This window comes from Callospermophilus lateralis, chromosome 6 (genome assembly GCF_048772815.1).
Source record: "Callospermophilus lateralis isolate mCalLat2 chromosome 6, mCalLat2.hap1, whole genome shotgun sequence".
NCBI lineage: Eukaryota > Metazoa > Chordata > Mammalia > Rodentia > Sciuridae > Callospermophilus > Callospermophilus lateralis.
Window position 1 is genome coordinate 128,844,748 of NC_135310.1, and position 53,802 is coordinate 128,898,549.

The following is a 53,802-nucleotide window of genomic DNA, read 5'->3' on the forward strand; positions in this document are numbered from 1 at the left end:
GTCCATTGTTGATCTGAGCATCATTATGCAGCACGTGGAGTCTTTGAGTGGTGATTAGTTCCTGAAGGAAAACCCCTCATAACTGGTATCAGTGACCTTAATCTTGAACATCACAGCCTCTAGAACTTTAAGAAATTAATTTCTGTTGTTTATATGCTATCAAGTTTGTAATATTTTGTTATAGCAGAGCAAATAAGACTAAGACAACATGGTAGGAACCAGAAATAAGGATAGAGTGTTGTTGATGACTGTTAGACACTCCCATACAATGAAGGCTAACACCTGATTGATTTGACCAATAAAGATATCAGGAACCACTTTAAAATTAGACAGTTTGTTATTTACATACAAACGAAAAGGAGGAAAATCCAAAGGTACCAGCTCCCTAGGTCCTTGTTCCACACACCAAAAAGGGCATTGAAACCAAAGTGTCCAGGTGGCTGCAACACTTTTGTGGGATACCCCATTGATGAGGAAACAAGTCTAGACTACAGCTAAACCTCATGAAATTCTGCACCTGATCTTAATAATATAGAGCAGGATACCTCATGCTTCATCATAACTTGGGAGGCAATAATGTGACATGCCTCTGAGGGTATAAGGAAGAGAATGAGAGATGGTCTTGAGGCAAGTCCTAACAATCCTCCCATAATCTGTGAGGATCAGTAGGCATCCTTTCAAGTGTCAGAGTAACTGTGGCTCAGGCCTTTGCTTGCATGGCCCATGTAGATAGGTGCAAAGCTCTGAAATGCAATGATGGACAGGTTCTCCTACACTGACATGATAAATGAAGAGAGATGATACAGCCAGAAATGGGCACCACAGGGTTAGGAAATCTATCGAAGTGAGGGCAGTAAAGACAGGATGGAGAAGAGAGGAAATATTGACAGAAATGATAATGCTTGAATTTAACATGTTTTATGGAGATATTTATCTTTTTTTCTGTTTTCATTTTTTAGTAATGGGAATTGCACCCAGGGGTGCTTAATCACTGAGAAACATCACCAGACCTTTTTTATGTTTTATTTTGAAATGGGGTTTTGTGAAGTTACTGAGGCTGGCATCAATCTTGCTATCCTCCGCTGCAGACTCCTGAGTTGCTGGGATTACAGTTGTGTGCCATAACAGTGATATCTTTTCTTTCTTTATTTTTAAATTTATATATGACAGCAGAATGCATTATAATTCTTATTACACATGTAGAGCACAATTTTTCATCTCTCTGGTTGTATACAAAGTATATTCACATCAATTTGTATTTTCATAACTGTACTTTGGATAATAATAATCATTCACATTCCACCATCATTTATAACCCCATGGCCCCTCCCTTCCCTTCCAACCCCTCTGTCCTATCTAGGGTTCACTTATTCCTACCATGCTCCCTTTTCCTATCCCACTATGAATCAGCCTCCTTATATCAGAGAAAACATTAGGCATTTGGTTTTTTGGGATTGGCTAACTTCACTTAGCATTACCTTCTCTAACTCCATCCATTTACCCGCAAATGCCATGATTTTATTCTCTTTTATTGCTGAGTAATATTTCATTGTGTATATATGCAACAAAATGAAATCAAACCCCTACCATGCACAAAACTCAACTCAAAATGGATCAAGGATTAGGAAAAAAACCAGAGACCCTGTGTCTAATAGAAGAAAATGTAGGCCCTAATCTCCATCATGTGGGATTAGGCCCCAACTTCCTTAATAAGACTCCTGTGGTACAAGAATTAAAATCAAGAACCAATAAATGGGGTGAACTCAAACTAAAAAGTTTCTTCTTAGCAAAAGAAACAATCTGTGAGGTGAATAGAGAGCCTACATGTTGGGAGCAAATCTTTATCCCTCACACATCAGGTAGAGCGCTAATCTCTAGGGTATATAAAGAAGCAAAAAGCTAAGCACCGAAAAACCAAATAATCCAATCAATAAATGGGCCAAGGACCTGAACAGACACTTCTCAGAAGATGATATACAATCAATCAACAAATATATTTTAAAAATGTTCATCATCACTAGCAATTAGAGAAATGCAAATCAAAACCACTCTAAGATTTCATCTCACTCCAGTCAGAATGGCAGCTCTTATGAAGATACACAACAGTAAGTGTTGGTGAGGATGTGAGGAAAAAGGTACACTCATACACAGCTGGTGGGACTGCAAATTGGTGAAGCCAATATGGAACACAGTATGGAAATTTCTTGGAAAACTGGGAATGGAAACACCATTTGACCCAGCTACCTCTCTCTTCAGACTATATCCAAAAGACTTAAAAATAGCATACTATAGGGACACAGCCACATCAATTTTTATAGCAGCACATTCCACAATAGCTAAACTGTGAAACCAACCTAGATGTCCTTCAATAGATGAATGGATATCTTAACAGAATGTCTCTCTCTCTTAAATACCACATAATCATGCTGACACACTATAGAGGCTCAGTTGTGTGGCCTGGGGAGCTCAACATTTTTACAAATCATGAATAAACTCTTCTTGATTAGGAATATATCAAACAGTTTTCCCTTAGTTCTCCCTGGATTCCCCATCTTTCCCCAGTAACCTCCTGAATGCCCTCTTTACCTCCTTGTTCCTCAGGGTGTATATGAGTGGGTTAAGTGAAGGAGTGCCCACTGCATAGAAGAGGCCAAAGAACTTGCCCCTCTTTTGGGCATAAGGATTTTTGGGCTGGAGGTAGACAGCAATGACTGAGCTGTAGAAGATAGTGACAACCATGAGATGGGAGGAGCAGGTCCCTAAAGCTCTTTTCCATGCTTGGGCAGAGTTAATTCTCAGTACTGCCCGGGCAATGGCACCATAAGAGACAAGAACAAGGCTGAGAGGAACAACCAGGATGAAGAAACTGGACACAACTAACTGGATTTCATTGTAGGTGGTGTCTCCACAGGATAGTCTAATCAAAGAAGGAACTTCACACAAAAAGTCATCTATCTGCCGGTGGGGACAGAAGGGCAGGAGGAGAGTGGGTGGTGTCTGGACTATGGATTGGGCCAGACCCAAAACCCAGGCCACAGCTGCCAGCTGCCAGCACAGGCGGGGATGAATGATGGTGGCATAATGGAGGGGCTGGCAGACAGCCACATAGCGATCAAAGGCCATCACTGTCAGAAGGATGCATTCAGTGGTCCCCAGGGACATGAAAATGAACAGCTGGATGAAGCAGCCCAGGAAGCTGATGGTCTTCTTGGGGCCCCAGAGGTTGACCAGCATCTGGGGGACACAACTTGTGGTGAAGCAGAGGTCCAAGAAGGAGAGGTTGGAGAGGAAGAAGTACATTGGAGAGTGGAGCCTGGGGTCCAGCACCGACAGCAGGATGATGAGTGTGTTACCCACCAGGGTGAGGAGGTAGGAAGTTAAGACAACCACAAAGAGAATCCTTTCCAGCCCTGGGTGTTCAGAGAAGCCCAGAAGGAGGAATCCCACTGGGGAGCTTTGGTTGACCATGGCTTGTTGTTACTCAGAACCGAAGCACTGAGCCTGTCAGCCCAAAGTGATGTTAATGTGAAGTGCTTTTCATTCTTGCCCTGTGGAACTTCCTCTCCCTCCGCTGCTCTTCCAGGCACACCACCACCCAGTGTTGCTTTCCCTTTTCTTGCTCCCTATGGCCAAATGTTGTTTAGTGGCAGTGAAAAACCAGGAAAGTTCTGGAAAATGGATGGAACCTCACACGGGTGCCTCTGGCTTTCTGGTTGAGGGCAAAGAAAGTTGAAATGAAATATGGTTTAATTAACTACCCTTGAACAATAACACATTAAATATCCATTTTGTCCTGAATACTACCATAGTTCTCTGAGTATTCCATTATGTTAGAAAAAGAAAAATTAGCAAAGAAATCTTTTGTTAGAATTTCTCTATGAAACATATCTATTCGATATTATTTTCTATTTGGGGTTATAAATTTTTCAGAACCATTTACATTTTATCTATTTTACTCTTGTTTGTGGGAGAACTAATTAGAGGCAGAGTATACACACACACACACACACACACACACACAAACACATATAAACACATTTATATATATATTTTTCCATTTCATATAAGATTATATCAGTAGCAAAATAAACTAAGTTACTATTGAAATATTTACGTAGAAATTGGAATTTTAATGCTACCTTATTTTCACTATTTGGAATTGAAAACATTTTCATATAAAAACTCAAAGTTAAAAAAAATTTCCAAGAATACTCTAAAAACCTTCTGAATATCCTTTACCTATATTAATAACTTATTAATATTTGTCAATTTTTATCATTCCATTTTTTATTTGTATATATATTTATATTTATTATGAGCTATGGAGTGGGTAACATATAATGCCTGCTTACTAATTCACATTTCTAAGAAAAGAAATATTCTTCTTTGTAAAAAGAACAGTTACTAAATTTAGAAAATCCAACAATGATGAAAACTAATATTTAGTATGTAGATTATTTCCATAATTTTACCAATAATGATTTTTTTTAAAGAGCGTGAGAGAGAGAGAGAGGGGGAGAGAGAGAATTTTTTTAATATTTATTTTTTTAGTTTTCGGCGGACCCAACATCTTTGTTTGTATGTGGTGCTGAGGATCGAACCCGGGCCGCACGCATGCCAGGCGAGCGCGCTACCACTTGAGCCATATCCCCAGCCCTCAATAATGATCTTTATAGAAAAATTTTTCTTGGAGAATTCAGTCTATATCCTGTATGCCTAACCATGGCTTCTGTAGTAGCCTTTCCTTAGTCATAGAGACATTGAGCCTTAAAGGACAGTTTTATGCATTCAGCAATCACCATGAGAAACTGAGAGGCTGTAGGAATGTGGCCTCATGTACTTAGTAAACACTGGGGAATCATGAAAACTGTTGACTTCCAGAACTGAAGGCAAATGTCTTCATAGTGAAAGAGGTATCTGGGTGTATGTGTCCAGGAAAGCTTTTGGGAGAAGAGGACATAAATTTTTGCCATGTGGGACATAGATGGTAAGCTCAAAGACAGGGGTGGGATGGCAGCCTCCCTGGCAATTACGAGGCAGGAGCTGAGGGTCTTCTGAGCACAGACAATCTTAGGAAGACCATTGAGGGAAGAGAGGTCTGGTGAAAGTGCCCTGGGAGTTTGTGGCATGGCATGCTCACCTCCCCACCCTGGGGTATCCATTCTGTGTTAAAAGACACCTTTAATTTCCATTTTTGTGCAGATCTCCTTTTTCTGGTCTTCTATTTTCCTTCCTTCATCATTGCTCTTCCCCTCTCAGATAAGATTTGTATCCCTTTTTAAAAAGCAATTATCCAATGGGCACAGTGGCGCACCCTTGTAATCCCAGCAGCTCTGGAGGTTGAGGCAGGAGGATCATGAGTTCAAAGCCAGCCTTAGCAACTTAGAGAGGCCCTAAGTAATTAGTGAGAGCCTATCTCAAGACAAAATATTTAAAGGGTTGGGGATGTGGCTCAGTGGTTTAGCCCCCTTAGGTTCAATCCTCAGTACCAAAACAACAACAATAAAAAACTATAAACTAAAGTGCATCTAACACATACCTATGGATTGTATGAAATAATAAAATGGACACATGGTGTCTCAGTATTCCCCCCACCCCTGAACCAATTTAAGAACACAACAAATGTTACCAGAACCTCAGGAGTTTTCTAGGCACTGATAACATCCCTTTTTTTTCCCTCTAGAGATGGAAACACTGCTCCCATTACTTTTAGTCATTAGTTTTGTTTAGTTATTCCTTTTAAACTTCACAGGGCCTTATCTTTTCTATCTCAGCAACTGCCTATCCATTTTACTAATCATTGAACTTAATCATTTTTCACATTCTTGCTCTCTTGACAACTTGTCTCACTTTATACTTTTTCAGAATCTCTTCAATTTGTATCTTCCTTTGACTTAGTTATTTCTTATTTCTACATGATCCTTCTTTCTGGCACTAATATAAAGCAAGCACTACTTTTCTTGTTAATTTCACACACATGTGCATTCATTCATTCCCTTATTGGTTACCAGAGAGTCAGCCATGAACTATGTGCTGCAAGGTAATGAGGTATGAATTCTGCTCTATAATCCCATAATGATGACCTCCTATTATTTTAACAGTTACTATTTGTTAAGTGCTTCCTGAATACCAGACACTGTGCTGAATGATTTTCTAGAATTTTTGGTTTTCACAACCCTGAAAGCTAACTAACATTATCATCCCTCCTTCACACAAGAAACAGTCTCAGAGGGGTGAAGTAACTTGCTGAAAGTTACCCAGCCATTAAGGATCCTAGATTCTGTTTAATACCAACACTATTGAGTACATGTACCATCTGATGGGCTGTAGGAGAATAAACTTGAAACTTACTTGTGATTAAAAACAATCTCATCAACTTCCTGTGAGAACTTCCTGGTACAACGAGGTGGTTTCTGGACTGGTTGGCGCCTCCACTTGATTCTCACAATGAGAAATAAAAGCAAACTTTGCAGGAATATCACACCCTTGAAATTGAGTAGAGCTTAGATTTTGGGGAAGAGTAATGATTGCTAGTGTTTATTTCCCTGGGCACTTTATGTTCACTGCTTCTATTATTATCCTCCATTTCAGATAAAGGAGTGAAGGCACACACAGAAATATCTTGTTCTGGAAAGTGTAGCTAGGTAGCACCAGAGCTGGGCTGAGTCCCTGTGGGGCTGAAGAGGCTGCACACTAACCATGTGCCCCCCGCCCCTCAGCCCAAGTGCCAGCCAGAGGCAGCTCTTTACTGTGGAGCTCTTTGATGACAAGCCCCTTCCCTCAAACCCAGTAGCTAACTTCTCTTCTACTGGGACTGGAGGTGGAAAGGAAGGCATGGTGAGCTTGTGAAGGGAGGGATCCCAGGACTCCCATGCCCTGGGGAGAAACAGCTCAGCAATTCTGCCAAGATGAGGGGCCCCACTGCCCACAGCCAATTAATTAGTCCCTGGCACTAATGATGACTGAGAAGGGAGAAGAAGATTCAGAGGAAATGTGCCAGTGAGATGCTCCCTTGGCTAATTAAAAGGCCACTCCCTCTGTTGCTCTGCCACTGGGGAGTACAAGGGCACCATTGTCTCCTTACCCACCTTCTGAGTGTCCCTCTCTGTTTCCAGTTTTTTCTCTCATGCCTCTAATGTACATTCATTCAGTACCTCCTGAGTTGGTTTATTTCCTTTCTCTTCTTACATAACACAGATATAGTTTACATAATAAAATTTGCGTATTTTAATGTTCAGTTTACTGAGATTTGACAATTGTATATATACAGACAACCACCACCCTAGTGAAGATGTAGAACATTTGCATTACTCCAGAAAATTCTTTATACCAATTTACAATAATTCTGTCCATCTGTGCTCTTGGCAACCACAGCTTTGATTTGTGTCACTTTAGGTTGTTTTTATCCTCCTAGAATGTCACAGAAAGATCCATTCAATATATATATGCTCCTCTGTGTTTGATTTCTTACACTCTGCACAACATTGTCAACATTCATCCATGTTACTTTGTGAATCATTAGTCCATACCATTTGTTTTTATTCCTGAGAGGTATTCTGTTGGTTAATTATATCACAATTTTTTCATTCATTCTCCTGTTGTTGGATACTTGAGTTTGAAGTTTTAAATTCCCCAATTTTCTGATATTCCTTCTTCTCGTCCCTTTGAATGTGAACTGTACCTGGTGACTCACTTTAACAAACAGAATGTGGCGGAAATGATGGAGCGTGACATCCAAGACTAGGTCATAAGTACCATTGTGACTTGCATAGAAACTGTGAGGTCATCTCCCCAGAAACCAGCTGACATTGTGAGACAACAAAATTATATTGTTTGAAGCCACTAAATTTTGGAGAGAATTTGTTATGCAGCAGAAGATGGTTGGGTGGTTTCCAATATATGCTGTTATGAATAAATCTGCTATGAATTTTCATATACAAGTAATTTGTGAATATATATTCTCATTTCTTTTTGGAAAAAGACTGGAATATCTGGGTCATGTGTTAGCCATTCTAGTGAGTGTGATGTTTCATTATTTAAAATATTTTAATTAAAAAGATTTTATTGTGTGAATTTAAGTTGTATACCCTGATATGTATATATGTATATATGAATATAGTCATATAAGCATATACATGATTATATTCAAATATATATGATTGGTATATTATTATATTCATATATATGTAGTCACATATATATATATGATTATATTCAAAACACATCAACTCACATGGTTACTTTTTTTGCATTTAATAAGATTGCTAACATCTACTCTTAGCTAATTCTAAAATATAATACAATATTATCAACTACAGTTATCATACTGTATGTTAAACCTTTAGACTCACTATTCTTACTATAGTTTTAATTTATAGTTCCCTGATGATTCAAGTGTTGAGCATCTCTTCATTAGGCATACTTATCCTCTTTTGTGGAGATTCTGTTGAAGTCTGTTGGTCAGGTCAGGCTCTGTTGAACCCCGACACAAAGAAAATCATTAACTGGCTTGGACCTAATCTGTGAGATTTATCTTCCATCATTTGCAGCTTGATCTCTACTTCATTTTAGAAACTTTGTTTTTAATCTTTGAGTCCAGCAGTTTCCCTTGGGCTTGTATAACTTCATAGTAGGTTAATGACTGGTAAAATTTTTTCTCAAATACTTTGAGTTCAGAAGGCTTCCATCCACTGCAGAAGGATTCGTGTTTGTGCTGACAGCAGATTCAGACAGGGAGAGCCTTATGTCTGCCTTAGCTTTTTACTTTGTGCTGAGTCCTCTCAAGTCTCTTCTGCACTGGCCTGTATTTTCCCAGCCAAGCAGCAATTGTGGAGATTTTATCAAATTCTTCTGCTATCTCATTCCCAGTATCTCCCCATTACTATCCACCTTCTTGAAACTAACACTGGACCTGTAATGTCAGGCTTGCAGAAATTTCAACACTGCTGCTCACTTTGCTACTTTTACTGACCTTAACCCCGAAGATGAGTTTCCATCTTTGCTCCAAATAAATCAGCCTTCTTTAACAGTGAAATTGTAGGTTTTCATGGCTAGCCCTGACCTGCAAAAATACCACCAACTGAATCAGAATATATGGAAGTTGTCCTGGTCAGAGAGTCACTGATTTCCATAATTCTTGATATTCTAACAGAGTTTCCTGAATAAATGATTCTCAGTTTAGTGTTTGCTTTGATTAATTTCTAGAGCCCCCAAATGGTTATTTTTGACAATCTTAACAATCTTGACAGAATTGCCTGATTGTCTACTTTTTTGGAGGGAGGAAGGATTTTCTGTCTTCTCGAATCTAATATATCTGAAAGTTCCCTCCATCTCTTTAATTTTGACCTATTAATGTATTTGTACTTAAAGTGTGTCTCTATATTTAAAATACGAGGTATTATTCATTTGGCTATAGTGCATTCTTCTTCTTATTATTTTTTTTATTTTTATTTATTTTTTTTTGTGGTGCTGGGGATTGAACCCAGGGCCTTGTGCATGAGAAGCAAGCATTCTACCAACTGAGCTATATCCCCAGCTCTATAATATGCATTTTTTAAAAATATTTTTTTTGTTGTCAATGGACCTTTATTTTATTTATTTATATGAGGTGCTTAGAATCGAACCCAGTGCCTCACATATGCTAGGCAAGCGCTCTATTGTGGGAGGCCAACCTTACACGTGACTGAGTTTCACTCCCCGGTTGGGTGCTGAGGCTCTCAGTCACAGAAATGTGACACCCTTCTTGGATGTGAGGGTTGGTGTCTCGTGCATGGGTATGTCTTGCTATAGCCCCATGGGTGAAGCTATGCTCACCCGTTCCTTTGTAATATAACCCCTTGCCCTGTTTAGGATAGAATCTTCCATGGAAGTGCCTTGTGTGTGTCCCCTTCTCTTATGGTGTCCTTGGATGTGGCCTACCCAGGTGTCAGTCAACCTGCTGACAGTGGACATCATGAAGATACTCAGCCCCCTGAAACCTGACCCCTTGCCTCATTTGAATAGCTTCTCCTCAATAAAAGGGGTGAGCATGTGCTCTCACTCTCGCTCTCACGCTCTCTCTCTCTCTCTCTCTCTCTCTCTCTCTCTCTGCGGACCCTTAAGATCAGAGGAGCCGTCACAGCGACCCCAAAGAAAAAGGTATTTGTGTCTCTTGTGTGGTTAGTCGCGAGAACAGAAACCCGGCACTCTACCACTGAGCCACAACCTCAGCCCCAATATGCATTCTTAATCTATCATGACAGAATATCCTTAATATTGAATGTAAAAATCTTAGTTCCATTTGTAGTTCTTCTCGTCCTTTATGCAACTGTTGCCACATTTTACTTTAAATACACTATAAATATTGCAAATAACCTAACTACATAGAAGTTTCATTTAACCATCTCAACAATCATATGATGTAGATATTTTTCCTACTTTTTGTCATGACTGTGAGACACGTCTGCCTGTCCAAATCCAAACAATTGCCTGAGAAATAAATTTCAACAAAAAGTGAGCCTTTACTTTAATGATGATCTTGCAAGATTGGGTGCCTGGTGGTCAGGGACACACAGATTTGGAACAACTAGCCTTTTTATCCCCAACATTCCTCCCTCAGTTCCTCATTGGTTGAGGACTATGGAGTGTACAGTCTTCCCAAACATTGCCTAGATTTTACTGTCTTCTATTGGTTTATTTAAAGAAATATACCTTTAGTTGTCCCCACTTCCCTCAGTTCTTTTGTGGTGGGAAAGTCCCCTTGGTTCGAGTGCCTTTTGTCAGTTTATCTCTGTTGGTCAAGTCAGGCTCAGGTGTTTGAAGTCCCCTTCCTTCTCACCTCATTTGTCAAAGGACTGTGAATCTTTACCCTTCGGTATTATTGTTTGTAACTTTTCATTCTGCTCTCCAATCTGCCAGTTGCCTTTCTTTCTTATGTCCCAATTTAGTGAGATACAGAAGGGCTTAGCCAGTCAGTACAAGATAGCCAGTGAGGAGGCTAGGGGGCAGGTGAGAACCAGGGAGCACAGAGAGGGTCTTCTGATGAGGTCAACTTCCTGCTTGACATAAGCACTCATGGTTAGACAGACCTGCAGACAGAGGGTGCACCAATCAATAATAGTGAGGAGGGCATGGACAGGGAAGGAATAAGGAAAGGAGGAAATTCCAGAGATTAAAAAAAAAAAAAAAAAGACCAAAAACTCACCCACCAGATTTCCAGCTCTGGGGCACCTTTGGAAAAGTCTATCTCTGTGTCTCTGTTGCTTTTGCAAGAAACCTGCTGCTTGCTTGCTATCTCTATTTTTTTTTTTTTTCCTGAACAGAGACAACAAACCCAGCACCCTAGATGTTAACATTTTCATTCTACATTTAAAGCTAACTACTCTATTCTGAAATAGAGGACTTTTTATTTCTCACAAACTTGTTCATTTTTTCTGCCCTCCTCCTAGGCAAATCCAGTTAGACACCCTATACCATCCTGCACCCACAATTCCATGGCATTAGCCATCCCAGTTATTTTGTTGGCTTAGACAATTTTAACATATTACTATCAGACCAGGCTCAGGAATTGGCCCAGAATTACCTTTTTATGGGGCAGGTGGATTAGGTTTGGCCTTTAGCTCATTTTAGATTCATTTGCATTCATAGAAAATGATGGGATAGATTATTCATCTCCCCAAGTTTTTTGGTATGTAAAATATTAGTGGAATGTACTTATTTGGAAGTAGGAGAGGCACAGAAACAAAATAGTTAGCCTTCTACAGCCACTGACTTTTCATGGTCATTGGCCTGACAACTGGTGGTGAGCACTGAAGCTAGTTCTCATTGGTGCATCTATAGCCAGCTCTGCCCTGGGCCAACCAGTGTAGAAGAGTACCTACCCCTTCCCATACTGTAAGCCATGTGTCTGAGTAGGTGAAACATGTACAGGTTACAAAGATTTAAAAAAAAGAAAGTGAACACTAAGACAAGAAATATAAGACTCTCTCTGGTTCTGGCACACAGGCAACTCAGTTTCCCTTCCCAGAGGCAATACCCCCTCCAGAGATATTGTATCCATATTTCAGCATAAATGTATATTTTCTTCTTTTCTAAATAACAGTATTATACACCTTGCAACTTTATTTTTCCAGTTAATTCCACTGAATGAACTGAAATTTTTATTTTTTCTCTATTGATTTTTTTTCCTATCTTTTGATTATAAATACAACAAAAATATCCTTGTATATAGTTTATTTCATATGTATATGAGGAAATCAATAGGCTCAATTCCTAGAAGTGGTTCTTCTGGGTTGAACGATATGTATATAAAAATTTAAAATTATATTTTTATCACAAACTTTAATAACACAAATGATGTGAAACTCTAAAGTATAATAGTATAAAGAACACTCCTGGCTTTTACATTTGTATAACAGTTTTATCACATACATATGTGGTTCTAAATACTATATTGTTCAGATTTTGCTTGTGTTTATTTCCCTTTAAAACATTTGTTTTGAACAATAATATTACCTTTAATAAAGTGGATATGTGTTATGTCTTTAAGTAATACATTGTTTTATGTACTCATAGCTAACCTAATTAATCATATGAGCTTAGACTCTGAATATGGCAAGATGAATAATATCACTGGGATCCCAGGGGTTTTATTTCTTCTTAAAAATCTCCTTCAAAAAATTTATATGAGCATTTAAATTGGGCTTCATTTCTGCTAAAAAGTGAACCTACCCTGAATTTCAAAGTAGTTTCTCTTTGTCTCTCTGTTTAGTTTTGCTTAGTTTTGAGGTTTATAAGAATGTGGTGTTCCTGTTCTTGCTTTCTTTCACGCATTCATTCCTAGCATTTTTCACATTCATCCATATTATTGCTTGAAGGCCCAATCAGATGGATTAATGGCAGTTGATGATATTCTATAATTTAGTTACCTATTTCCCTGAGCATTTGGGTTGTTTTGGTTTGGCATGTGCATTTTTAATTTGATAGGTATGTCCAAACAGACTTCCTTTGAAGATGGACTATTTTTTTTTCCAAAGACAATATATAAGTTTGTGGTTTTTTTTTTCTTTTTTCCTTTTTTTTGTGCTGAGGATTGAGCCCAGTGAGGCAGGGATAGATCTCCCATAGGCTGTCAGGATAAGGGCACTGGAGTAGGAAATTGGGGGAGGGGAGAAATCATGCAAACCTGAAAGGAAGCATCAAGTCTATAGGACATTTGTGACTTGCTACTCCTTGTCAGCTTTAGCCACAACAACTTCTTTTGAGTTAGAATACCTGTTTCTGTTCCTTACAGTTTCAACCACAGCAACTCTTCCTTAGTTACCCTTACCTTACCCCTAGCATTGGCCAACCACAAAGTAGACTCCTACCCAAAATTCTTCCACTCCCTAAAAGATGTGTCAAATAAACTGTACTCTTCATTATGTAACTAAGGGATTGAAATTATGCACTTCTGATGGTTTATTAATCTCAGAGTTTGACGAGCTTGATTGGTTCATTTTAGCGTCCCTCACCTCACCAATCACCTGTGCTGGGCCATCAGCTCTGCCTTAAAAACCCCTAGACAACAGACACCTGTTGGCGTCCCTCTTTGGTAGGTCTACTTTCTATTACTTGAATAAATCCTGTTACTTTGTTCTCACCCTTGGGTCTGTGTATTTCATTCCTCCAATTCATGAGACAAAGAACACAACTGTCTAACTAGGAGTGCTGTACCACTGAGTTACCTGCCCAGCCATTTTTACTTTTTATTTTGAGACAGGGTCTCACTAAATTGCTGAGACTGTCCTTGAACTTGCAATCCTTCTGCCCCAGCCTCTTGAGTCCCTGGGATTACAGAGTTGCAGGGATTTTACAGGTGTTTGCCACCATGCCTGGCTCAGTAACTTTTATATTGAGTTTGGTTGGCATTTCTGAAACAAATTTCTGTATTTCAAAGTGGTCTTAGAAACTCTTTCATGGGCATTAAAAAGAGACCATGGTAGGTTATGCCTGCAACCTCAGTGGCTTATGCCTGCAATTTCAGTGGCTTCAGAGGCTGAGACAGCAGGATGGAAAGTTTGAGGCCAGCTTCAGTAATTTAGAAAGACCCTGTTTCAAAATTTTAAAAATGCAAAATGACTGGGGATGTGGTTTAGTGTTTAAGCACTCCTGGGTTCAGTCCCTTTTACCAAAACAGGAAAAAACAAAAAAACACCTGTGCTCTAAGGAGGCATCCATGGGGGTAGTGACTGGTTCATCAGGAGGGCCAAGTGGGGAACTTTGTAGGTATCTGAGACATATTTACTGTTATTGCCCAGAATTATTACTGTGGTGGAGGCTGGGGTAGGTGTGCTCATTGTATTCCATAAATTGGCAAAAAAATTAGGTTTTATTTAAAGCCAGCTTTAAAGGAAGATAGAGGAAACTTTTATGTTACAAATTTGCATCTTGACAAACCTGAAGAGCTGGAAAAGCTTTTATTAGAGGAGACAAAGTGGGACAAAAGGCAAGAAAAATACATGTGTAGATTTAGTTAGACTGTGCTGGGCAGGGAACGTGTCAGTGTGTCAAAAGGAGTAAATTTCTATTCTCAGCTTCCTTGGTGTGTCCTTGGAGTTGGGGAGGAAAAATTCTTCAGTCGTACACTGAATATGAGGAAGTTGCCCCTAATTTCAGAAGGGCTCTCTATTTCATAGGGAGTCTGCTTTGCTACAATCTGGCAAAGCCTCTTCAACATGATCTTTCACCTTGGCTAGTTTTTCAGATTAGAGGCAAATGATTTTTTTTTTTTTCTCCAGAAAGGATTTATTGTGACAGAGGAAAAACAAATGAGACTGACCTTGAGAAAAGAACCTAGGAGGAGGTCCCAAGAGGAAATCCTGCTTATGGTCAGCAAAAAGGTGCCAGAGTATCTGGCACAAACTTTCCCCTGTCCTGAGCAGGGTGGGGACTCCACATAGGAAGGCAGGAGAAGAGAGAGGGATCAAAGTACAGATGTGTTGTTTCTATTCCACAAAAGGGCACTGTTTCTTATAATCCAGATCCTCTTAGGAAAGGGAATCCCCTTAATTTGTTTTTGCTGGGAGTATCCCAGGCTTGTCCTCACAGTAACCTCCCATCCTGCTGTGGGAAATCCCCAACTCCAGTGGGGATTATTCTCTGCCCTTTTCCTTTATTGGAAACAACAAAACATGTAAGAAGAGCAGGACTATAAAAATAAAGGTATGCATTTGAACTCTTGCTGACCAGCTGTTACTCATTCATATGACTGTGGGTGAGTTGGTGACTTGTTTATCAGCAAAGATACTACATTTAAGAGTCTTATGAAGTTCCTGAAACATAAGTACTCACTAAACATTATTCACTTACTTATTCATTTATTAATTCATCATGGATTCAATAAATATTATTTCCTGTGCCAGACAGCACTAAAACAGACTGAATTTGGGGCTTCTCTGAAATTAAGAGCAACTTCTTTACCATGACCTAAGAATGGAAGCTCAGGGTCTGTTCCCCTGAAGAAGCTGAGAATGGAGATTGTCCCCTCCCCAGGTGAGTCTAACACAAGCTAAATCTGCACAGGTACATGTCCTGCCCTTGGTCTCACTTCCCTGCTGCTGCTTCTTTAAAAGCTTTACTCTCCTTTAAAGATTTCAGAGATGGACCTTTTGAAATAAGTCTCTTCTACCTTCCTTTAAAGCTAGCTGGCTTTGAAGAAAACCTATTTTCCAACCAATTTAACTCTGAATATTTTTGGGAGAGTGAGTGTTATTGTAGCCTAGCCTCTTCCCCTGGTCTACTATTGATGCCTCAGCACTAGAACAGAGCTGAGGATAGAAGTTCACTAAAACACAATCAAGACCCTCCAGATTCCTACTCCCTTCAGACAAGCATGTTCCTGCTGCTTGGAAAATGTGCCCTAAAAGTTTTTTGTAGGAAGTATGGGAGGACAGAAGAGGGTCACATAACCCCAAATTAGAAAGGAGTAGAAAAGATTTCCCGAAGGAGATGCTGCTTACACTGTGGGTTCACATACTTTGATGGTGTGAAGATAGACTTGGGGGGAAGGCATGCTCACTGGCTGAGGATGTCAGAGGACTTAGTGTGTTCAAAGATGTGCAGGGAATTCAAGGAACCATGAATGGATGCAGCTATGTAGAAATCTGCAGCTCCTGTTGGAGCCATGAGCATAGATCTGGTGGCAGTAGGAGAACAATATCATTCTTAGGAAATGTCATCCCCAGAAATGGAGCCCTGGAATGAATCCTCCTGGTGCCTCTGGCCAGTGTTCCTGCTGCCTCTGATATTGCACTTGTGGGCACCAAGATACAGTCTGGAACTGAGGCAAGAAGGCCAGAGAATAAAAGGGTATGAGGAGAGAATGATCTGATTTGCAGCAGCTTTACCACCTACTCTCCCTCTCCCTGTTGACTTCCAGCAAAGACATGAAGGTGTAAAAGTAAAAGAAGTTTACTCAAGTCTGGGTTTGTGTAGCTTTTCCCTTCTTCTTCTTCTTCTTCTCCTTCTCCTTCTTCTTCTTCTTTCAGCAAGCTTTACTTTATTCAGTATTCAGCCGCAGAGTCAATTGGTCAAACACCTGGCATGGTTCATTTTGGGGGCAGAAAATGCCTTTTCCTTTCTTTTCTTCCAGGCCCTTTCTCCATCCCTACCGTACTGCATGGCTTTCTGTTTCCCATTTGCACTGAACCTGAGTTGACATTTTTTGCCTGGAAACTGGGGACGTTTCAGAATGTCCAAATCCTATTGGACAGTGAATGCAGGGCAGCCAAAGGTCAGCACCTTGATTTTTAATCACAGGATAACATGGACCTGAAGTGAGATCTAAAATGAGAACTGCAGGGTCCAGTGGTTTCTGATATATTTCATCAGCATTCTTCCCCTCATACTTATCCTATGTGCTTAAAACAGTTGTCCAAGTGTTGGGGATGTAGTTCAGTGCGATGGTGCTTGTTTATTGTGCATGAGGTTCTGGGTTCCATTCTCAGAACTGGGGGAAAAAAGTAAATACACTCCAAAAAAATACATAAAAACACTTAAGTAATAGTTTTTCTACTTTTATTAACTATTTAATATTATAATAAGAGCTTCACAAGAAAGATGTGATTTATATTAGGCTTTTTAGGTATTGGAATGAACTGTTGGATTTCCTTACTCTCTATGGGCACTTCTGTAAATCCAAGTTCTCTGGGATGGAGCCCCTTCCCCCCAGAATAAAATTAGATCATTTAAGATCTATCATTTAGTGAAGGTACAATAGGTAGCCACTACAAACACAAAAACCAAAGATGATACATTGGAATTTTTATAGGCTTCTTACTTTGAAAAATCAAAGCACTTTTAATAAATTTTTAAAAACTGTTGGCTCCATGGCAATGTCCTGAGAGTTTGCGAAAAGGCAGTGATACATTTGGAATGTCAGAAGGAGGGAGTGATAGAGTTAATTTCCTGAAGCTACATATTTCATGCATGCTCCTTTGGTCTCAATCCAAATCTGAAGAATAAGGGAGTTTGCAGTGCCTTTAGATATCTCTGAGCTCTCAGTTCTAAGGAGCTTCCAGGAATAGAGGTGGAGAAATAAAGGCACTGTGGTATAAGTGTGTATGTGGACCGTTTTGGTATGTGGAAGGTGGAAGTCAGCAATTATTTGTTGGTTTAAGATTGTTCTGACATGGTGTATTTGGTTTGTGGAAAGTGTGTGAGAGAACTTAAGACCCAGAATCCCAAATTCTTTGTAAATCAGACACAGTGGCACACACCTGCCATCCCAGTGACTTTCAGTAACTGGGGAGGCTGAAGCAAAAGGATCACAAGCTTGGAAAACTTAGCAAGACCCTTTAAAAAAAAAAAAAAATATATATATATATATATATACACACACACACACACACACACACATATATATACACACACATATATATATATACACACATATACATATATATGTGTGTGTGTGTGTGTGTGTGTGTGTATATAAATGTTTTTAGCAAGTTTTTCTAAGTCTATAAGACACTTAAGAATCCTCTCCAAACATCTCATTTTGTTTTTTTTCCAGTTTTCATATTTTATTTTTTTTTGCATTACAATTCTTATTACACATGTAGAGCACAATTTTTCATATCTTTGTATATAAAGTATGTTCACATCAATTCATGTCTTCATATGTGTACTTTGGTTTTTTTGCATTACATTTCGTATTACACATATATACCACAATTTTTCAAAACTCTGCCAAACATCTCATTTTATGACAAAAAAACCATCAGTTAAAAGAGATGAGCCAGGCATAGTGGCGCATGCCTGTAATTCCAGTGGCTCGAGAGGTGGAGGCAGGAGGATTGAAAGTTCAAAGCTAGCCTTAGTAATTTAGCAAGGTGCTAAGCAACTCAGTGAGACCCTGTCTCTAACTAAAATACAAAATTGCGCTGGGGATGTGGCTCAGTGGTCAAGTTCCCCTGGGTTTAATTCCCATGGTGAGAGAGAGAGAGAGAGAGAGAGAGAGAGAGAGAGAGAGAGAGACATGCCTGATGTAATGTATCATGTGGCACCCCCACAGGACTTGAACTCATGTCTCATTTCAGGATTATTTTTTCTGTGTCTTTCCAGGTATATTTCATGTATCCTCCCCAGCTACAGTGAATAGGCATCCTGCCCAGCTAGAGTGAACAGGCTATTCACAGCCACATCACTCCACATCAGCCATGACTGTCACCACCTGGGTGCTCTTGCTCTCAGGAAGGCGGTGATTGATGGAGTGTTCCTAAGAGCAGCAGGAGAGGGTAAACAATATAACAGATATTGAAGACAGTGAAGGACCAGGGCTGCAGAGTAGATAGTCACAGGCAGAATCAAGAGTGCATGGGGGGCACTGGGGATGTGATCAAGAGGTAGCGCATTCGCCTGGCATGCGTGTGGCCTGGGTTCGATTCTCAGCACCACATACAAACAAAGATGTTGTGTCCGCTGATAACTAAAAAATAAATATTAAAATTCTCTCTCTCTCTCTTTCTCTTAAAAAAAAAAAAAAAAAAAAAAAGAGTGCATGGGGGAAGGAAAAAATTCTCACCATTGAAGGGCCATCCATGGCTTAGAACAAGCAGAGCAAATGGGCTGCCCCGGGGGAGAAAGTCCTGAACAGAGAGTATTCTTTGTTTATCAACTCCACTCCAGCAAAAGTGAAAGAAAATTCAGGAGAACATTCAAGACCAAAGGGCACAGCCATGATGGACAATACAGCAGTCTAGCAGGGGATTTCCAACTCAACTACTCACATATAAGCTGGACACACGGTCCCTTTTCTCACTCTCCTTCTGTTCCCTTGATTGCAGAGATGGCTGCCTGTGAAGTACTTTCTGTAAGTTGGGATTTGATAAAGAGACTGGGGAAAGGAAAATTACTTTCAAGAGTTGAGGAAACATCTAAGGAATAGAGGAGGGACTGTGCTCTGGAAGTGAGGTGACTGGGAGGCATCCTGAAGGAGTGGAAACAGATGCTGATAGCTGCTGGGAAGGAAGGTACTCTGAAGAGAAGCCAGTCATCTGGTTACATGGCTCTGGAGTTCTCTTTTGAATCAGAACTTGGACTGGCTGCCCTTAGGGAGAACTGGTAGTGTACTGTGGAACTTGATTGGATGAGTTCTTTGTCTCCTGAATTCAAAGAATGAAATCCATGAATACAAGGGTGAGCAAAGTCACAGGATTTGTTAGAGTAATAGAAAGAAAGAAAGGAAAGAAAGAAAGAAAGCAGAGCTCCCAAAGGGGGTGGTGTTGCAAGAGAGGGTTGCTAAAGGTGTCTGTTGTCTAGGGGCTTATATGAGTCTACAGGGTTAAGGAAGTTAGTCCCTGGCCCAATTCTGGGTAAGGCACGCAGGGCCCATGAGCTCTCATGAGCCATTAGGTCCAATCAGGTTACTGTGCTGTTTTGGGGAGGGGTTCTGGCAACTAGGCAATAGCTGTCTCACTATTAGTTTTTCTTCTTACATAGGAATGAGCCTGACCTTGATGAGGCCTAATTTTTGTCTGTGGTCTCTCAGCCTTGCTACACTAAAACCTGACCTTGAAAGGTCCCAAGTTTCCTATCTGCCTAATCCAGCCTTTTCTCCTACCTTTGTAGGAATTGAGGGAGGGAGGATTATGCTCGTCAGGAATGGAAAGAGTTGAGATTTTAAAATCTTTCCAGAGTTCTTAAACTTAACTTTCCCTCTTTTCCTAAGGAGAGTTGATGGAAACTCATTTACCTTTTTGTTAATGACCTAATATATGACATTAAATAATAATATATAGAGAGGCTGGGTGTGGTGACCCACATCAGTGATCCCAGTTGCTCAGGTGCCTGATTTCAAGTTGGATGCCAGCCTGGGCTGCTTAGCAAGACTTGGTTTCAATAATTTTTTTTTTCAGAGGTCTTGGTAGAACACTTGCCTAAAAAGCCTAAGGCTCTGGCTTCATATCCTAAGTATTTAAAAAAAAATGATTCTCAAGGCCAGAATATACCCTCTGTGACTATTTAAAAGAACACTGTGCTAAGGATAAAGCACCTCTGTATTGTTAGTTTCTTTCTTAATATGCCATTGCTTTATAATAGCTTACATATTACAGTGATACTATGCTCAGTGTTATTTGTTCATCTATATTTCTTGTATTTTATACATATACCTACTGAATTGTGGTATATGATCTTTTAAAATTAGACCAGGATCTCACTCACAGAAGGTAGCACTGTACTTAAATCTTGCTATAATTACAGGGAAAATATGAAAGATAGAGAAGATCACCCCTGTATAGCCTGAGAAAACAACTCCTATATGTCACACAAAAATATCTAAATCAACCTAGATGCTACACATATTTCTTCACTATAGTGTCTCTTCTCTATGTTAAGCATTGCCCATATTCCCATGAGGCTGCCAAGTCTTAGAAATTTGCTTTGGGAGTTATTTTCAGAATCTTTTGTACATCTTTTTGAAGCTTTGCATGGTTAACTTTGACACTTGACAAACTTGACCACTGGATAGGTGAGGCAGGTAAAATAAGGTGGGAAATAATTCATTGCATTTTTAGATGGATAAGAGGTATGTTCAAAAGGAATGAGACTAAAGTTCATGTTTGTGTTATAATCTGGGAAATCCAAAAGAGAAATTCCAAGGGGAGGAGGGATACAGATAATTGGAGAAGAGTTGGAAGAGCCACACAGACAGTAGAAGGATAGGACAGCAATTAGGGTGAGAGAGCAAGAGGTTATAAAAAGTGGCAGTCATTTTAGGCAATGTCTTGTGGTTTTCTTTGCCCAGGTGAATGTCCATTCTGAGGAAAGGCCCTTAATGACCTTTCCTGCCAGCTTGAAAGATAGCGTGAAAAAGATCAATGAACACATCAGGTCGAAGACCAAGATTCCTGTTCAGGACCAAGTCCTTCTGCTGGGCTCCCAGACCCTAGAGCCACAGAAACCACTGTCATTTTATGGTATTGACAAGGAGAACACCATTCACCTCACCCTGAAGGTGGTGAAGCCCAGTGACAAGGAGCTGCCTTTGTTTGTGGTGGAGGCAAGAGATGAGGGGCAGAGGCACCTCTTGCAGGTGCGAAGGTCCAGCTCAGTAGCCCAGGTGAAAAAGATGATTGAGACTGTGTCTGGTGTGACTCCTGAGACCCAGATTGTGACTTGCAATGGAAAGAAACTGGAAGATGGGAAGATCATGGCGGATTATAGCATCAGAGAGGGCAATTTACTCTTTCTGACACGCTTTTGTATTGGGGGTTGACTATCTTGGGGATGAGGTGGTTACCCAGAGTAGAGTTTATTTTCTTAGCCCTTACTCAGCAACAACATTTTTCATGATTTCCCAAAATTAATGAGAATGAGAGAATAGAGAAAGTTTGGGGGGTGGGAGGTAAATCCTACCATAATTGGTATGATTCTACCATAATTGATGGCAGGATTGTTACTAAGAATAGAAGATAATGTTTTCATTTTAGAGATAGCATTCAAAGCTGACTTGAAATTTATGTTGTCCAAATCCCCATTTCCTTTCCAGTAGGATAAGATATTAAGCTTAGGTTGTGATACAATTCTACTGATTTTTAATGTTTATATATCAAGCTTAGTGCTTTATCTGTAATATCACTCAATAATCAGTGAACCAAAATAAATTTCCACTTATTATGAATTAACTTTTTTACTTCAACATGATTACAATCCAATTAATAAGTAATTTAGAAATTCAATCTAATTTCACTTTTCTTATTTAAAGTTTCTTGGTATGAAATGAAATCTGGCACCATGCTCCTTTTTCTCCATGTCCCATGCCCAATCAAAATTCTTCTTATTTCTAGAAGCAGGAATGGAAAGATAGTTTCCATGGGAATCTACGAGATTTTGTATCTCTAGGGGTGGCTTCTTGCAGGTAGACATGCTTCTGTAGGGAATGGGATTCCTGAAAGTTGGGGGATGTGTACCAGTGTTGGCTCTGCTGGCCTTAGGTTCTAGGTTGGGCATTCGGCTCTAGATGGAGGAGGCTAGGGCTTGGCTTCTGTCTTTACCCCAATGTTCCCTTCATCACTCTGCTCCTTTCTTGGGAACTTGGTTTCATTCCTATCTCTAATGTACTGCTCTATCTCATTCTTTATTTTATTTATTTATTTTTACGTGGTGTTGAGGATCAAACCCTGTGCCTTACACACTACTAGGCTAGCCCTCTACCACTGAGCTACAACTTCAGCCCCCTCATTGTCTCTCTCTCTCTCTCATATTTCATTACAGATCACTTGTAGGTTTTTCTTACAACCCAAAACAAGCCTGCTTTCTTCTCCATCAATTCGGGTTCCTTCTTTTCTTTCAAACTTGTTGAAGACCATCTCATTCAAGAGAGATTCTCCATGTTTAATCTCATTCAGCATAATTCCCCAAATTTATGACTGTTGCTCCTAGCCTATGAGCCATACCGCTGTGGTGGGTACTGGCCACCTGTCTGGGTTTGCATTAGGTTGGGCTGGTTTCCCAAGAAGAAAGGCCATGGTCCTTTTTCTGGATGGGTAGGGCCTGTGCTTTCCTTTGTTAACTTGAGAGATGACTGATGGCAGAGCCCTCAAAATCTTCCATAGTCTTCCATCAGACTGCCAGAAAACATCCTGTTGTTCATCATCTTGACTGCATGTGGACTCCTGAGTATCTCCTGAGGATGAGGAAGTCCAGGCCATCATGTTTCTTTTCTTCATTGGTGTAGGAGAAAGCCTGCAGGTGTTTTCCACTGGGGGTGTGGAGGGAGTGCATATGCATATATATGATACAGGCATTTTCTCTGAAGAATTTGACCCTTACCTGGTAAATGGAGGGAATCTCCCTACAGCCTTAGTCTCCCTGAAAACAAATCTTGTTGATTCTTTTTAAGAAAATGAACGCCTGAAGGCCAAAGTGACTGATTGTCTATTGGGCATTTCCATCCATGAGACCAGGGATAAAACATTTTCCCCTTCCCAAGCCACTTACTGCCTGGCTTGAGCTCTCCCCCAGTCTCCCCAGGAGCCTTCTGGGTGCCCCCTTCATTTTCTTATTCCAGAGAGTGTGTGACCACAGTATAGAAGAGCAACACGAATGTGCTGGGCCCCTGGTTGTAGCTGTGCGTGGGCTGCAGGTAGGTGTAGACTGCAGAATCATAGAACAGGCAGACGGCTGTCAGGTGGGAGCCACACGTGCCCACAGCTTTCCTCTGGCCTCCGCTGGATCGCATGCTTCTGATGGCTTAGCCCACCGCGCCATAGGAGGCCAAGATGACGGTGGGTGGCACCAGCAGTATAACCACGCGGGCTGGGAACGAGGATGGTGTCTCTGCCGCCGCCGCAGGCCAGCTTGAGCAGCGCGGGGAGTTCGCAGATGAACCGGTCCAGCTGGAGGGTAGGGCAGAGCGGCCGCGCGGCCTAGAGCACGGTTTGGTGGGGGAGTTGGTGAGTTCGCTCAGCTAGGAAGCGCGGGCCAGTGCGCGGAGGCGGGGCGAGGCGAGCACCGCATAATGGCTCAGCGCCATCACCGCCAGGAGGACACACTCAGAAGATCCCAGAGCCAGCGACACGCACAGCTGTTCCTTGCAACCGCCGCGGGGCAGCCTGAGCGCTGATCCGTGCAGGTTGGTCAGCAGCGGGGGAACCATGCTGGTGGTGAAGCCGGCATCCACCAGGGCCAGGGGGCAATGGAAGTAGTACATGGGCTTGTGCAGACGCGGGTCGCCCACGACCAGCAGCGCTAGCGCGCAGTTGCCCATTAGAGTGAGCAGGTAGCAGAGGAGGACGAGGGCGAACAGGACTGGCTGCAGGGAGGGCCAGTCAGAGATTCCCAGCAGGAGGAAGCGCTCCTCTGTGCTGTGGTTGGCCTAAAAGGAAAACTCCAAGAATATTTGGGAGGACGAAATAAAGGATGACACTATTCTTACAAGTAAAGGAAAACCCGGGATGTGGGACTGGGGAAGAGCTGAAAGCATACAATAGTACCGATAATACTTTATGGATGGTAGTCCCATTTACAGACCTGAACCCTTAGTTTAGTTGCCACGTGCCAGCATTCCTTGTTTTATATATTTACAGCATCCTCTAGGGGAGCTAAAACGTCTATTTTATGAATGCACAAATGTAGGCTCAGAAATGCTCATTAAGTTGTCCTAGGGTCATATTGAGTCAGTGGCCTTGTGTGACTTGTACTTAGTCTTGTCTGATTTCCAACTCAGTGGTATTTTCAGCTGCCTCCCTAGTTCTGGTTGCACTCCCAAGGACCAAGGAAGAAATCTGATCTTTCTTCTACATCAAAGCCCTTCACATTTGTGAAGACAGATTTCACTCTGAGCCTCCCTTTCCCTCTTTCCTGGAAATTGTATAGTCCCTAAAAATTAGGACGCTATCCCATGCTTGCCCGAACTAAGAATTTATAGATCAGAATTATCACCTTCCTTGTTTTAGGTGCTTCACGTTTATGGAGCTGGGACCAGCTCCTAACAGCAGACAAAGGCTGTTAGATCTCAAAGTCTGGTTTGACTTGTGAACACAAGTGAGACTTCATTAAGCTATTTCTTGTAAATACCTAAAGAAAAAGAGAACTCAAATCCAATTACTTAGAACCAGACAGCGGATTTATATACCTAGGCTCTTTACAATAGGACAGATTTACTTCTCTGTTTGCCCTATTAAACTCTCCCTCTTGTGTTGCCTCTTTTGACTTTACTGAACTACTTCTGGACTGGAGCTGCCTTAATCATGAATAGCTGTTGAAATAAACTTTAAAATATTCTTGTGCCTCAGTTTACTTTATTTCTGGTGGTGCTGGGGATGGAACCCAGGACCTTGTGCATGAACTGTGTCTCCAGTTCATCAGTCTACTTTTTAACACAACCCATAATTCTGCTGACAAGTGATATCTTCTGTTTTTAATTAAGTCTGTTTTACATTGTCCCTGCCCCTCTTGCCACAGAACCTGCATGTTAGCCTTGAAACCAAGGGTCAAACCTTCCTGTGGAAAAACAACACTTTTTGGTAGACCAGAAATTGGGAGGCCTTAGTCCTACCTACCATAGCTTCCTCTGGATGATTTTTGGATATGGGGAAGTCACTTCATATTCCTCTGCTTCAGTTTTATCACTTGTAAATTCAGGAGTTTGAACTAGATGACCTTTAAGGTTTCTGTCCTATCCTGAAGCTTTATTATCAAGCATTTCTCAAAAGTAATGGAAAGGGAATGTGGAGAACAAAGGGATGTCCTCTTAGGGCATTTTGAATCAAATATCCTAATGGTGCAGAAACGATCATGATTAATAAAGTTTACATAGAAATCTTTCTATTGTATGTTTCCTGTCAAATATTATGATATAAATAACTTTACAAAATTTTTTTGGTGATGATACTGGGGATTGAATTCAGGGCTTCACACATGCTAGGCAATTACTCTACCACTGAGTTACATCCCCAGCCCTAGATAACTTAGTTAAGACACCACATTCACTGCTTATAATTTATAAATTATAATCCTACTTTTTTAGGAAAAACATTCATTTTCCCCAACAAAACATCTTGCTTATATGGACCTCTCATTTTAGGCTCATTAGACAGAACAAATATTAATGTGAGTAAAAACAGGGCTTAGGAGCTAGATTGCTTGGGTTTAATTCTGCTGTTTCCCAGCTAAACAACCTTGGACATGTAATTTAACCTCTCTGGGCCCCCAGTTTTCTCACTTGAAAAAGTAGTGGGTGAAGAGTTAAACACACAAAGTACTTAATACAGTACCTGGCACATATAAGGTGTTTATTAAATGTTAATTAGTATTATTTTACAAATCAGGAAACATTTTTGTTTATTTTGAACCCAGGGCCTCAGACTTGTGAAGCACACATTCTAACACTGAATTAACACTGAATTTCCTCCAGCCAGAAAAAAATTTTTAAAGGGTTCCCTCATGATATGGTAACAGAACTGATATTAAAAACTTCATATTCCTTTAATATGTTAACATTAATCTTTGTTCATTTGAAAAATAGGCAACAGTCTTATTTTATAGAGGATAGGAAGATAATCGATATTAAATAACTTGTCCAAGGTCACATTATGTATAAATATATTAGGATTTTGACCAATCCCTAACTTACTCCAAGGTCTTTGCCTTTTCTTTCTTTCTTCCTTCCTTCCTTCCTTCCTTCCTTCCTTCCTTCCTTTCTTTCTCTCTCTCTCTCTCTCTCTCTCTCTCTCTCTCTCTTTTGATGAGCTATGTTCTATTATGCTAAAGATTGTGGAGGATAAAGGGGATATGCAAGGTGTGAACTTTATGTTTTTAGATAATTTTACAGAACTGGGGTCCTACTGGGTATGGATGAAGTACAGGAAGTTACCTTTCAGGTTTCTGAATCAATTGTGGCTAGAAATGTTGAGTTACAAAAAGTCAGATTCTTTAGTCAGGTAAGTTCCAAAGTGCTCCCCTCCAAATATTTCACACCATGAAAAGAGCCACACACTCATAAAATTGCACAGATAACATCCTATTGCATTTGAAAGAAGGCACCTAAGTCTGTGAAACATGGTCCCGCGGCAGACGATGTCTGTTAGTGCAGAGACCTGTGGTGGGGTACAGACAGTGCAAGGGCTTGTGGTGGCAGCCAATCAGTATTAGCTGGTGGTGGGGACAAAATTATCCTTCAGAAGTCTAAGGAATATAGCAGTTGGAGCAAGGGAAAGATGTTGAAGAGACTTTCACTAGGGGGGAAACAAGGAACTCAGATTACCTGTTATTTAGAAATGATGCCAGAGCTCTGAGGAATCTGCATCCTGCTCCCATCAATAATGCTTTCTTGGAGGTGTCCAGAGAGAATTCCCCCAAGATGAGGAAGAGGAAATCTGCAGAGAAGTCCCTTCAGGGCATGATGTCTCTGGCAGGGTGTTGAGGCCAGAGGCAGCATAAGTTCCTTTCATTAACTAGCTTAAATTTTCATTCTTCAACTAAATGACTTTAAACTGGCCTCTTCTCTTCTGTGATTCCCACCGTCATCATCTGTAAACCATGGAAAACAATGCTGACTTCTCAGAGAGGTAGATTTGTTGCAGTCATTCTCAGTTTTGAATGCAGTTGTGACTTATGTCCCCAACTTTTGCCCATCACCCTTCCTTGTTAATGTCACCTCCCTCCTCATCCCCTTCACTATATTTCTTTGGTCTCATTCTCTTGTACATTGGCTCCAGTAAATCTTCCATATTGAAACTACATTTATTAAGAGTTGCAAATGATCTCTGCATTGCTACACCCAATGGATATATTTTTGTTCTCATATTATGTGACAAATTGGGAGCATGTGATAGAGCAGGTCTTTCCTTTTTGGAACACACTTTCTACTTGGCTTCTGCTATGGTGAGGCAGAGGCTGGCTATCTGGTGAGGGCTTTGCTTTTTGGCATTTCATGGTGGAAGGCAGAAAGGCAAGAGAATGAACACGAGAGAGCAAAAGGGGTCCAAACTCATTTTGTAACAACTCACTGTCCTGATAACTCACTTCTGCAATAATGACATTAATTCATTTTCATAAGGATAGAATCCTCATGACCCATTACTTCTTATTAGTCCCCACTTCCCAACAGGCTTACATTTAGGGTTAAGTTTGCAATACATGCCTTTGGGTGGACACACTCAAGCCATAGCACCCCATTTGTAATCTAAGTATAATATCTTCCTTTATGCAAAGTTGCTATGAGGATTGGAGATGACATATATAAAACTCCTGACCCATAGAAGGAACTCAGTATAGGACAACTCTTCAGAAGAGTTGTGCTTCTGTATACTTCTATCATCCATGTATGGTGTTAATGTTTCCCTGACACTTTACAGTCATCACTAAACATTCTCATTCCAATAAAATATTTGCCCATCTGACTAGAAAAAAATTTAATTCCATTTTATTTTTATTATTAATGTTGCACTGTATATATAGCTTTCAGCACCAAGAATATCTAAAATTCTATGCCTACCTGAGGTCAAAGGACCAGACTTACCAAGCTATACCTGTTTAAGCTCTTGTGTATTTGATCAGACTTGCTGTTCTATGTCTTGATTACTATGAAACCACTAGGCTTCCCCCTCTTCTCCTTAAACATGCTAAACTCAGCTAAACATGTACTATCTGTGTTTTCTTCCTGGAATACTTTTCCCCTTTACTTGTCAAGGACTGTCGCCTTCTCACTTTTCAGAATATATCTCAAATAGGAGTGGAGGCTCAATCCTGGCTTAGGAGGGGATAAGAAGAAGTCAAGCACAAAAGTCATGGCAGGAAGGATCTGCAGGTGAGAAATGCTTGTGGATGTTGGGAGGTACATCTGGACCTTGTGTATGTTTCCTAAGGAAAAGTGTTAGCTTAGGGTATTTGCCAAGCCCAAAGGGAGTTAGCAATAAATATTTATTATAATGTGTGGGAAGCTGTTCTCACACGTGATTGGGCACCTCACTGACTGGGTGTGAGGCGTCCGGCCAAGCTGTGTCAGAACTTATCCCCATCCTTTTTAGGTGCGAGAGCCCGTCTGTGTGGGGGTGTGACTGACCATTGACCCTGAGACCAATCACTGACCCTGACCTTGGAATGCTGTCCCCCTCGACCTTCATTGGATGGAATTTTCCCCTGAATTTCTTGTTCCCCAATAAAAGGCCACTCTCTGCCGTGCCCTCTCTCTCTCCTACTAGTCTCTTGTGTAAACCTCGCTACCCCACCAGGTGGATTGAGGCAGGAGCCAGGGAGGGCCGTCTCTGACCTGGTCAAGAAAAAGGTAAATTGAGTTTATGTGTGTTTATTTTGATCTCACTAGTTAACTTCTATGCTTAGGACCTCTAGTATGAAGCTAGCGTGCTGGTCGCGCGGCAGAATAATGAGAGGAAATTTATCAAATTTTAGGACGCTACAGTTAGTAAGACCCTTTATTTCCTTCAACTTATTCCCTACCCTGCCTTCCAATTCCAAGTTTGGGAGAGGTAAAGACATTGTGGTAAATAGGGGAGGAACAAAGAGTGACTTCTTCTCTCAGTTCTTCTGTAGGTGGGCACTAGTTGGGAAATGGAAGTGCAAAATATTGCTATAAGATTTTGGTCATTTTATTTATGTAAATCCGTTATTGGGACCAAAAGTTACCAAAGAACTTTTATTATCTGAGTTATTTGCCCAATATTGCAGCCAGTGGGTTTGCCCCTGGTTTGCCCATACAATAGAGGAATGGAATGCATTTGTTTTCTGGTGAAAATCTTACTCTTTGCAATCCTGCTAGTTCAAGGCATTTGCTATCTTGTCTTATTGTTTCCCCTCACTGGGACATAAATTCTGGTAGAGCAGGTACAAGGTCTATTTTGCTTATAGCTATATTTTTAAGTGCTTGTAAATTAAGATGAACAATCTTTCTTCTTTTAGATCGGCATTTAAAAGTACTGTATAAAATCGAGTGAGGCATTAGTATGGTTGGTATATATTTTGGTGTTTTAATAAATTTAAATAATCTTTATTAGTAATCACAAATTACATCCAATAAATGCATCTATTTAAAAGTACAGTCTAATGATTTTGGTATTCTGTGAAAACACTGCTGTAAAAAAACTACATATCATAATTTTTTTTATTACCCCCAAATGTTCTTCTTACCCCTATCCCTCTTATCAAGGGGATTTAATCCCAGACAACCACTGACCTTTTTTTTTTTTTTTCCCATGCTGGGGATTGAACCTAGGACTGTACAGGGTTAGGCAAGTGCTCTGCCACTGAGGTACACCCCCAGCCCATGATCAACTTTGTTTCACAATGGTTCGCATTTTCTAGAACTTCACATAAAAGACTCATACATTATGTGCTCTTCCATGACTACTTTATTTCACTTGGTAATCTTCTGAGATTCTTCCAGTTGCTTCATGTATTAGTCGTTCATTTCTTTTTTATTACTGACTGGTCTTCATTGTATGATGTATTGTAAGATATTTATTAGATTGACTTATACCATCAAAGACCATGGACAGGCTGGAGAGCTAGAGACACAATAACTTTTCAGACCAAGAAGCTGGAAACTTAAATAAGAAGGACCAATGATGCACCATTATGAATAATTGTTGCTGCGTTTTGATTGGCTTAGGGCGTGAGAGAAGATGGTGAAGGGATTGTCCTCAAAGAATCTCTTGTTACACAGGAAAGGTAAGGTTGTTCTGTGAAGTTGCAGGGTGAATAAGTGGTAACTCCCGAATCTGGAGGACTAATCTGCTTTTCTATATCTAAACGTAGATATGAGCAGGTGGACAGAGATATTTTCAAGTGTACACCCTTTTATTTTTATTATTTTAATTGAAAGACAAAGGATTGAAGAAGGAAAACTTCTATTGTCCTTGCTCCTGTCCTGTCTACAGAACCTTCTTCCTAATTCACTCCAGTTTGTGTAAACACTCTTTTTCCTCTTAAAATCTATGGACATTATCATCCAAGTTTAGCTTTCTGTACCTCTCGGACTCTGCTTCAGCCCTTAGAAATCACTCAGGCCAGCTCCTTTTTCTTTCCACTCTCATTCATTTCTCTCCTGGCTTTACTCCTCTCCTGTCTTTACCCTTTCCAGTACTCCTTCAAAGAGTTCTCTGCTTGGATTGCAGGACCAACCAGCTTCCCAGTTTCCTGTTTTATTTTCACCACCTCACTTCTCACTTCTGCTGAGGGTATAAAGGCGCCTTGAGGTCGCCCAACTCCCGGGAAACTAAGCAAGAAGTTGGAGAGAAGGGTTAAGACCACCGACGTCAGTCCTCCCGCGCATCCTAGAGGGGCCCGCTGCCCCGTGAGGTGGGGGTAGGGCCGGGAGGTGGAGCTCCCGCGGATCTATACGTCTCCCTGGCAGCGGCAGCGAGTTCCGCTTTGCGGTTTTTGTTGCAGCTCGGATGGAAATGTAGGCTTGTGGGATTGATGGGCGTTTTAATAGCAATCATTGTTGCGTTCCATTACTTTTCAGGGTTCTTTGAACATACTGTGTCTTGGCTTCCTATAAGAACGTGCTGCAGCGGGCTTCTTTTCCTGCTGAAAAAGCCCAGGAAATCAAGAGAGTTTCTCCAGTGGATGTTGGAAAGGACATTCAGTTGTGAAGATGAGAAAATAGAAAATCTGGAGAAGGAGCATAATGTTTGTGAGAAAGTGTTGAGTGATTTATGTTTGATATTTGATGTTTTGAAATATTTTTTGATCTCTAAGCATAGGTAGAAAATAGAGAATTTTAGTAATTAGGAGAAGGCAAGTTTGCAAGAATCATTTCACATATGATTATGGAGAGATAATGAGGTTTTCTTTCTTCTTTCTCTTCACCTTTTAAATAGATTTTATTTTTAGAGCAGTTTTAGCTTCACAGTAAAACTGTGCAGAAAGCACATTTCTTAAATTCCAGGAATACTTTCCCCTCTTCAGTCTCACCCCACTATCAATAGCCCACTCCAGAATCATAGTTTGCTATAATTGATGAACCTACATTAACATATCATTAAAGCCCATTGTTTATGTTTGGGCTTTTTCTTGGTGTTATAGATTCTACGGGTTTAGAAAACCATATCGTAGTACATACCAACTAATTTTATGGACGTCTGAATTCTCTTTGTTCCCTCTTCATCCTCCCTTTCCCTTTATAGCCCTTGGTAACCTCTGATCTTTTCACTGTCTCCACATTTTGCATTTTCTGGAAGGGTTTTAAAGAAGATGGATTGGAGGAAGAAAGAGGTGAAAGCAAAATAAATAAGAGGTCATGATTAATGAAAAATAAAGCAATAGATCATTGAAAGAAGGAAAAGTATTGGGAGAAGTTATCATGGAAAACATAAGTATCTCAAAGGGAAATAGAGATGGGATTTACTGGGTGATACCAGGAAATTTAAGAAAGGAAGATGGTTATTGGAATTTTATAAGAAGTAGGAATTATAGCATACCAGATATCAAACTGTCCAGTTGATATTTAATAGGAATATAGAAAGTTTGAAGAAGAATGGAAATTCATTAAAGTTGCTGTTGGCATTCAGACTAGGCACAACAAATTACCTGAATAGTCCAGCTAGAATATGAGGCTTCTGCCAAGAGGTCAGTTGCCTATTGAAGAACAACTAATCACCTATTTATTAGACATCATCCTGTACTGGCATGATTTTACAGATCTACCTTTGCTTTTCTAACTTTGTGCTTTTCTCAGCTGATCCCTATGGGGCATGAAAATGGGGCAGTATAACAACTTGTGGACTCCAGAATTATCCTAGAGGGAATGGAGAAACAGAAGTGTTGGAGAGCATCTAAGACTCCTGCCCCAAGAAGTCATTTTTGTTCTTGGTAAATCTGTCATTCTAGTTCCCTGATAATGGGTCATGTTGATTTCTTTTTAGTCTTCTTTGAGTACTAATAAGAGTGTGGCAGACTGGCTGAAAGAAAAAAACTAAAAGAATTATTACTGCCTTTACTTTCTCTGTAACACCAATCAGAAAGTCAAGGAATATAGAGAAAGACAAGGAATGAAAAGAAAGTATATCCAGTGTTGGGGAGAAACTAGGAAAGAGCTAAATCCCTGAGGAGACCCAGCCACTATATAGGTTCTTCATTTCAGTAATAGTTTTTCTCTGCATAATACACAAGAATAACTAACCCTACAAAGCCCCAGTAAACTGCCAGGCTACATGAATAGTGATTCCCCAAATAGGATATGGCATATGTGCTCATTCCCATTTGGGGTGAATGCCTGTATTTATCTTTAGGCCCCTTTCAGTTAATCTTCAGACCCATGGTGGTGCAAGACCTTTCAAGCACTCCAGCCAGAAGGGTCTTTCACGAAACACCATTCAATACGTCCCAACAAACCTAAGGAAAAAATTCTGATTTTGCATCAGTATTATAAAACTGCCAGTATAAACCTTGTTTTTCAAGCTAATTATTTTAGGAGCCGAATGAAGATTGAAATGATGAGCTCAATGTGTATATGTATGTGTGGTCTCAGTGCAAAAAATCTTTGATTTCCCAATCACTACTTCAGAAAGTTTCCCAATTGGTACAAGAAAGTAAAGAAGAGGTATCATGTGGGGCATGGTGGCCCATGCCAGATGCAGTGTCGAATGCCTGTAATCCCAGCAGTTTAAGGCAGGAGGATGGCAAGTTTGAGGTTAGCCTCAGCAATTCTGGTGAGACACCGTCTCAAAAAATAAAAGGGACTGGGGATGTAGTTCAGTGGTAAATTGCCCCTGGATTAAGGGGCAAAGTCACTAAGTTTTGGAGGGAATTTGTTATGTAGCAATAGATGGTTAGATGGTTTCCTGCTTTTGCTGTTATGAATAAATGTGCTATGAATTTTTATGTACAAATCTTTTGTGATCATATATTCTCATTTGGGGGGGGGGAGTAAATACCTATGATTAGAGTTTGTGGATCATATGGTAGCCAATTTTGTGATTGTAAAGTGATATCTCATTTTTAAATACTCAGTACAAAAAAAAAGGTATTATGAGTGCCTATGACATTTATTTTTTTTCATTTTTGGTGTCAAGGATGTTTATGCTTTACATAGTTATGATCTGTATTACTTTTTAAACAAATGGGGAGTGAGGTCCAAATTAGCCACAGCTAGACTGTGGCCAGTTGGGGTGGGAGATAAAAGAGTACAAAAGACTCCCAGGAATGCCATCAAGTGAAAAAATAAATAGGTAGAAAACTGTTCAGGATGATAAATTCCAGTCTGTAGGTTAATATTCTTGCTGTGGAAAATGAATGATTTGTTTAGGTGGCCAGAGCCCTTGAGTTCTTTTCAATGTTCAGGTTCTAAAAAAAATCTTTTGATCTATTACTTGGTTTCCTGAAGACAGTGATTGCAAAACTGATCCTACTACTCTCTATGTGGACTTCATTTTAATATGAGAGTTTTGCTTTGTGGTCCAGGCTGGGCTCAAACTTGGAATCCTCCAGCCTCATCCTCCTAAGTAGCTGGGATTACAAGCATGCACTACTGCATTATTTACCATAATTCTGTGGTTGCTTCCATAGATTTGATTTCTACTATTTTAAGTGGTTGTTTTCATCTAGAACTTTATAGAAAGATCCATTCAATGTATACATGCTCCTCTGAGTTTGGTTTCTTATACTCTGCACAACATTGTTGACATTTATCCATGTTACTTTGTGAAACAGTAGTGCATTCATTTCTTTTGCTCCTGAGAACTGTTCTGTTGTTTAAATATACACAATTTGTTCATTTGTCTTCTGTTGATGAATATTTTAATCTGTGGTCTTAAAATATATCCCCATTTTTCTGGTATTACTCTGTGAATGAGGTAGAGCCTGTTTCTCTTACCTTTGAGTGTGAGGTTTACCCAGTGACTCACTTTTAACAAACAATGTGGCAAAAACGATGGTGTGTGACTTCCAAGACTAGGTCATAAGTACCATCATGTCTTGCATCTTGTTCTTGGATTTTCATTCAGAGGAAACTATGCAAGAGATGGCTATAGAGGTACATTTGGGAGGAAACTAAGGTTCTCCAATGAAAATAAGCAACACGTGACTGGGACGTATGAAAGATAAAGCTCTCATCTCACCCCAATCATGTATGGAGGGTGATTGGCTGACATCTTGACTGTAGACTCCAGAGAGACCTTAGCTGGAATTGTCCGCTAACTGTTCAGCTGCTTCTGAATGCCTGTCCCATAGGAACTGTGAGGTCATCTCCCCAGAAACCCACAGAAAGTACAACATAATCATGTATATTGTTTAGAGTCACTTAAGTTTTGGAGGGAATTTGTTATGTAGCAATAGATGGTTAGATGGTTTCCTGCTTTTGCTGTTATGAATAAATGTGCTATGAATTTTTATGTACAAATCTTTTGTGATCATATATTCTCATTTTTTGGGGGTAAATACCTATGAGTAGACTTTGTGGATCATATGGTAGCCAACTTTGTGATTGTAAAGTGATATCTCATTTTTAATTTTTTTTTAAAAAATTTTGTGTGACTTTAGGTGTATAACATGATATATATATATGATATATATGTATAATGCATATAAAATATATATATTTACTATTCAGTTGACATCTGTTTATCTGATAGGAACAAAAGCCTCACAGAAGCATCCTGTTAAGCATCATATAGCCAATATGATGTTTTCCTTATCTTTCTGGGTTCCTTGGTAGAGAAGAAAGGAAATATTGTAATTAAAATACAGTAATATGTTATTAAATAATGGAAATATGTTTGGACAAAGGAATTGTTACATGTTTTCATCATTGTGTGAACATCATAAAGTTTACGTGTATAAAGTGACTCCCACAAAACTAGCAGATAAAATCTTGCATTACCAGCATATATGTGGTCCACTGTTGACCAAAACATCATCATGCGCACATCATCATGGCAAGTTTCCTCCTAATATTCCAGTATTATTATAATCTGATGAAAACTGTTATTGGTGATTACAGTATGGCAGTAACTGTGTACATTAGATTGATAGCTATATTTTGGTTTTAAAAAACAATATGTATATGAGGTGATGGATTTGGTTGAGTTTATTTTCTCTTTCCTGTGGCTGTTACTTGAAGGATAAAAGAAGAAAGGGAATGCAGAATGTGGTAGCCTATCTTCTCATACTCCATAGGAAGTAAAAGGCATCTTTCTAAGTCTCAGATCAGCTATGGCTCCAGTATTTCTTTGAATGGACTTCTTGTGAGCGACATAAGAGAGGAAATATTAAGCATTGACAGGATCATATCTGAATTTAAGATGTTTTATGAAGATATACATCTTCTCAAGAGAAATGAGTTATGGTAGATGGGGTAGAGGGAGGGGAGGGGAGGGGGGATAGGAAGGGCAGCAGAATACAACGGACACCTGTTTGGCAGTATGTATAAACGTGGCTGTATAATCAACGTGATCCTGCAATCTGTACATGGGGGGATAATAAGAATTCATACCCCATTTGAAACAAATGTATGATATATGTTATGTCAAGATCAATGTAATGTTTTGAGAAACCAATAAATTTCTGATTTTTTTTTTTTTAAAGATATACATCTTCTCTTAACTGGACCTCCGTCTCTCTGAGATACCACATGGCCACACTGACCCTCTGCAGCGATTTGGGTGCATGGCTTGGGGAACTCAACATTTTTACAAATCATGAAGAGATTCATCAAAGAGTCTCATGAAGATAAATCATGAAAGTATTTGAAGCAGATCTCCCTCAGCTCTCCCTGGAATTGCCTTTCTTCCCCAGCAATCTTCCGAATGCCCTCTATACCTCCTCAGGGTGTATATGAGTGGGTTAAGTGAAGGAGTGCCCACTGCATAGAAGAGGCCAAAGAACTTGCCCCTCTTTTGGGCATAGGGATTTTGGGGCAGAAGGTAGACAGCAATGACTGAGCTGTAGAAATAGTGACAGTCATGAGATGGGAAGAGCAGGTCCCTAAAGCTCTTTTTCATGCTTGGGCAAAGTTAATCATCAGCACCTTGCAATAGCAGTGTAAGAGACAAGGTTGAGGCAGAGAGGAACTACCACAAAGATGACACTGGACATAGCTAATTGGATTTCATTGTAGGTGGTATCTGTACAGGATAGTCTAGAGAAGGAACTTCACACAAAAAGTCATCTGTCTGCCGGTGGGGACAGAAGGGCAGGAGGAGAGTGGGTGGTATCTGGACTATGGATTGGGCCAGACCCAAAACCCAGACCACAGCTGCCAGCTGCCAGCACAGGCAGGGGTGGATGATGGTGGCATACTGGAAGGGCTGGCAGTCAGCCATATAGTGGTCAAAGGCCATCACTATCAGGAGGATGCACTCAGTTGTTCCCAGGGACATGAAGATGAATAGCTAGATAAAGCAGCTCAGACCAGGAAGCTGATGGCCTTCTTGGGGCCTCAGAGATTGACCAGCATCTCAGGGATACAATTTGTGGTGGAGCAGAGGTCCAAGAAAAAAAGAGGCTGGAGAGGAAAATGTACTTTGGGGAGTGGAGCCTGTGGCCCAGCACTGACAGCAGGATGATGAGTGTGTTGCTCACCAGAGTGAGGAGGTAGGAAGTTAAGAACCCATAAAGAGAATCCTTTCCAGCCCTGGGTGTTTAGAGAAGCCCAGAAGGAGGAATCCCACTGGGGAGCTTTGGTTGACCATGGCTTGTTCCTGTTTAGAACTGGAAGGATGAGATGAGTAAGCTCCAACCTGTTTTGTATAAAGTCAACTCAGATGCTTGTTAGGCCACATTAAGTGGACATTTCTCCCTTCCTTCTCTCCTAGGCTCCCATTCCCAGGTACATCACCATCCAGCACCTCTGTTACCTTGATCTTCCTGGTCAAGCTTTGTCTAGTGGGAGGACGGAAAGCAGCAATATGGTAGACAATGGATGGAGCCCCACTCTGGTGCCTCTGACTTCCTGGTTGAACACAAAGGCAGCTGACTTTTAACGTGTTAATTACTCTTCATTAATTCTGCAGTAACTTATTGGGCATGTATCTTCTGAATACTGTGGTCATTCTGTACATCCAGAAAGAATTAGCAAAAAAAAAAAAAAAAAAAAATTGTGTATGCAGATTTAACAATAAAATTTTATTTATTTATTTTTTTGGACTGGAGGTTTTGCCCAGGGATACTACATCACTGAACTAAATCCTGAGCCCTTTTTTTATTCTAAGTTGCTGAGGTTTTTTTTTTTTTTTTTTTCTTTCAAATTTTGTTTTTCTACATGGCAGTAGAGTGTATTTTGACATATGTACACACATGGAGTATAACTTATTCTAACTTGGATCCCATTCTTCTTGTTTCAATTTTTATTTTTTCTTTTTAATTATACATGAGAGTAGAATATGTTTTGATATACTATACATACATAGAGTATAACTTCCCATTCTTGTGGTTGTACATGATGTTGAGTTTCACTGGGCATGTGTTTGTATATGAACATAGGAAAGTCACGTTCGATTCATTCTATGGTCTTTCCTATTCCACTTCCCACTCCCTTCCTTTCATCTTGCTATATTTCTAAGGATGGCCTTGAACTTGAAGTCCTTCTCTCTCAGCCTGTCAAGTCACTGAGATTACAGGTATCTCTTATGGTGCTTGGCCAGATTTAACAAAACTTCAAAGTCAAAAATCCCAGACTACAGAATGTTTAAATTTAATTTTTCTTTTCCAAAGGCAAAACCATTTTCACAAGGAAATGATACAGCCATAATTTTGCCGATTGTTTAAGGCAAGGGACTATAGCTCTGCTTGTGTTTCTGCTTGGTCATCTAAGAACCAGTATAGCTGGTGTGGTGGTAAATGGCATGTAATTTCAGCTCTTTGGAAGGCTTAGGGAGGAGGTTCAGAAGCTGGAGGACATTCTAGGCAACATAGTGAGACACTGTCTCAAAATCAAATAAAAAGGGCTGGGAATATAGTTCAGTGGTTAAGCATGCATGGGTTCAATCCCTGGACAGATGCACAGATGGGCGTGTGCATCCACATCCACATACACACATGGAGCACCCCCACTGTGTAGCAGTCCTTGAACACTTCATAATGATGCTCTTGGTTTTAAGAGTTAGCATGCCTGCAGGCCCAGTATAAGGCAGTGTGAAAGAAATGATTGCACCCCTGTGGGGGCTTCACACTCAGTGAGACCTACCTTGAAGGAATCAAATAGGAAAATGGGAAAGGCTGGAGGTTTCATTGTGCAATGACTAAAATGTAGAGGATTCATGACAAAAACTACCATGTTCCTTATAAAACAATTGCTGACAAATCTGCAAAGCAGCATCACCACTGCTGGTCACCAAGCCTTTTCCTTGTACCATAATGCATGTTTGTACCTGCTTTTGTTTGCAGTGGAGCCAGCCAGAGGCAGAGTATGTGTATTAAGGAAGAGAGGTTTTGCACTCTATATAATGATAATGTATACACAGACAGATCAGCTAGATAGTTTTGTCCCTTCCCTGTTTAAAAAAATAATTATGACTTATTAACATAAGAGTTTTCTCTACAAATAAAAAGCCCTAACCTCAACATTTTGTGCAATATAGGCAAACAGGATGAAGAAAAAAAAAGTTGCCAATTCTTTTGTTCTGGGACATAAGGGTGGGGTGGACCTCTTTTCCTCTTCAGAAAGACTACATCACTAGAAAAATACAGAGTTGCTTGTAGTGGTGTTCAGGCCTGTAATCCCAGGGAGGATGAGGCAGGAGGATCGCTAGTTCAAAGCCAGCCATCCTCATCCCCAGGCGGGACCCCCAAAACTTAGCCAGACCCTGTCTCAAACTAAAAAATAAATAAAGGGCTGGGGGTGTGGCTCAGTGGTTAAGGGCCCTTGGTTCAATTCCTGATACAAAAGCAAAAAACACCACTGAGTTGATAGTGGACATTTTAAGTAGAAATTTGTTTCATACTGTCTTTATTCTATTAACTATTTGAGACTTAAGACTTTTTATATTAAAATTCAAACCTTCAGAAATTTTAAAAATATTTTTTAGTTATAGGTGGACACAATATCTTTATTTTATTTTTGTAAGTGGTGCTAGGATTGAACCCAGTGCCTCACATATGCTAGGCAAGAGCTCTACCTCTGAGCCACAACCCCATCCCTCAGAAGAATTTTAAGAGTAGTGTGAAGAGAGAACTCGAACATACCCTTTATTCAATGTTACTAGAATGTGCCACTTTTTAATCATTCCATTTTTGCCTTTGCATTTGCAATTATATTTATTCTGTGCCATTGAAGAGTGGGTAGCATATATAATGCCTCTTCATTGCTTCATGTTTCTAGGAAAACAGAAGTTCTTTTATTTAAGAACAGCAGAATATTGATAAAATAATTACTCAATAGACCATACTCATAATTGTGTCAATAATGTCCTTTACAAATTTTTTTTCTTTAAGAAATATACTGTATGCCTAACCTTGGCTTCTGTAGTAGCCTTTCCCTTGTCACAGAGATCTTGAGCCTTAAAGTGCAGGCTGATGGGTTCAGGTTCTACATGAGAAGCTGAGGGTTTGCAGGGGTGTGTCCTCTTGCACTCAATAAACACTGGGGGAATCAAGAAAACTGTCGAGACTCCCAGAATTGAAGACAAATAAAGATAATGTATAGGAGAAAGAAGTCTACACAGTAAAAGAAGCATCTGGATGGATGGGTCAAGGAAAGCTTTTTGGAGGAAGGGACATAAATTTTTGCTGTGCAAACAGTGGGGGACACAGATGGCGAGCTCACAGATAGGGATGGGATGGCAGCGTCCCTGGCAATTATGAGGCAGGAACTGAGAGTCTTCTGAGCACAGACGATCTTAGGAAGACCAATAAGGTGAGAGGTGGCAAGCTGGTGGTCTGGTGGGCAGAAAGTGCCCTGGAAGTTTGTGGCATGGCATGCTCACCTCCCCATCCTGGGGTATCCATATGTGTTAAAAGACACCTTTCATTTCCCTTTTGTGCAGATTTCTTCTTTTTTGGTCTTCTATTTTCCTTCCTTCATCATTGCTCTTCTCCTTGCAGATAAGATTTGTTCCCTTTTAAAAAGTAATTATCCAAATAAACCATACTTACGGATTGTATGCATTAATAGAGTAAACACATGGTTCCCAGTACTCTCCACCCCCATTTAAGAACACAACAAATGTTACCAGCACCTCAGGAGTCTTCTGGGCACCCCTCCCTGATAACATCTCTTTCTTTTCCTCTGGAGATGGAAGCACTCCTCTCATAGTTGAAGTCCTCATCTTTTTAAACTTCACAGTGCCTTATCTTTTCTATCTCCATAACTGCCTACCCATTTCCTGATCTCGAACTGCAGCATTTCTCAAATTCTTGCTCTTTTGACAACTTGTCTCACTTAATACTTTTTAAAAAATATCTTCACTTTAAATTTTACTTTGACTTTGTGTTCCCTCTTATTTCTACATGGTCCTTCTTTCTAGGCCTAATATAAAGCAAGCACTACTTTTCCTTCTTCTTGTTATTTACACACACACACACACACACACACACACATTCATTTATTCCCTTATTGATTACCAGAGAGCCATCTCTTTACTAGTTGCTGCAAGATAATGAGTTATAAATGCTGATCTACATTCCAATGATAACCTCCTATTATTTTAGCAGTTTTTCCTTATATACCAGACACTGTGTTGGGTGATTTCCTGGAATCTCTGAAATTTGCAATTTAACTAATACTAGCCCTTCTTTACAGAAGAAGAAAGTCTCATAAGTGTTAAGTAACTTGCTGAAAGTTACCCAGTCTCTGGCACTTAAACCCCAGTTCAAGAGAGCTGGGTGTGGTGACACCTGCCCATGATCCTAGTGATTTGGAGACTGAGGCAGGAAGATTTCCAGTTTAAGTCCAGCCTCAGCAATTTAGTGAGAACCTGTCTCAAAATAAAAAGACCTGGGAATATCTCTCAGTGGTAAAGCACATGTGGGTTCAACCCCCAGTAACTCCTCATCAGGCAGGATTTCCAACACTATTGAGTACTTGTAGAAATTGATGGGCTAAAGAAGAAGAATAAACTTATAACTTGTGATTGAGGTCAGAATCTCATCATCATCTTGTTGCCAGAACTTCGAGGTTAACAAAGAGGTAGTTTCTGGACTGGCTGAAGTCTCCACTTGATTCTCACAATGAGAAATAAAAGGAATATCACACTCTGAAATTGATTTGAGCTTAGATTTTGGGGAAGAGTAATGTTTCCCAGTATTTATTTCCCTGGGCACTTTATGTTCACAGTCCCTCATAACAAATCCAAGAGATGGGTATTGTTATTATCTTCCATTTCAGATAAAGGAGTGAAGGCACACACAGGAGAAATAGCTTTATGGAAAGTGTAGCTAGGCAGCACCAGAGCTGGGCTGAGTCCCTGTGAGGCTGAAGAGGCTGCTCATTAACCATATGCCCCTCCCCTTGGCCCAAGTGCCAGCCAGAGGCAGCTCTTTACTGTGGAGCTCTTTGGTGACAAGCCCCTTCCCTCAAACTCAGTAGCTAACTTCTCTTCTACTGGGATTGGAGGTGGAAAGGGAGGTATGGTGAGCTTGTGAAGGGAGGGATCCCAGGACTCCCATGTCCTGGGGACAACAGCTCAGAAATTCTGCCAAGATGAGGGGTCCTACTGCCTTCAGCCAATTAATAGTCCCTGGCACTAATGATGACTGAGAAGGGAGAAGAAGATTCAGAGGAAATGTGCCAGTGAGATGCTCCCTTGGCTAATTAAAAGGCCACTCCCTCTGTTGCTCTGCCACTGGGGAGTACAAGGGCACCATTGTCTCCTTACCCACCTTCTGAGTGTCCCTCCTGTGTTTCCTGTTTTTTTCTCTCAGGCGTCTAATGTACATTCATTCAGTACCTCCTGAGTTGGTTTATTTCCTTTCTCTTCTTACATAATACAGATATAATTTACATAATAAAATGTGTACATTTTAATGTTCAGTTTACTGAGATTTGATAAATATGTATATCCAGGCAACGACCATCCTAGTGAAAATGTAGAACCTTTGCATTACTCTGGAAAATTCTTCATGCCAATTTACAACAATTCTGTTCATCTGTTCTCTAGGCAATCACAGATTTGATTTTGTTGTAGGAACAGACAAGGAAAGGCACCGAAGATAAGTTTAAGTCCAGCCTCAGCAATTTAGTGAGTTTTATTTGGCTGCAGCCAAGTTCAGAGGTCACAGCTTTTGCTGTAATCATCAATCCCTTGAACCCTGAGTTCAGGTAATTTCAGAATTTTATACCCAGCATGTAAGAGGATGGGCTCAGAAGTTCACAGTCTGTGGAAGTTCACATAAAAGCAGCTTTTTCTTTTACTGTTTTGGGCAAGTTAACCCTTGAGGACAACATCTGAGAAGGGAGAGAGCTTTCTCTCCCCTTTCTTTCCTCCCGCTGCCAGTTGTTACCATGGAGCCCAATTGGTAACTTCTCTTATCTTAGAAATGTAGACTTCTCTGTGAAGCTCCAGCTCAAGGCCAGAGGCCTTGTTTACACATTTCTACAAACTACTGTACTGGATAAATGTTTGTGAAAAACTAGTAAGGGGGTGTCCCGCCCCTGCAGTGCTGATTTCTTCCTGGCCAGTGGCCAAGTAAAATAGAGCAAAAGGAAAATAGAAAGTTTATCTACATTGAACTCTTTTGTAGAGACTCTTGCTGACAGTCCTAAAATCAGCCATGGTGAAGATTTCTGGAGAAGCCCAGTTAAGACTTTTTGTGGAAAAGAGGGTGCCACTACAATCTGTGTCACTTTAAATTGTTTTTCTCCTCCTAGAACTTCACAGAAAGATCTGTTTAATACGTACATGCTTCTCTGGATTTGGTTTCTTACACTCTGCACAACATTGTCAACATTCATCCATGCTGCTTTCTGAATCATTAGTTTTTTTGTTTGTTTCTTTCTTTTCCTGAGAGGTACTCTGTTGGTTAATTAAAATTATAATTTGTTTCTTTGTTCTCCTGTTAATGGATATTTGAGTCTGTGGTTTTAAAATATATCCCCATTTTTCTGGTATTCCTCCATGAACAAGGTAGAGCCCATTTCCCTTCCCTTTGAGTATGAGCTGTACTTAGTGATTTGCTTTAATGAACAGAATGTAGAAGAAATGATGGTGTGTGACATCCAAGACTAAATCATAAGTACCATTGTGACTTGCACTGATACTTGAGATCATCTCCCCAGAAACCCACTAACATTGTGAGACAACAAATATGTGTTATCTGAAGGCATTAAATTTTGGAGGGGATTTGGTATGCAGCAATATATGCTTAGATGTTTTCCAAGTTTTGCTGTTATAAATTAATCTGCTATGAATTTTCATGTAGAAGTCATTGTGAACATATATTCTGATTTCATTTTGGTAAAAAGGGAACATTTGCATCATGTGTTAGCCATTCTAGTGAGTGTGAAATGATATTTCGTTATTTAAGAATTTTTTAATTAAAATACTTTTCTACACTGATTGGCCCAGGGCAGAGCTGGCTATAGATGCACCAATGAGAACTAGCTTCAGTGCTCACTACCAGTTGTCAGGCCAATGGCCATGAAAAGTTGGTGGCTATCGAGGGCTAACTATTTTGTTTCTGTGCCTCTCCTACTTCCAAATAAGTACATTCCACTAATATTTTACATACCAAAAAACTTGGGGAGATGAATAATCTATCCCATCATTTTCTATGAATGCAGATGAGTCTAAAATGAGCTAAAATCAGAGGCCAAACCTAATCCACCTGCCCCCTAAAAAACTAATTCTGGGACAATGCCTGAGCCTGATCTGATAGTAATATGTTAAATTTTGTTGTGTGAATTTGAGTAATATACCCTGTTATGTATATATGTATATGCATATATATGATTATACATATTATATATATTATCCATAGATAATATATATGTAATCATATATATGATATGTATGATCATATGTATGATTATATTCAAGTATGTATATGATTATAATATATACGATTACATTCAAAATATCAATTCAAATTGTTACTTTTTTTGCATATAATAGGATTGCTAACATTTACTCTCAGCAACTTCTAGTATATAATACAATATTACCAACTATAGTTCTCATACTGCATGTTAAGTCTTTAGACTCACTATTCTTACTATAGTTTTAATTTATTATTCCCTGATGATTCAAGTGTTGAGCATCTCTTCATTAGGTATACTTATCCTCTTTTGTGGAGTGTCTGTTGAAATCTGTTGGTTAGGTCAGGCTCTGTTGAACTCTGACACAAAGAAAAGACCACCAACTCCAATTTTAAATCAAATTAAAGCAAGCTTGTATTTGTGTACACTGGGGCTGGCCAGAACTGTCTCTCCTGAAAACCCCAGGCTAGAGATCACCACCCTAGCTCTCCAGAAACAAGGTTTTGTAGCACAAAAAGTTGCAAAGGGAGGTGTCTTGAGAATTTACGGTTAACAGGATTTTGACAGGCATAATACAAAGGCAGATAGGTTCATGATCTACATAGCATAATATTTCAAGGTAGGGAGTAAATTTAGATCCCAACATCAGAATTTTTAAGGTACTACTGAGGTTTCAGAGAAGGTTGTTATTTGGTCAGGGGGAGCCAGGATTATGAGGCATCACTAAGGTTTTAGAGAGGGTTGTTATCTGGCAGGGAAAGCCAGGCATTGGTGAGTTCAGGCACTGGCAGGTATTCCAAACAAGTTTAGAAATTGCAGTAATTTTTAGAAAGACAGAAGTTAACTTTTCATGACTTTGTGATGAAATGGCTCCCAATCTTAAAATGGAATTAGGCTGGGTTCATCAGCTCAGGTATGTGTGGGGTCCCCTCTTTTCTCACCTCATTTGTCAAGGGGCCATGAATCTCTACCCTGCAGTGTTACTGTCATAACTTTTCTTTCTGCTCTCCATTCTGCCAGCTGTCTTTCTTACATCCCACTTGAGGGAGATCCAGAAGGGCTAGGCAGTCAGACAAGATGGCCAGTGAGGAGGTTGGGGGGCAGGCGAGAACCAGGGAGCATGGAGCGGGTCTTCTGATAAGGTCAACTTCCTGCTTGACAAAAGCACTGATGGTCAGACAGACCTGCAGACAGAGGGGGCACCAATCAATAACAGTGAGGAGGGCATGGACAGGGAAGAAATAAGGAAAGGAGGAAATTCCAGAGACCATTAAAAAACAAAACAAAACAAAACAAAACAAAAAACTAAAACTTCCCTACCAGATTTCCATCTCTGAGGCACCTTTGGAAAAGTCTATCTCTATAGCTTTGTTGTTTTGCAAAAAATCTGCTGCTTGCTTGCTATCTCTGTGTCCTGTTCTTCAATTCTTTGCTGAACAGAGACTACAAACCCAGCACCCTAGATGGTAACACAATCGTTCTACATTTAAAGCTAACTACTCTATTCTGAAAATAGACCACAGGACTTTTTATTTCTCACAAACTTACTCATTGTTCTGCCCTCCTCCTAAATACCCACAATTGCTTAGCCATTCTAGTTATTTTGTTGGCTTAGACAATTCCTTTGAAGGTGGACTATGTTTTTTCCAAAGATAGGACATAAGTTGTTTTTTTTTTTTCCCGAAGATTGAGCACAATGAAGCAGGAAGATAGATCTCTCATCATATCAACCTGAAAGGAGACATCAAGTCTGTAGGACATTTGTGACTTGCTACTCTTTGTCAGCTTTAGTCACTACAACTTCTTTTGAATTAGAATATCTGTTTCAGTTCCTCACAGCTTCAACCATAGCAGCCCTTCCTTAGTTACTCTTACCCCTACCCTTAGCAATGACCAACCACAAAGCAGACCCCTACCGGAAATGCTTTGTCTTCCCTATAGATGTGTCACACCAACTGTCCTCTTAATTATGTAACTAATGGATTGAAATTAGGCACTTCTGATTGTTTTATTAAGCTCAGAGTTTGAAGAGCTTGATTGGTTCATTCTGGCATCTCTCTCCCCACCAATACCTGTGCCTTAATAATTAAGAGGACAGATCTGCCTTAAAAAAACCCTACACAACAGAAATCTTTTGGCATCCCTCTGTGTGGGCCCCTCCTTTTTGGGAGGTCTCCTTTCTATTACTCTAATAAATCCTGTTACTTTATTCTCATCCTTGTGTCTGTGGATTTCATTCCTCGAATTCATGAGACAAAGAATACAATTGTCTAACTCTGTGTTACACCAGGAGTGCTGTAACACTGAGTTACATACCCAGCCATTTTTATTTTTTATTTTTTAAATTGCTGAGACTGTTCTTGAACTTGGAATCCTTCTGCCTCAGCCTCCTAAATCTCTGGGATTACAGAGTTGTGGGATTACAGGTGTTTGCCACCATGCCTGGCTCAGTAACTTTTACATTGAGTGTGGTTGGCATTTCTGAAACAATACTCTAGAATTCAAAGCAGTCTTAGAAACTCTTTCATGGACATTAAAACATAGATTAGAAAGAAACCTCTGCTAGCAGGTGTCCATACCTATTATCCCAGTGGCTCAGGCTGAGGCAGGAGAATTGAAAGTTTGAGGCCAGCCTCAGCAATTTAGCAAGACCCTGTCTCAAATTTGGGAAAAAAAAAAAAAAAGAAAAGAAAAGAAAAGAAAAATGGCTGGGGATGCTGGGGATGTGGCTTAGTGGTTAAGCAATCCTCAGTTCAGTCTCTGGAACCCCCCCAAAAAACAAAAACAAAAACTGTGGTAGGCTGGGGTTGTAGCTCAGTGATAGAGTGCTCACCTAGCATGCATGAGGCACTGGGTTCGATCCTCAGCACCACATAGAAATAAAATAAAGATACTGTGTCCACCTAAAACTAAAAAATAAATATTAAAAAAATTTAAAACCATTCTGCTCTAAGGAGGCCCCAATGGGGGAGGTAACTGGTTCATCAGGAGGGCTAACTAGGGAGCTTTGTAAGAATCTGAGATATTTTACTGTCATTACTGTGGTGGAAGGTGGGTTAGTTTCTACTGCTCATTGCACTCCACAAATTGGCAAGAAAAATAGGTTTTATCCAAAGCTATTTTAAAGAAAGATAGAAGGAACTTTTATATTAAAATTTGCATCGTTGCAAACCCGAAGACCTAGAAAAGCTTTTTTGAGTGGTGACAAAGTGGAGCGAAGGACAGGAAATAAACATGTGCAGATTTAGTTAGACTGTGCTGGACAGGGAACACGTCAATGGGGTCAGGAGGAGAAATTTCTATTCTCAGCTTCCTTGGTGTGTCCCTGGGATTGGGGAAGAAAAATTCTTCAGCCAGTACTCTGAATATGAGAAAGTTGCCCCTAATTTCAAAAGGGCTTTTAATTTTACAGGGCGTCTGCTTTGCTGCAATCTGGCAAAGTCTCTGCAGCATGATCTTTCACCTTGGCTAGTTTTTTCAGATTAGAGGCAAATGAAAAAGAGAGATTTTTCTTCAGAAAGGATTTATTGTGACAGAGGAAAAACAAATGAAATTGAACTTGAGATAAGAACCTAGTAGGAGGTCCCAAGAGGAAATCTTGCTTATGGTCAGCAAAAAGATGCCAGGGTGTGTGGCACAACCTTTCCCCTGTTCTTGAGCAGGGTGGGGACTCCACATAGGAATGTAGGAGAAGAGAGAGGGATCAGCGTACAGATGTGTTGTTTCTGTTCCATGAAAGCGCACTGTTTCCTGTAATCCATGTCCTCTTAGGGAAGGGAATCTCCTTAATTTGTTTTTGCTGGGGGTACCCCAGGCTTGTCCTCAAAGTAACCTCCCATCCTGCTGCGGGAAATCCCCAACTCCAGTGTAGATTATTTTCTGCCCTTTTCCTTCCATAGAAACAACAAAACATGTAAGAAGAGCAGGACTATAAAGTAAAGATATGCATTTGAACTCTTGCTGAACAGCTGTTACTGATATGACTGTGGGTGAGTTGGTGACTTGCGTATCAACAAGGATACTGATGCTTCATGAGCATGCTGGAACCATAAAGGATATGACATTTAAGAATCTTAAGTTCCTGGAACGTAAGTACTCACTAAACATTACCTTTTTGTTGTTCACTTACTTATTCATTTATTAATTCATCATGGATTCAATAAATATTATTTCCTGTGCCAGACAGCACTAAAACAGCCTGAATTTGGGGGTCCTCTGAAATTAAGAGCAACTTCTTTACCATGACCTAAGAATGGAAGCTGAAGGTCTGTCTCTCCTGAAGAAGCTGAGAATGGAGATTGTCCCCTCCCCAGGTGAGTCTAACACAGGCTAAATCTGCACAGGTACATGTCCTGCCCTTGGTCTCACTTCCCTGCTGCTGCTGCTTTAAAAGCTTTACTCTCCTTTCGAGATTTAAAAGATGGAAGTTTTGAAATAAGTTTCCTCTACCTTCCTTTAAAGTTGCCTCTGAAGAAAACCTATTTTCCAATCAATTTGACTCTGAATATTTCTGGAGCAGTGAGCATTATTGTAGCCTAGCCTCTTCCCCAGCTTGGTAGCCCCAGCCATCTGTAGCACTAGAACAGAGCTGAGGGTAGAAGTTCACTAAAACACAATCACGACCCTTCAGATTCCTACTGCTTACTGGGGTAACAGAGAAGCAGATGGTCCTGCTGTGTGGAAAATGTGCTCTAAGAGGTTTTTGGAGGAAGTATGGGAGGACAGAAGAGTGTCACATAACCCCAAATTAGAAAGGAGTAGAGAGGATTTCCTGAAGGAGATGCTGCGTACACTGTAAGTTCACATACTTTGATGGTGTGGGAACAGACTTAGGGGGAAGGCATGCTTACTGGCTGAGAATGTCAGAGGGCTGAGTGTGTTCAAAGATGTTCAGGGAATTCAAGGAACCATGAATGGATGCAGCTATGTAGAGATCTGCAGCTCCTGTTGGAGCCGTGGGCATATATCTGGTGGCAATAGGAGATCAATATCATTCTTAGGAAATGTCATCCCCAGGAATGGAGCCCTGGAATGCATCCTCCTGTTGCCTCTGACCAGTGTTCCTGTCCCCGCCCCCCATACTACACTTGCTGGCACCAAGATACTGTCAGGAGCTGAGGCAAGAAGGACAGAGAATGAAAGGGCATGAGGAGAGAATGATCTGATTTGTACCTGCTTTACCACCTACTCTCCCTCTCCCTGTTGACTTCCAGCAATGATATGAAGGTGTAAAAGTAAAAGAAATTTACTCAAGCCTGGGTTTGTGTAGCTTTTCCTTTCTTTTCTTCCATACCCTTCTCCTGTCCTTATGCTGCTTCAAGACTTTCTGTTTCCCTTTCATGCTTAACCTGAGTTGAAGCTTTTTGCCTGGATACTGGGGACATTTAAGAATCCTCAAATCCTATTGGACAGTGGGTGCAGGGCAGCCACAGTTTAGCACCATCATTTTTAATCGGAGGGTCCAGTAGTTAAACAGCAGGGTCCAGTGGTTTCAGATATATATCATCAGCATTCTTCCCTTAATACTTATCCTATGTGCTTAAAACAGTATGTCCAAGTGTGGGGATGTAGCTCAGTGTGATGGTGCTTGCCTATTGTGCATAAGGCCCTGGGTTCCATTCTCAGAACTGAAAAAAATATTCAAAAAAATACATAAAATATACTTAATAATAATTCTTTACAGTTTTATTAACTATTTAATATAATTAGAGCTTCAAATGAAAGATGTGGTTTATACTAGGCTTTTCCGATATTGGAATGAGCTGTTGAATTTCCTTATGGACACTCTGTAAATTTATGTTCTACAGGATGGACCTTGCTTCCTCCAGAATAAAATGAGATCATTTAAGATCTATCATTTAGTGAAGGTACAGTAGGTAGCCACTACAAATACAAAAAACAAAGCTGATATATTGGGATTTTTACAGGCTTCTTTGAAAAAAAAAATCAAAGTACTTTTAATAAATAAAATTTTAACAATATTGGTTCCATGGCAATGTCCTGAGAGTTTGTGAAAAGACAGTGATACATTTGGAATGTTAGAAGGATGGGAGTGATGGAGTGAATTTCCTGAAGCTACATATTTCATGCATGCTCCTTTGGTTTCAATCTAAATCTAAAGAATGAGGCAGTTTTCAGGTGCTATAGCTGCTGGGAAGGAAGGTACTCTGAAAAGAAGCCACCTGGTTACTTGGCTCTGGAGTTCTCTTTCGAATCAGAACTTGGACTGGCTGCCCTTAAGGAGAACTGGTAGTGTAACAGTCCATCCTGGAGAACGTGGATTCACAGAAATGTCCATATAGAGTAAGGAAATTCAACAGCTCATTCCAATATCTGAAAAGCCTAGTATAAATCATATCTTTCATTAAAGCTCTTATTATATATGTTCTTTGTCTCTTGATTTCAAAGAATAAAATCCATGGATAAAAGGGTGAGAGCAAAGTAACAGGATTTATTAGAATAATGGAAAGAAAGCAGAGCTCCCAAAAGGATGGGGGTCCCAAGAGAGGGTTGCTAACAGGTTTCTTTTGTCTAGGGGCTTAAATAAATCCATAGGGTTAAGGAAGTTAGTCCCTGACCCAATCTTCATTGACGAATTCACTGTCCATGAGCTCTTCATGAGCCCATTGGTCCAAACAAACTGGTAACTGAGCCCTTTTTTGGAGGGGTTCTCTGAACAAGGTAATGGCTGTCTCACTATTAGTTTTTCTACTTACATGGGAATGAGTCTGACCTTGATGAGGCCTAGCTTCTGTCTGTGGTCTCTCAACCTTGCTTCACAGAAACCTGACCTTGAAGGATTCCAAATTTCTTATCTGCCTATTCCAGCTTTTTCTCCTACCACAGTAGGAATTGACGTGTGTGTATGTGTGTGTGTGTGTGTGTGTGTGTGTGTGTGTGTGTTTTGTGTGTTTGAGTGAGAGATGAGGGGGGCGGTGGATTATGTTCCACAGACATGGAAAGATTTTGAGATTTTAAAGTATTTCCAGAGTTCTTAACTTCCCTGTATTCCCAAGAATTTTTGTTTGAAATTCATTTATCTTTTATTTTTTCCTGTTCAGGACCAAATCCTTCTGCTGGGCTCCCAGACCCTAGAGCCACAGAAACCACTGTCATTTTATGGTATTGACAAGGAGATCACCATTCACCTCACCCTGAAGATGGTGAAGCCCAGTAACAAGGAGCTACCTTTGTTTGTGGTGGAGGCAAGAAATGAGGGGCAGAGGCACCTTCTGCAGGTGTGAAGGTCCAGCTCAATAGCCCAGGTGAAAAAGATGATTGAGATTGTGTCTGGTGTGACTCCTGAGACCCAGGTTGTGACTTGCAATGAAAAGAAACTGGAAGATGGGAAGATCATGGCGGATTATAGCATCAGAGAGGGCAATTTATTCTTTCTGACATGCTATTGCATCGGGGAGTGATTATCTGTAGTTGAGCTGGTTACCTGGAGAAAAGAGTTTATTGTCTTAGCTCTTACCTAGCAACTATGTTTTTCATGATTTCTCCAAAATTAATGAGAATGAGAGAATAGAGGAAGATTTGGGGGTGGGAGGAGGGGAAGATAAAGAGTATTTTTCAATTCTGATTCTTTGATTCTACCATAATTGATAACAGGATTGTTACTAAGAATAGAAAATGTTTTTTAGAGATAGCATTCAAAGATAACTTGACATTTATTCCTTTGAAATGCCATTTCTTTTCCAACAGGATAAGATATTAAGCTTAGGTTGTGATTCAGTTCTACTGTTTTTTTTGTGTTTATATATTAAGCTCAGTGTGTCATCTGTAATATCACTCAATATTGGTAAACCAAAATAAATTTCCACTTAGAGAGTATTAAAATGATTTATGAAATAACTTTTTTACTCCAACATGATTGCAATCCAAATAATAATTTAGAATTCTCCTTTTCTTATTTAAAGTTGCTTGGTATGACATGTACAGCCAAAGGAATGAAAAGTTGTGCTGTTTGTGTACAATATACCAAAATGCATTCTACTGTCATCTATGACCTATTAGAACAAATAAAAAAAGAAGCGAGACCAGTAGAATTGAAGAAGAGAGTCTGGGGGAGGGAGGTGAGGAGGAGGAGAGGCACTGAGGAATAAAATTGATCAAATTATACAGTTTTATTGTGTGCATGTATGAATATATTATAAACCCCCTCAAATAAAATTGCTTGATAGAAAACAAAATCTGACACCATACTTCCTCTTCTCCATGTCCCACACCCAATTAATTTCTAGGGCTGGAAATGGAAAGATATTTTCCATGGGGATATAGATTTTGCATCTCCAGTGGACACTTCTTGTGGGTAGATGTGCTTCTGGAGGGAATGGGGTTTCTGAAAGTCAGGGGATTGTTACCAGTGTTGGCCCTGCCAGCCTTAGGGTCTAGGTTGGGCATATGGCTCTGGATGGAGGAGACTAGGGCTTGGCTTCTGCCTTTACTCCAATGTTCCCTTCATCACTGGATTTCTGCTCCTCTCTTGGGAATTTGGATTCCTTCCTACCTCTAATGTACTCCTCTATTTCATTGTCTCTTTATTTTACTTATTTTTATGTGGTGCCGAGGATGGAGCCCAGTGCCTCACAAACTGCTAGGCTAGCGCTCTCAATGAGCCACAACCCCAGCCCCCTCATTGTCTCTCATGTTTCACTTGCTGGTCACTTGTAGATTTTTCTTATAACCCCAAACAAGTCTTCCTTCTCCATCAGTTCTGGTTCATTCTTTTCTTTTAAACTTGTTCAAGACCATCTCTTGTAGGAGAGTTTCTATGCGTTTAACCTGAATTCATTCAGCATAATTCCCTCAATTTATGGCTATTCCTCATAGCCTATGAGCCATGTGGGTACTGGCCACCTGACTAAATCTGCATTAGGTTGAGCTGGCTTCCCAAGAAGAGAGACCATGGTTCCTTTTTCTGGATGGGTAGGGCCTGTGCTTTCCTTGTTAACTTGAGAGATGCCTGA

The 53,802-nt window shown here is 40.2% G+C and overlaps 2 protein-coding genes and 2 pseudogenes across 2 annotated transcripts; 1 reads left to right on the forward strand and 3 right to left on the reverse strand.

The window, feature by feature from the left end:
* Positions 1–2,529: 2,529 nt before the first annotated feature.
* LOC143400811 (olfactory receptor 2H1) lies at positions 2,530–3,468 on the reverse strand. The gene has a single exon (XM_076857809.1). The coding sequence runs from the start codon at positions 3,466–3,468 to the stop codon at positions 2,530–2,532; it is 939 nt and encodes a 312-aa protein (XP_076713924.1).
* A 15,823-nt stretch (positions 3,469–19,291) lies between these two features.
* Ubd (ubiquitin like modifier D) lies at positions 19,292–22,146 on the forward strand. The gene is made up of 2 exons (XM_076857810.1): positions 19,292–19,330; positions 21,266–22,146. Exons 1-2 carry the CDS (start codon positions 19,307–19,309, stop codon positions 21,734–21,736), a joined length of 495 nt encoding a protein of 164 aa, XP_076713925.1. The 5' UTR covers positions 19,292–19,306; the 3' UTR covers positions 21,737–22,146.
* Positions 22,147–23,521: 1,375 nt separating this feature from the next.
* On the reverse strand, positions 23,522–31,421 carry LOC143402073 (putative olfactory receptor 2I1; annotated as a pseudogene).
* Positions 31,422–36,681: 5,260 nt separating this feature from the next.
* On the reverse strand, positions 36,682–37,610 carry LOC143400813 (olfactory receptor 2H1-like; annotated as a pseudogene).
* Between the last annotated feature and the right edge of the window lie 16,192 nt (positions 37,611–53,802).

Coding starts and splice junctions, on each gene's coding strand:
- Ubd (XM_076857810.1), top strand. CDS start 19,307: ATGGCTGCCTGTGAAGTACTTTCT. Junction 19,331..21,265: donor CTGCCTGTGAAGTACTTTCT/GTAAGTTGGGAT, acceptor TTCTTTGCCCAG/GTGAATGTCCATTCTGAGGA.
- LOC143400811 (XM_076857809.1), bottom strand. CDS start 3,468: ATGGTCAACCAAAGCTCCCCAGTGGGATTCCTCCTTCTGGGCTTCTCT.